This window comes from Andrographis paniculata, unplaced genomic scaffold (assembly GCF_009805555.1).
Source record: "Andrographis paniculata isolate CXL003 unplaced genomic scaffold, ASM980555v1 Contig54END, whole genome shotgun sequence".
Classification (NCBI taxonomy): domain Eukaryota; kingdom Viridiplantae; phylum Streptophyta; class Magnoliopsida; order Lamiales; family Acanthaceae; genus Andrographis; species Andrographis paniculata.
This window is the reverse complement of record NW_026137589.1, coordinates 3131668-3200663: the sequence shown is the minus strand read 5'-3', so window position 1 is coordinate 3200663 and position 68996 is coordinate 3131668. Positions and strand designations below refer to the sequence as shown.

General features: G+C 33.4%; 6 protein-coding genes across 10 annotated transcripts; 2 read left to right on the top strand and 4 right to left on the bottom strand.

Annotated features, from left to right (window-relative positions):
• Window positions 1-12729: 12729 nt before the first annotated feature.
• LOC127255378 (zinc finger CCCH domain-containing protein 20-like) lies at window positions 12730-14367 on the bottom strand. The gene has a single exon (XM_051280883.1). It carries the CDS (start codon window positions 14158-14160, stop codon window positions 13099-13101), a length of 1062 nt encoding a protein of 353 aa, XP_051136840.1. The 5' UTR covers window positions 14161-14367; the 3' UTR covers window positions 12730-13098.
• A 14929-nt stretch (window positions 14368-29296) lies between these two features.
• On the bottom strand, window positions 29297-33996 carry LOC127256007 (probable N-acetyl-gamma-glutamyl-phosphate reductase, chloroplastic). Its single transcript, XM_051281835.1, has 15 exons — window positions 33819-33996; window positions 33616-33745; window positions 33194-33340; window positions 32644-32751; window positions 32396-32482; window positions 32205-32255; window positions 32005-32076; window positions 31726-31845; window positions 31293-31353; window positions 31135-31215; window positions 30949-31028; window positions 30730-30819; window positions 29910-30038; window positions 29685-29813; window positions 29297-29566 (listed from the first exon to the last, which is right to left on the bottom strand). Exons 2-14 carry the CDS (start codon window positions 33676-33678, stop codon window positions 29706-29708), a joined length of 1197 nt encoding a protein of 398 aa, XP_051137792.1. The 5' UTR covers window positions 33679-33745; window positions 33819-33996; the 3' UTR covers window positions 29297-29566; window positions 29685-29705.
• A 1139-nt stretch (window positions 33997-35135) lies between these two features.
• On the top strand, window positions 35136-52052 carry LOC127255604 (phospholipid-transporting ATPase 2). 2 transcript variants are annotated; one of them, XM_051281229.1, is made up of 25 exons: window positions 35136-35351; window positions 36277-36497; window positions 37045-37258; window positions 38246-38362; window positions 40682-40774; window positions 40898-41072; window positions 41562-41728; window positions 42286-42390; window positions 42633-42730; window positions 42823-42965; window positions 44541-44637; window positions 44779-44888; window positions 44968-45132; window positions 46481-46635; window positions 46786-46866; window positions 47011-47131; window positions 47649-47755; window positions 48199-48330; window positions 48558-48711; window positions 49436-49553; window positions 49640-49813; window positions 49915-49966; window positions 50570-50697; window positions 51309-51459; window positions 51579-52052. In XM_051281229.1, the coding sequence occupies exons 2-25, from the start codon at window positions 36373-36375 to the stop codon at window positions 51912-51914; spliced, it is 3318 nt and encodes a 1105-aa protein (XP_051137186.1). In that variant the 5' UTR covers window positions 35136-35351; window positions 36277-36372; the 3' UTR covers window positions 51915-52052. The 2 variants fall into 2 exon arrangements, with proteins under 2 accessions (XP_051137186.1, XP_051137187.1); XM_051281230.1 differs by having other exon boundaries at window positions 36274-36497.
• Window positions 52053-52783: 731 nt separating this feature from the next.
• On the top strand, window positions 52784-57518 carry LOC127255573 (RNA polymerase sigma factor sigC-like). The gene is made up of 7 exons (XM_051281168.1): window positions 52784-53144; window positions 54693-54850; window positions 54946-55476; window positions 55566-55799; window positions 56268-56408; window positions 56664-56864; window positions 57098-57518. The coding sequence occupies exons 1-7, from the start codon at window positions 53030-53032 to the stop codon at window positions 57383-57385; spliced, it is 1668 nt and encodes a 555-aa protein (XP_051137125.1). The 5' UTR covers window positions 52784-53029; the 3' UTR covers window positions 57386-57518.
• Window positions 57519-58262: 744 nt separating this feature from the next.
• LOC127255572 (vacuolar protein sorting-associated protein 32 homolog 2-like) lies at window positions 58263-63008 on the bottom strand. 4 transcript variants are annotated; one of them, XM_051281165.1, is made up of 8 exons: window positions 62803-63008; window positions 62514-62675; window positions 60929-61028; window positions 60186-60271; window positions 60001-60092; window positions 59390-59504; window positions 59128-59311; window positions 58263-58542 (listed from the first exon to the last, which is right to left on the bottom strand). In XM_051281165.1, exons 2-7 carry the CDS (start codon window positions 62583-62585, stop codon window positions 59132-59134), a joined length of 645 nt encoding a protein of 214 aa, XP_051137122.1. In that variant the 5' UTR covers window positions 62586-62675; window positions 62803-63008; the 3' UTR covers window positions 58263-58542; window positions 59128-59131. The 4 variants fall into 4 exon arrangements, with proteins under 4 accessions (XP_051137122.1, XP_051137120.1, XP_051137123.1 ...); XM_051281163.1 differs by having other exon boundaries at window positions 62514-62680; window positions 62807-63008; XM_051281166.1 differs by having other exon boundaries at window positions 62807-63008.
• A 1474-nt stretch (window positions 63009-64482) lies between these two features.
• On the bottom strand, window positions 64483-68729 carry LOC127255464 (uncharacterized). Its single transcript, XM_051280996.1, has 10 exons — window positions 68589-68729; window positions 67516-67691; window positions 67249-67380; window positions 67112-67162; window positions 66416-66512; window positions 66278-66324; window positions 65754-65970; window positions 65229-65358; window positions 64943-64985; window positions 64483-64849 (listed from the first exon to the last, which is right to left on the bottom strand). The coding sequence occupies exons 1-10, from the start codon at window positions 68632-68634 to the stop codon at window positions 64769-64771; spliced, it is 1020 nt and encodes a 339-aa protein (XP_051136953.1). The 5' UTR covers window positions 68635-68729; the 3' UTR covers window positions 64483-64768.
• Window positions 68730-68996: the final 267 nt, after the last annotated feature.

Here is a 68996-nt window from a genome sequence, read left to right as displayed (position 1 = left end):
ACTTCAAAGATGTCTCCTCCCCCTCTGGAAACGCCGAGTTGGTGATTTGCGAGTTTGAAGGTCAACCGCTGGACAAGGCGACTCGTCTATTGGTGCATCCACCACTCATAGGACGCGGAGCTGCTCGCCCTCGCTTGGAGGTCCCAAATTTCCCAAAGGCGTGGTCTCGGAATGTCGCTGGCGGAAAGCATACCTTGCAATCCTCACTTCATCAACACGTGTCAAACGATGTTCTTCCACTTCCAACCTTGGGGCGGCGGATCATGGATGGGGCGTGCGTTTGGAATGGTCTTCCTTCTTTTGATGGCAACTTTTCGTACGTGGCCGGCTATTGGGAATGGGCAGAGGATGTGCTGGATCGATGCGAGATTCCACTAAAGAGAGGATGCATTTACGATGCGGTCTATGCTTCCTTGTTCTCCTACGACTATTCTCCGGAGATCGTCAAGGCCGTTTGCGAGGCGTGGTGTCCCAAAACCAACACCCTTTTGACTGCCGCCGGTGAAGTGTCGATCTCTCTCCGTGACTTGGCGTCCTTGGCGGGCCTCCCCATACTCGGCTCATTTTACGAAGAGGTGGTACCAAGCGCAAAGGAGCTATATGGCAGTAAAGAGGATAGGAAGCTGGTTCCCCGTTCGTGCCGATACCTGTTGCATGCCTATCACCTTCTTCGGAGTCGTGACAAAGGTCGACGTGGCGTCCGCACAACCGACTGGATTTCTTTTTGGTGCGAAAAGACCGTCAAATACGAGCGTCCTCAAATTCGTCGTGGCAAGGAGTCTACTCGTTCTTCTCGGCCTGATGCGACTTACAATCCTACCGGAGAGATTGGTGCCCACGAGCCATGGTCGAAGGCGCAGGAGTCATCTTTTGCCAAACTCAAAGTTGGACGAGAGCACCTTGAGGAGACTTTTCTCGCAGCGTTCCTTTCTTGTTGGCTTTGCATCTTTGTGCTTCCGCTCGACGATGTTGGTTTGATACGTCCTTCGACTTTCAAGATGGCAAGTGTCCTAGCGTCGGGATTTCCAGTAAGCTTGGCCATTCCAGTCTTAACCAGTATTTATAGGGGGCTAAACCAGATCGCGGATTCATCATGTCCTGGGAAAGTTCGGTCGACAATTCCTCTCCACTTTTTGACTGGATGGATCGCTGAGTATTTTCAGACCCACTACGGCGTATGGGAGGGAATCCGTGGTCCGGGGATGGTGAAGCACTCCGGGGCTGTTAGTGCTCGTGCGTATAGAGCAGATGTTGCATGCCGAAAGATTTTATGCGGTGACTACTTTCGTTGGGCTTGCACCATGATCACGAAAGATTTCGACGTACGGTTTGTTGATGACGGGAAGCGCGAAGACTACGAGCAAGAATACTTCATCTCCATTCGCTCTTGTTTTCTGACTTTGCGGGATGGATTTCGATGCTTCGTGGAGCCGTATAGTCCCCACCGTTTTTGCCGTCAATTTGGTTTTTTCCAAGAGATTCCCGGAGTTCTTTTGAAAGACGTCCGTTGCTGCGCTTTTGAGGAAGGCTATCAACATTGGCACCAAAGTACTTACTTGAAATCTTCAGCCGAAGTTATTCTTCCACGCATTCCTGCGATTCCGAGGGGATTTTCTTCCGACGTATACAAGAAGTGGTGGACTCAAGTTTGCGGGTCTTTCTTGGATAAGTATATCCCGCCGGTACAAAAGACCACCGATCAGACCAAGCCATCGGATAAAGCTCGAAAAATGCCGCTACTTATCTCGGGTGTTCCTGAGAGGAACAATGGAAATTCAAGTACTCATAATGTCGGTTCTTCAAAGCGGACGGTACCCTCGGTCTCTGAACGAAGCAGTAGTGAGCATGATGTTCATTGGAAGCGAGCTCGTCGAGATCCTCATATCATCAACCCGTCAAGTCCTCGTTCGACGCTGCATCTTTTGATGAGGTATGTTCTGACTCGATCGACGCCGTATCCTTAGCGGCTCGTAACCAACAGATTTCCGAGATCAAAGATCGACTGTCGCACCTTGAGACGAGGCATGTTGAGGAGTGCGAAGCTATTAAGGAGTTAGAGGGGTGTGTGGAGAATATTGACGTGAAGCTTCGTTCTTTACAAGAGCAAAAAAGAGAGAATGTTTCCCTTATTAAGCGACGTCAAGGAGTTAATGAGAATATCACCATTCAAATTGCTGAAGTCAAGGATGAACTCGCCGCTGTAGAGAATGTCCCCGCGCAAGACGAAGAATACTTAAAAAGCTTAGAAGAGTTGTTGGATATTAGCAAAGAAGAGTTGTATAATCTTAATGTTTAAGATCAATTTGTACTCTTCATTTTGATTGCCAATCAATAAATTTAAATTCTCTCTTCTTTTTTTTATATATATATATTTTTTTTTGAGCATTTTTTTTTTTTACCCAAATCCTTTATCACTTATTTATTTATTTCTTTATTTATTTGACTGAACTTGAAGGTATATCTCAAGCTGCCTACGTACCCGGTAAAGGGATCAAGTCATAACGTAGTTCAAAGCAACTTGAATTTGCTTTTATTGTTATTTTGCAGTTTATCCTCATGCTAAGGAGTCTTGATTTGATTTGAAGGTCTCACGCATAATATCTTTTGAGGAACCTCCCGTTGATTGGCCCTATCCGGAGTCCGTCTTGAGATGTCAACTTGTATGCACCATTCGTGTAAACCTGAGTGACAACGTAGGGTCCATCCCACTTGGATAAAAATTTATTTCCCGAACGAAAGTTGATCACAATGGGCCTTCTCACAGCAAGAACCAAGTCCCCAATTTGAAAGGATCGTGATTTGACTTTTTTATTGTAAGCTCGAGACAATCGTGCTTGATAACACTCCAGTCTTTGTTGAGCTTGTAGTCTTTTCTCGTCGAGAGCCTCTAGCTCTTCGAGTCTTAATCTGACATTTTCTTCAGTCGTCAATTCTTCCTGGAGAGCAATCCTTAGTGAAGGAATTTGTGTTTCCAATGGGAGGACAGCTTCGACCCCATATACAAGTGAGTATGGTGTCGCTTGTGTTGGAGTGCGGAATGTAGTACGATAGGCCCACAAAGCTTCACCGATGCGGTCATGCCAATCTCTTTTTGATTTGGAGACAACCTTTTTCAGCAAGTTACAAAGTGTTTTATTGAATGCCTCTGCGAGTCCATTTGCCGGTGCATAATACATCGAGGACTTCTTTTGTTGAAAGCCAAACTTTTCACAAAGCTTGTCGATGTGGGTATTGGCAAAAGATCTTCCATTATCAGTGATGATACACCGAGGAACCCCATAACGGTAAATGATGTTGACTCGTATGAAGTCAGCTACCGTCTCCTTTTTGACTTCTTTCAAAGGAACTGCTTCTGCCCATTTGGAGAAGTAGTCTGTTGCGGCCAAGATATAGAGATGTCCAGCGGACGACTTTGTGAGTGGTCCTACAACGTCCATGCCCCAGGTATCGAATGGCCACGAAGCAATAGTTGGGTGCAATGGTTCCGGTGGTTGATTGATAAAGTTAGCATGAAATTGACACGGTTGGCAGCTCCGTGCGAATTCTATACAGTCTTTAACCATGGTTGGCCAATAATACCCCATCCTCTTTATTCGGAAGTGTAACTTTGGGCCAGCTTGATGAGCTCCACAGATTCCAGCATGAGTTTCCTCCATAGCTTGTTTGGCTTGATGATTGCCGAGGCATCGAAGGAACATGTTCTCGAACGACCGACGATAGAGTATGCCGTTGAAGTAGGCGTAGCGTGCAGCTCTTCTTCGGATATCTGCTCGTCTGCGCGGGTCACTCGGGAGCTTGTCATATTTTAAGAAATCTAATATTGGTTGCCGCCAATCTTCTTCTTCTTCTTCAATTTCAAACACCTCGATGAGGTGATTTACTTCTTTTTCAACACATTCTTCTTCTTCATACTTGCAGGAATCCACCCAAACTTTGCGTATCGGAATATACACCTGTTGATCCGGGATGGATAGAGTCGATGCCAATTTAGCCAGGGCGTCAGCTTGCCCATTCTCTTTCCTTGGGACATATTCAATAGAGACATCCCCGAGCAACTCAATGAGTGCCTTAGCATACTTTAAGTAAGGCATTAGTTCTGGTTTCTTCACTTCAAACTCTCTAGTGATTTGATTTACAACCAGCTTGGAATCCCCGTATACTTGAAGTTGGCGTTGCTTGATATCTACCGCCATTTTTAGGCCGAGGATGAGTGCTTGATACTCAGCCACATTATTTGAACACTTTTCTTTTAAGGCAAAAGAGTATGGAAGGACTTCTCCTTGTGATGTGACAAATATTACTCCGGCTCCAGCTCCATTTTTGTGTGATGAGCCGTCAAAATACATTTTCCATGGTGGGGTGATTTCGAGAAAAAGCGCGTCTTCATCAGGGAAGTCGTCAGACAACTCCCATTCAGCGGGGATGGGATGATCAGCAAGGAAGTCAGCCAATATTTGTCCTTTTACAGCTTTCTGTGGTACATATATGATTTCGAATTGTTGCAGCTGCAGGTACCACCTCGCAAGTCGATCAGAAAGGACAGGCTTTGACATGACATATTTCAAGGGATTTGCTTTGGACACCAACCGGATAGTGTGCGCTTGGAAGTAATGCTTCAACTTTTTTATGGCGAAGATGAGCGCCAAGCATATCTTTTCCACCGGTGAATAATTTAGTTCATTTGGTGTCATCATTCTGCTGAGGTAGTAGAGGGCATTTTCTTTCCCTTTATTGGCTTCCTGTGCTAACAAGGCTCCAACTGAACGCTCTTGTGCAGCGATGTAAAGCGTCAACGGATGTCCAGGAATTGGGGCTGTCAGCACTGGTGGTTTTGTCAAGTAGTCTTTGATACTTTGGAATGCCTTCTTGCATGCTTCATCCCAATGGAAAGGCACTCCCTTTTTCATGATTCGGCTGAAAGGTTGACATTGTCCAGCGAGGTTAGAGATAAATCTTCTTATATATGCTAATTTTCCTTGTAAGCTTTTTAGCTCGTGGATGTTACGAGGCTCAGGCATTTTTGTGATGGCATCTATCTTTGCCTGTTCAATCTCAATTCCACGACTATGGACAATGAATCCGAGGAATTTTCCGGAGGTGACTCCAAAAGCGCATTTGAGAGGATTCATTTTTAATTGGTAGCGCCTCAACCTTTCAAAAACCTTTCTTAAGTCTTGCAGGTGATCTTCTTTTCTCTTGGATTTGACAACCAAGTCGTCAACATAGCACTCTACATTTTTGTGTAGCATGTCATCAAAGATCTTTTGCATTGCTCTTTGGTAGGTTGCCCCAGCATTTTTCAATCCGAAAGGCATAACTTTGTAACAGTAGATACCTTTCGGTGTACGAAAGGCGGTTAACTCTTCGTCTTCAGGTGCCATATGAATTTGGTTATATCCAGATGATCCATCCATAAAAGAAAGCGCTTCATGTCCTGTCGTTGCATCAATCATCAATTCAGTTATGGGTAAAGAAAAATCATCTTTTGGGCATGCTTCGTTTAAATCTCGGAAATCCACACAAACTCGGATTTGTCCATTCTTTTTCTTTACAGGCACGATGTTGGAAATCCATTTGGGGTATTTGACTTCCCGGATGAACCCTACTTCAATGAGTTTGTTGACTTCATTTTCTATTTGAGGGATGAGTTCAGGACGGAATCTTCGTTGTGCTTGCTTCACAGAGCGAGCTCCTTTCTTCACACCTAGATGGTGGACCGCAACTTTCGGGTCTAAGCCGGGCATTTCTTTATATGACCAAGCGAAGACATCTTGGAATTCGTTGAGAAGTCGGATGTAGGCATTCATATCATCCTCACCCAGCTCTTTGTTGACATAGACAGGTCTTGGGTGATCTTCATTTCCCAAGTTGACTTCTTCTAACTCGTCCACTGCAGCTTTGATACCTTCTTCGAGCGCGGCGGGTGCATTTCCTGCATCTTCTTCAATCATTGTTTCTTCTCCCCCTTCAGTGATGTAGCAGGATGATGCAACACTTTCTTCATTATCTTCTTTGGGTTTGGTGAAGACAACGGTTTGCCATTTAGCCTTTAAAACTTTACCGCAATGTATCGTCATTTTTGTTTGACGCGTCATGCGGGATGGAAAGCGGCTCTTGATTTCTTCATCCATCTCCACGTATTTTGTTGATGTGGAATTCGTCTTGTTTTTCTCTTTATTGATCTTTGGTCCTAACCTTGTGAAGACAGAAGGTTTTAGCCTCTCGAAAACCGATACTCTTGCATTCTTCCCTTTTTGAGGTGAATTGGAAGACAATGTCTCGCTTTCGGTGATATGATGATTTGCAGCCCTTTTGATAGCGATGCGTACGGGAGCTTGTGGCATGTACCCAAGACCAGCCCTCGAACCTTGGGTTGTCTGTGGTGGTAACCTTCCCAGCAGTGATTCCTCATTTGGATTATATCCAGCTTTTGTGAGAAGTTTGTAGGCTTTTGGGCCAAAACTTTTGTCCTTTTGCAATCGAATAGCCTCTATTTTTTCTTCTTTTCCATTTCTTGTCTGTGATGGGGGGATTGGGTTGAGTGGGGTCTTCGGAAGAGTCAAATCTTTTAGAGGCTCAATTAATGAGTCTGCAGAACCTGAGGCAGGTGTTTTTTCTTTATCTCTTAACTTTGCCCCCAAGTTTGGTTGTGGTGCTTTGACATCTTCATGTACCTTGGATTTTTTTGCTTCTGTAGAGAAATATTTGGCGTCCCCAAAGTGTGACTCGGCTTCTGCATATGGCTTTGTGTCTCCAAGAACTTTCTTTGTCACTCCATTTTGAGCGTATTTGAAGCATTGGTGCCACGTTGATGGAACTACACCATTCTCATGTATCCATGGTCTTCCCAAAAGAACGTTGAAAGATGTCTTTGCGTCTATCACGTAGAACAAAGGGTTAGTTTCCATTTCATCGATTAAGAGTCTCAATCTTATGGTGCCAAGTGCTCTTTGCCCCTTTTGATTGTATCCATGTATTGTCATACGACTCTTGAATAACTGATCTACTGGTATTCCCAATTTTTGCAATGTGTATAGAGGAAGGACATTGACTGCAGCTCCTCCGTCTAAGAATATCCGGTTAATCCTTTGTTCATGGATATAACCCATGACCAGTAATGGACGATTATGGGGTTTGGATCCTAACACCAAATCTTCATCAGTGAAAGTTATCGTGGCACATTCTTCACTCGATTTGTCTCTGATCGCCTTGCCACCTTTCTCGGTAGTGAGACAATATGATTCTTTGTCTTTTATGTCAACTTTGAGAGACCCGAACATGATTGAAGTGACATTAACAGAAGCAGAATCGTCTTCAAGGGTGATCTTTCCTTCATGAGCCAACTCCATGACTTTGTCTTTAAAGATGAAACAGTTATGGATGGGATGTCCTACGACACGATGGTATTTGCAATATCTTGGGTCATCAACCTTTCCAGCTTCCTCCGGTCTTTTTGAATTCGGAAGTTCAATGAGGTTTTCTCTGAGTAGATCGTCAAAGATTCCCGAGACGTCAGAATCCAGGAAAGGATAAGTTTTGGATTGCAACTCTTTAAGGGTTGGCCTTGGCGGTCTTTCTGTCTGAGTTGATTGTCTTTTCCTCGCAACTTCCTTTTCTTTACTTTGGATCTTCATAGGTGCTTTGGTCGTCGCTTTTATGGCCAAGGCTTCTTTTCCAAAAGACTTGATAGGGGCGTTGTTCCCCTTCTTTGCGGCATCATATCTTTCGTATCTTTTTGCTTTTGAAGATTCTTGAACTGGTGGTCCGTGCATCCCGCTTGAAGCCATACTTAACTCCATGTCATGAGCGCGGGTAGCAAGTTCTTCGAAAGTGTGGGGTCGGATCCCTTGCAGGATGTATTTCAACCCCCAGTGCATTCCTTGGACGCACATCTCTATACCGGAGGCCTCAGACAACCGGTCTTTGCAGTTCAAGCTCAAACTCCTCCAGCGGTTGATGTAGTCGATTGCTGGTTCATCTTTCCATTGACGAGTATTGGTGAGTTCTGTCATACTGACGGTCCTTTTTGTGCTGTAGAACCGGTTCAAGAACTCGTACTCCAACTGCTCCCAACTGTCGATGGAACCAGCCTCCAGGTCGATATACCAGTCGAAGGCGTTGCCTTTTAATGACCGTACGAACTGCTTTACCAAGAGATCGCCGTATGTCCCAGCGTTGTTGCATGTTTCCATGAAGTGTGCCACATGCTGCTTTGGGTTGCCTTTGCCATCAAATTGTTGGAACTTTGGTGGTTGATATCCCAACGGCATCTTGAGGGCGTCGATCCTTGAAGTGTAAGGCTTGGCATACATATTTGTTGGCCTTGAACTTCCTTCAAACTCCCTTTTGAGAGCTCCTTTGATATACTCGTCAAGTTGGGATAGATTGATGAAAGAGTCAGATGATGTTTGAAACGGCATTGGTCCCGCCATTTTTTCTTTACCGTGGCGTTGATCCATGGATGTTTCTGCTTCATTTTGGGCCTCCGAAGCATTCTGGTTGGTTGGTTCCGGCTTGTCCAATTTTGCAAGCAGTTTTGCGATGGCATTGTCTTGTTGCTGCATGTGTTGAGACATCCCTTCAACAACTTTGGCCAGTGCAACAAGTTGGTCTTCTATGTTTGAAGCGTTCGTGGTCATCACCGGGGCATAACTCGATGCGGTCGAACGAGTTGCAACTTCTTGAGGGGTGCCCGGTGCGGAGGTACTCTTGAAGCTTTCGTCCTCCTCATAGAGTGAGTTTTGCTCTGTGATTTTCGGATGTGCATCCTCGGAAAATGACAGTACTCTTTTAGCCATACTTCGTGTCATCACTCCAGCATTCATTGAAGCACTTGAGGTTCTTGATGTAGTAGCAGCGACTCCTTTGGCGGTGGCGGCTAGAGCAGCAGCTTTCGACACAGCATTGGAAGTCTTGATTTTGTAGGAAGCCATTGATTGTTTGAGAATTCGACGGAAAGAGAGATGAAAGGTAGAGATGTCCCACTGGGCGTGCCAAAAATCTGTAGACAAAAAAATTGTGTTATATTTTTATAAACACAAAATTTGTACAAATTATATTTGTATTTAAATTTAATGCGGGTCCTATTCTCTATTCGGATCCTTTGATTCTCTCTCCGGGTCGATCCATTTTTCCAATTTGGATTTGGGTGGCTTCTTTGATCCGAAGGGATTTTGGTCTTCGGTTTGACTTCGCCGGCTTTTGAAGGACTTTGGTATCCATGTTGGCGATTTTGATCGTCGGCTTCGGATTGATGCCTCCTTTGGATGATCCGACGGAATTTGATCTTTGAGGGAGAGATTTAGTGCTCCATAACGCTTTTGGCGGCGTGTCCCTTTGACTTTTGGATCGAAGAGGGCCTGGTTTGCGCCTTTTATGAAGAACGCGACGAACATCTTCAAGCTTTGGGAGCGACTTTGGAGGCTCTTCCTTGGCTTTGATGGATTCCTCGATAGCTTTGAGAGATTTGATCCTTCCTCCGGCTCGGACATACGACGAAGAACGTTAACTTCATTGATTCGTCAACCAATATTGGATCATTTGTCCAAATCGGTGACTTTTCGACGAAGAACGCTTCGAAGGACACGAAGAACAATGAAGAACATTGCAGAGAGTCTAGAGAGACTTACCCTTGCGCGAGTCTTCAAATGAACTTCGGTGTCTAAATGAATTGGCCAAGGCTCCTATTTATAGGGGAGGGTGGCCTTGGCTTCCTTTTCGGATGGTGCCACGTGGATGGAAAGATTTTATAATCTTTCCTTTTCCCTCGGATGCCGTTTTCCATTTTTGACGGATTTGATTATGCACCTTCCTTTCTCGTCAAAATCTTTATATCATTGCCTTTTTTGGAAGATATTAATTTATATACTTCCTTTATTGACAAGATCTTTATATCATTGCCTTGTTTGGAAGATATTAATTTATATACTTCCTTTATTGACAAGATTAATTTATTTTGCTGCCAAATTTATTATGGCTCTATTTATGCACGTAATATTTGTACGATATCTTCCATTTTAAGCAGATTTTGCACTAATGGTTGATATTTATTGTACAAAAATTAACATATGTGCATAATTAAATACCATATATTTATTTTATTGGAATTTTATTTTCTTCCAAAATACATGATATTTAATTGATTTTAGACATATATTTTTAGTGTCTACATATATATGTCATGTTAAAAATATATGCTGTTTTGTTGAAGGTTATTTTGGTGTGAATTTTGAGTGATAAAACTTCGAATTTAATAGTTGTCTAATTATATATAAATATGCTTCGATTTTATATTTTTAATATAAAATTAATAATATTTAATATAATATAAAGATAGGTATTAAATTTGATATTTTAAAAAAAGTTTTGAATGTGTATAAATATTTTTATTTATTGAGAGATGGAAAAAGAAAAAAATTGAATGCATCCGATATGATGTACTAATATTTTATATTTTATTTTAATAGAAAAAATTGTAAACAACTCTTGTCCCGAAGCGAACCAAACAAACCTTATGTATTTTCTTTATGTTTTTATTTTTTACTATTATACTCGGTCCATTCCAATACAATAGTCTTATTTATCATTTTTGTCCGTCCTAGAATAATAGTTTTATTTTCATAAATAATTATATCACCATAAAATTATCCGTACTTTTTTATTTTTATCACACAATTGCCACTATTTTTTACACTAATACACTCACAAGGACAAAAAAAAAGTATTTTATCCATACTTTTTATCAACTACCAATGTAATACTCCCTCCGTCCCACATACCATGTCTGCTACACCGTAGCCACGGTATTTTAGGAGTAGTGTAATTAGTAGATAATTAATAATGTATTAATAAAAATAATTATCTTATAATATAAATAATTATAAATTAAGATTATGATAACTAATTATATTAATTAAAATTTTAAAAAAATATTTTAAAAAAATTAAAATGAGATTTAAATGTGTAATCATTTTCCAAGAAAAGAATGTGAGACGGACATAAACTGCAACGTGAATATAGTATGTGGGACGGAGGGAGTATAAATATTTCTTAAATCTCGTGTCGAACCCAATTAAAACTATATTTATGGGACGAAATAAGTATTTTTTTTCTAAAAAAATTTATATCAAACATCAAACTTGTAGGCAAATATTATTTTACCTAAATCGAATTAATAGTCTTTCTATCTCAACTACAAGTATAATTTTTATCATTTTTATCCGTCATACTAAAAATTATTTATTTTATATTAAATAAAAAATAATCTTACACTAATATTAAAATTTACATAATTCTTTTAATCAATAAAATACTATTATTATTTCTTTAAAAAATACAAATAAACAATTCCTATGACTGTGTTATTTTAATACTCCCTCAGTCCCATGTACTATGAGCCTATTTACTGTAGATACGAGAATTTAGGTAAAGTGTGACTAGTAAGTAATTAAGAGGTGTATTAGTAAAAATAATTATCGTATAATAAAAATAATTGTGGATTAAGATTAAAATAACTAAATAGTTTAATTTAGATTAAAAAAATTATAAAATTTAAAATTTAAAATGACATTAAAGTGTATAATTATATTTCCAAAAAAAGAATGGACAAATTATGTGGGACGGACGAAAATAAAAAATAGAGACAAATTATGTGGGACGGAGGGAGTAACTTTTTTTTCACGTTATTATGCAATTGTGAACCAAACACACCATATATACTTTATATTATTAACCTAACTATTAAATTCTAATAATCATTGTAATCTCCACTTAAGCTATTAATTACTTTATGTGTTGGACCACTTTTCTTACTAATTTTTGGCTTAAAGTTTCTTGGGATCGGAGATAGTAATTTTATGATACTTTTTTTAAAAAAAAATAAAAATAAAAATGATTTGAGTATTTAAAATTAAATAATATAACAGTATTGGTGTGAATAATGATTAAAGATGTTATTTGCATGTATATAATTTATTGTTAAGTATCAACTTTCATAATCTCATTTAGTATATTTTTAATATGTGGGTACGATATGAATGTAAGAACATGTACTATTATGTTTGAGTTATTTCTTATATAATCTTTATGATTTTTTATATGAAAAATATACTTTTTAACACTACCTTCGTCGCACATACTGTGTCTGCTATAATGTAGATACGGTATTTTAGGAGGAGTGTAATTAGTATATAATTAAGAATATATTAGTGAAAATAATTATCTTATAATATAAATAATTATAAATTAAGATTAAAATAACTAATTAGTTTAATTAAAATTAAAAAGATAAATTAAAAATTTTAAAATAAGATTAAAGTATATAATCATTTTCCAAAAAATAAAAATGACATGGCTTGTGAGACGGACAGAAACAGCAATATAGACATGATATGTGAGACGAAAAGGGTAACTTCTAAACTAACATTTTACATTAAAATATAGCATTAATTTATTTTTTTTAACATAAATAAAAAAAAAAAATTTTGGTCCACTTCTGAATTTTGTTCAAATTTGTTAATTTTTATGAACTAGTAAAATATACATTATATTTAGCTTTTATTTAACATTAAAAATATTGTTATATTTATATTATTTTTTGCAAAAGTATTTTTATATTTAAATTATAAGATGCTAAGTAGAAAATATTTTTATAATTTTTATGAACAATACTCCATAAATAAATGCATATAATATCAAAAGATTAACAAAATAAACTATATTAAAATCAAATAAAAACACAAAACATCATTTTATATATACTTTCACAATGCCTTCATACTTTATAATAAAAACATCTAAAACAAAAGAAATTAAACAAGGCTTAATCAAATTCCATTCTTTCAATATGCAGCAAATGCAATAAAATTCCTACACAGAATTCACAATTTCTCATCCACATACAAAAATTGCACTCTGACCTGCACCAACCCAACCATATTTACACACAATTAATAATAATTACATATATATATTTATAATATTTCTTCAATCAGTGAGAATAAAAAGGAAAAGTGTATTGGGAAGAAGATGACAACGAATCGGGTTTTTATTCGAACCGGGCCGGTCGGAATACTTGCCGAGCTGCCGGATCGGTTCATTTCATTTAACCAGTTCGGAAACCCACCCGAAATCGGGAGCTTGAGCCGCAGCCGAACCCGGAGTGTCGGACCGGCCGACCCGGTCGAGCGAGTTCTCTCGACCGAGTTTTGCGTAGATTCTCTCCCGCAGAGCTCTGCCGGACTCCACCCTCTCCATCGCCGGCTCCTCCTCGCAGAACGACACCTCCCATGCGTCGAACGGGTTTAGACCGGACCGGTTCACAGACCGGACCGGAGTCGACGGCAGGCTCATGAATCCAGGTCGGCCGGTCGACGGCCCTCGGGGCGATCGTAACCCTAACCCTAACCCTAACCCGCCTGGGCTTAGGCCCATCCCCATCTTCATCTTGCTCAGCTGCAACTCGCGGAGCGACTCAGTGAGTCGACTCAGACTCGGCGAGTCGCCGGGGGACACCGGCGGGGAGTTGGTCGCCGCCGGAGAGGACGGGGGAGAGTAGAACGACGATCTCGGGGAAGATCCGAATAACGCGAGGGTCGGGTCGTGGCCGGCGTCGGGGCTGCCGGCGGCGGTGTACGGCAGCACACGGAGCTGCTCCGGCGTATGGGCGAAGAAGCACACGCGCCGGCGGCAGTGGGTGCCGTCCTTGCAGGGCTGCGTACGATAGCGCGCCGGGTGGAGCCAGCACTCGAATACGCCGTGCGCGTACTCACACCCTTCCCCGCGCCGGCACGCGCCTTTACGGAAGTCCGGGCACGCGCTGCCGGAATAATGGTACTTCCGGGGATCCCGCCGGCGAGCCTTCTCACCGGGGTGAGCAAACGGGCACTCCGTCCAGTCATGTGACCTCGCACGTGCGCACTTCTTCACCTTAAACTCGAACATCCTGAAATCGTCGCAGGAGTAGGCGTCCACCGGAACGTCAAAGTCGTCGGAGTCGTCGTCGCCGTCCCCGGCGGCGTCCACAACGACGTCGTCTTGGTTGGACGGCAAATAGCGGTGCAGAGAGTTAATGTGCGCCGTCAGATCTGGGCTGCAATCCCAAGGCGGGATTTGAACGGTCGGATTTGCCCCCGGCGGATCTTCGATCATCATCATCATCATTTTAAAATTTCTCTATAAATCAGGAAAAAGATCTTTAAATTCTGTGAGAGCAGTGGGAGTGGGAGTGGGAGTGGGACTGTCTGTCATGGTCGCCATTGAAATGCATGCTTGGCGTCCAATATAAAACTGAAATGGCAACCATGGTTAAAGCAGGGGCGAAGACTGACCTGACCAGGGTTAGAAATCGATTAAATTCAATTGAATTGGGCACGTAGAAGACCCACCAGTGAGTCAGTCCCACTCGCAGGCGTAGCTAGCTAGCTTCAATGTTAGGGTTCTGCTCCACTAAATCCAGGAACAGTAGTAGCCTAGCAAGTGGCTGTTAAAATACAAATAAATAAATAAAAAGGAAAAAGGAGAAATTAAAAGCAGCCATGAAAACTAACCTTTACCTTGGCATTTACTGCAAATTCAAAACAGGACAGCCTTTAATCTTTATCCACTGCCTGTTTTTGACTGAGATGTGTTAAAATGTAAATATTGTTATACTATTTTCGTCCAAAAATAATATCCATATTTGGGATTGATATTGAAAAATAATAATATTATATTAATAGTGAATATAAAATATTTTTAAAATACTAAAATGCCATATTTTATTTAATTATTATGAGAATATGTGAATAATTTGGTAAAAAAGTGAGGAGTTGGTTAAAAAATAAAAATAAAATTATTGTTTTAAAATAGACGATGACAAAATCGGACAATTATTTTGAAACGAATTGAGTAAATAATAATACTCTTTATCTCGTCATACATAATTATTTTTGTCTTAAAAAAATGATCTATTTATATTTTTGATAAATTTATTGATTTTAAACACATTCAATTTAAAAATATCAATTTATATTTGATTCATTCTTAATCGTCCTACTCTGGAATGTGTTTAGTAATGCCTAATGCAGTAACTTTCAAATTATACACTAATACTTCCTACGTCCAATGTTATGTTCATTTGTTTTTTTTTCCGTTTGCTTTATATATATATTTTTTTTTCTGAAAAATATTATATAATTTTATTTTATTTATAATTTTATAATTTATAATTTTTTTATTTTAATTAAATTATTTAGTCATATTAGTTTTAATTTATAATTACTTTTGTTATACTATAATTATTTATACTAATACATTTTATAAATACTACTAATTATACTTTTTTAAAATTTCCTTATCTACACTAAAATTTACAAATTTTTTAGAATGGAGAAAATAATAATAATAATAATAATAATTTTTAAAAAATAATACTCCCTCGTTCCACAAATTAATGTTCTACTTTTTTATTTGGGACGTCCAATAACTATTGTCCTATTTTTTTTAAACACAAATTTTACATTTTTACCATTCATTCATTTATTACTTTTAATTTCTATCGTACAATTATGGATAAATTTGTCAATTCATAATAAAAAATAATAACCTAAAAAATCGTGCAAATATACTTGAGGACAATAGAAATTGGACGGAGGGAGTAATGAATTTACTTGTGATAACTAAACTCTCTAATAGTAGAGGTTGCGCAACCCTTTCTTGCTAGTAGCTTGCAAATTAATGCCATTCTTCTAGAATCATCGATATTTGTATGTATTGTTATGAACTTCAATTGAATATATATAGATTTGAAAGTTTTATATTATATTAATTTAATTATTATTATTATTATTATTATAAAATATCACATTAAATATAAATCCTTTTAATATTCTCAAGATTTTCCAAAAAAAAAAAAAAAAAAAGAAATCTATCTAGACGAAGCTTCTACCTCGTTAATGATTCTTCTTCCAACTTTTATATAGCCCCAACTAAATTCTGCTGTGTTTGTTTTGAAAATTTATTTAATATTTACTATTTAGTTGTACATTTCTTCTTTTTTTTTTTTTTTTTTTTTTTTATTTACAAAATATTATATCAAATACTATTTGAAATTAAAAACTTAAACTTTCAAATACAATCCAAACTCAAAACAAATTATTTTAAATTAAAGATAAAACTGCACAAAATTCATTCGTAATTTTATAAAATTGCACAAAATTTCTTATACTTACAAAAACTACTTTAGACTCCCTGAGATTTTACGTCTAATGTCCTCGACCATTCTTATTTAATTGTATTTGACTTGCCTTTGCTCAAATTGCGAATGAGTAATTATTTTTAGAATTAGTTGTTTTACTTTTAAGATTTTTTCTATTGTTCATTTAAATTAAATATAAGTAAAAATAAATATATTTGTAATTTCAAAGTTTTATAAATAAAAATTATAAAATTCATTCGCTATTTGGACTCGTGTAAATCAAATATTGTTGAATAAGGGCGGCCGAGGGAACTAAACGCCAAATTTATGAAACTATTATGAAATTTGACACAATTTTGAAAATATAAAAATTTGACGGAATTTTATGAAATTATATACTCCCTCCGTCTCATAAGAAATTATCTATTTTTTTCCATTTTAGTCCATCTCATAACAAAGTATTCATTTCTTTTTTTTTAGTAATTGTATTATATACTTAATATTACAAATACCCTTACAACTTACAATATATTACACATATGTCATTACATTTATATCACACAACACTAATAAGGTTATTTTAGTAATTTTTACTTTATTCCTACTAAATTCAAATATAATATTAATATTTCTAAAACTCCGTACAAAAAACAAACGGATAGCTAGTTATGGGACATAGAGAGTATAAGTTTTGTACAGCTTCACCTAAATTTTAATAGAATATCATAGTATAATAATTTACTTATTTATTTTTCCCGATGCTCTTATTTTTTATTTTTTTTTAAATTTTTTATGTTGAAATATTCAGGTACTACTCTCTCCGTTCCACATAATTTGTCCCTATTTTCTATTTTCGTCCGTCCCACATAACTTGTCCTTTCTATTTTTGGAAATATAATTATGCACTTTAATCGCATTTTAAATTTTAAATTTTATAATTTTTTTAATTTTAATTAAACTATTTATTTATCTTAATCTTAATCTATAATTATTTTTACTAAATAATAATTATTTTTACTAATATATTTCTTAATTACTTACTAATTATATTTTACCTAAATTCTCGAATATACAGTAAAATACTCATATTACACGGTACAGGGGGAATATAATTGATCATCCATCTTTTGTAATTATAAACAATTTAATTTTAAAATGTTGGTGTCGTCTTGTTCATTATGCTTGAAAACTTGTCAATGAACATGTCCCACCTTTTTCTTAAAAGGATTTTGTATCAGACACACAGTATATACATATATATATATAGATATATATAGAGAATATTGCAAAAAATATCTCACTTGTACCCTATTATCATTTTTATCACTTTTGTCATGTATTTATCTCCCTAGTAAAATATATCCCATATATTTACAAAAGTCGTTATTCATGTCATTTGCCCACGCGTGAAATTCACACCACGTGCGGCCAAAGGATAGAAATAGCGATTTTTATAAACATGTGGGATATATTTTGCCAACAAGATAAATATATGACAAAAGTGATAATAGAGTATACGTGTGGAATATTTTTTACAATATTCTCTATATATATATATATATATATTCTAAGTCTTTATTAGATATTTTTAACTTAAGCGACATATTATTAACTTATGTTCGCTTTCCCAATGTTCCATTATTTTCTTCTATTTCATGTTTATCGATTAACTTTCTTTGAAATTGTACAAGTTGATCAATAATTATAAGTTTTACTATTTATCGATGTATTCGTTACAAAATTAGGTCCATTAGTCATTTCATATCCCCAATCGACTGAAAATTTCTTTATGATTATTCTTTGGTAAGAGTGTTTGGAAAAATTTGGTTAGAGTTTCGTATTAAAATAATACTCCCTCCGTCCCGGATATTTTGTCTGTGTTACTGTAGACACGGGAATTTAGAAGGGGTATAATTAGTAAATAATTAAAAATGTATTAGTGAAAAATAATTATTGTATAATAAAAATAATTATAAATTAAATTTTTAAAAATAAGATTAAAGTGTATAATTATTTTTCAAAAAAGGAAAGTGACAAAAATAAGTGGGACGAACAAAAATGGAAAGGTGGATATGAGAAGTAGGACGGATGAAGTATTTGATAAGATGTGTTGTGAGAGGAAAAAATATGTGTTTACTTGTGGGATTTTAGATATGATTGTACTATTCCAAAAAAGAAATTCTAAAAAAAATATAAAATCAAACATCCATTTTTCACTTATTATATTATATTAAAATTTATTTTTATATTTAAAATATCACATCAATATATATTTATATCATACCAAACAACTATTCTAATTCAAAATTTTACTATTCAAACTAAAATTCAAAACCAAAATCCAATGAATAAATACACCTTATATATACTCCATCCGTCCCAGAAGAGATCTCTTGTTAGGAGTTGACAAGGAAATTAAAGAATAATACTACCTCCGTCCCACATTGGGTGTCTTGGTCATTGTAGACACGAAATTTAGAATAAGTATAATTAGTAGATAATTAAAAATGTATTAGTAAAAATAATTAAGGGTAACTTCAATTAAACTCCCTAATTCTAAATTCAATTTCCTATTTACTCCATATAGACTAAATTCTTCTTTTTTACTCCTTATTCACTTAAAATTCCTACAATACCCTTATTTATTTATTTTTTGTTATCTTCACATATAATCATTAATTTCTATCGTATATATTTTTTTGCAACCAGAGGACAAAAATAATATTTAAAGTACGCATAATGTCCTAATTTACGAAAGTAAAAAAAAATGATTTCACGTCACCTGTCCAACGACCACGCGGACGGTAACACAGCAACGGCGCGTCCACGTATGCGCCAGCCATGCCACGAAGGCGCACGTGACGGTCACATGCGTTTTCCCGTCGCCGGAGAGTAAAAATAATGTTCGAAGTACACATAATGTCCTAAATTGCTCAAGTAAAAAAAATATATATTCGAAAATGATAATTGAACTTACGTACAAGACATTTTTTTTAATTTTCCCATATATATATTTGATTTGATTTTTATACTATTCATAAAAGTATTTTCCATAACAAACTTTTCAATTTTACTTAAAAGTGCATATTTATTTATTTATTTTTTTATAATATAACATTCAATACATAAGTTTTATTTGCAATTTACACTATTTTCTTTTTTAAACAAATATAAAATACTTTCAAAATATATCTAAATCGAGGCTAAATCGTAAATAGAATGCGTGGGACACTATATAATTAATATGTGATAAATAAAATAATTGAAGGGACATGCATGTATTGTATATTTTATATTTGATATATTATAAGAATTGCCATAAATGGAGAATTTATGATTGTGTTAAGTTCTTATCTTCCAACTACCAAACACAACTTAGGGGGTGTATTCAATTCGGATTTTAATGGATTTTTTTGAATTTTAAAAGGTTTATGGATTTATGTGGATTTAGAAAATCTACAAAGTCTACGTTGAATTTGATGGATTTTAGTAATTGATTTAGATGAATTTCTACAGATTTGATTGAATTCTGTATGGATTTATATGAATTTTGTAGGATTGTAAAATAATTTTTTTTTGAATATATACTAATTATATAAATTTGTATGAAACACAAATTTTATAAATATAATATATTTATAATTAAAATTATTATATATATTAGATTTTTATAAAATAAAATTTAATATTAATAAATAATATATAATTATTAATAATCTAGAAGTATTGTAAAATCTATAACACTACTATATTGTAGATTATTATTTTTAATTTTATAATTTTATTCTTATATTATCATTCAATATATTAAATTAGTTTTATATTTTTTATTAGTTATTATTATTATTATTATAACTTTTTTACATAAAAAATAAATATGTATATAAATAAAAAATATATATAATTTAAGAATTTTGAAAGAAATTATTAAAATAAATAAATAAATAAAAATTAGCGGTTCAACAAAATATATATATTTAAATATCTATTTCACCGTCATCGGAATGATAATATGGTGTATTCGATAAATATATTCGATAATTAAAAAAAAAAGACCACAATAATACATATTTATTATGATAATAATATTTTTTAAAATTATATTCATAATATAAAAATATATATTATAAAAAACTCATAATAATTTTCTAATATATTTTAATTTTAAATTATTATTTTTATTAAAAATTATAATAATATTATTATCATATTATTTATCTATACAATAACAACAACAACAACAATAATAATAATAATAATAATAATAATAATAATTTTAAGAATCCAAATCTCTGTTCACGAGGAGAGATTCTATCTTATACAAAATTTTCGCAATTTTTTATTAAAATCCATAGACTTTAAAAGTATGTGGATTGTTGAATACCTCAAGGTTTTAAAATATTTTAAAAAGTCTGAATTGAATACCTCCAGAGTTTAAAAGAATTTTAAAAGTCTTGATTGAATATCTCCAAATTTTAAAAAGATTTTCAAAAATTTTGATTGAATATACTCAAATTTTGAAAATCCAACAAAATTCTACAAAATCTAAATTGAATACACCCCTAAATCACGTTTACATTTGTGTCCCATGTCCTTTACATATCTATCTAATGTCCAAAAAAAAATTGGATCCGCTCTTTGTAATGAATACGAGTACGCATTGTTGTTGCCGACGAAACATACACAATTATACATCCCAGGTTTGGACTTAGATCATCAGAAATGGAGATATCCATTTTTTGGTATCTTCATTATTTTTTATTATCCACATCATTTTTTCTCTGTCACGTCAGCGGAGATACTCTTTTCTATCTTATATTCGCAACAAAGATATTTATTATAATTTTTTAATAATTTTTTTTCATATTATATATATATTATTTTTAAATTATAGTTTTAATTAATTATGCATGTATAATTAATTATAAACTAAATATATTTATTGTTTAATATAATTTTATATTATAACTGCTTTAAAGTTTATAACTATATTTTATTTAATAAATTAAATTAAATTTATTAATATTGATTTGTTCAATAGAATTATATAATATTTGTATTTATATTTTTTAAAATTTAAATTGATAAAATATATTCAATATTGGTATTATTTTGTAGAATACAAAATATTACTAAATTTAAATATAGCAATAAATTCAATATAAATTACAAAAATAAAACATTTATAATATATATTATACATATACATATATATATACATAATGCCATGTGAATTGGGACACATGACAATTGGATAACATCTCTCAGTATGCAAAATATCTCTCAAATTTTTATGTTTATCTTTTAAAAATAGTGATGTGGCGCATCTCCTGCGGATGGTATTAGACCATTCGGAGATACCCGCTACTTTTTGTTATCAACGTCATTTTCTCTGGTATTAGACCACTCGGAGATACCCACTATTTTTGTTATCAACGTCATTTTCTCTCTCTGCCACGTCAGTAGAGATATTCTCTTCTATTTTATATTCGCAACAAAGATATTCATCCTAATTTTTTAATAAATTTTTATTTTCATATTATATATATTATTTTTTAATTATAATTTTATATTATTTAATTACTTTAAAATTTATAATTATATTTTAGTTAATAATTTAAATTAAATTTATTAATATTGATTTGTTCAATAGAATTATATAATATTTGTGTTTATATATTTTAAATTGATAAAATATATTTAATATTGATATCATTTTGTAGAATACAAAATATTATGAATTATAAAAATATTACAAAATTTAAATATAATAATAAATTTAATATAAATTACAAAAACAAAAAATATATATAATATATATCATGACAATTGGATAAGATCTTGGCAGCATGCATCTCTGCAGAGATGCTGAGAAGCAAAATATTTATCACTTTTTTTTTATTTTTAAAGAATAGTGATGTGGCACATCTCTCTCATTGTGGATGGTCTTAAGGTTAGAGCAACTCCAACCCATTGGTTTTGTGGTGTTAAGGTTAAAGCAACTCCAACCCATTGGTTTTGTGGAGTTTGTGTATTTTTGTTATTTTTTTTTAATATATTGTATAATTTTATTTTTAAAAAAATAAAATGTAATTTTATTTTTCGGTAATTGATATAATTTAATTTTTTTAATAATAATGTGTAATTTTATTTTTTAAAAAGTGATATATAATTTTATTTTTCAAAAAATAATATATAATGTGTAATTATATATATATATAGGTTATGTTGTAAAAATAAATTAAAGTTGAGGTTATAAATATAAAAAGTTATATAAAATAATATAAAAGAAGAATATACCGGAAATATATTTTTTAAAGTGAAAATTGAAGTTTATGATTATAATAAAATTACAGATCAACTGCATTTTCACTGTAGCTACGGCAAATATAAAGTAATTGGTTGAAAATGGTATTAGCTAACATTGTAATTGAATGCATTTTGCTTGACCTTGTTTTTGTAATTGTAATCGCATTGTTATACATCTAATGTTATATTTTTCATTATGCTTATTCTACATTTTAAGTAATTTTTTATAAAAAAAATATTTTTTAAAATTATATTTTAAATATTACTCATTCCGTCTTAAATACTTTGTAATATTTTTTTTTGGTATGTTTCAAACATCATGCAATATTTTCAAAATAGAAAATAATTAATTATGTTTACTATCTATCGCACCTTTTATCCTATCACATCACTCAAATAAAAAAATAAAATAAAAAAATATATATATTTTTTCATCACATCATCTAATTTATAAATTATCATACTCCCTCCATCTCACATACATGTCTGCTACACTCTAAAATACGGTATTTTAGGAGGGGTGTAATTAATAGATAATTAAGATTGTATTAGTGAAAATAATTATTTTATAATATAAATAATTATAAATTAAGATTAAAATAACTAATTAGTTTAATTAAAATTAAATAAAAAATTAAATTAAAAAGTTTAGAATAAGATTAAAGTGTGTAATCATTTTCCAAGAAAGCAAAGTGACATGGTATGTGAGACGGACAGAAACGGCAACGTGAAGATAATATGTGGGACGGAGGGAGTATTTAATACTATCCACCTAAAAATTCGTGCACAAAGCAAATGTTGCACCCTGTTTGGAACATAGAGTATAATTTAGATGTTTTTTAAATTTTTATTAGATTAATTAATTATTTTAATTTTAATTTATAGTAATTATTTTTATTAAATTGTACTATTTTCGTCTTATTTTTATTGCCTTAAAGTATATTTGTACGGTTTTTAAGTAATTATTTTTTGTTATGAATTAACAAATTTACTATGGAATAGAAATTAAAAGTAATAAATGAAGTAAAAATAAAAACATAAAATTTGTGTTTGAAAAATAAAATAGGACAATAATTGTCATTGAACGTCCCAAATAAAAAATTAGGACATCAATTTGTGAATAAAAAAATATTAATTTTATTAATATATTTTTCATTATTTTCGATTACTAATTTTATAAATTATCTTATAAACTATAACCCTAAATAATTAATTTTATTAATATATTTTTAATTATTAAAAAAAAACAAAAAAAAAACCCTAATAGAATATCGAATACGGAGGAATTGTACAATTATAGTTTGAGAGTAGAGACAAAGGCATAAACATCACACAATTAATTAATGAGTTGAAAAAGGTAAGGGCAGGCAAAAATATCCCAGCTGTCCAGTTCCAACATTATCCTGTCTGCCAAATCCCATAGAGGATCCGTACGGACACCCCAATCAGCTTGCTCCTGTCACGTGACGGATGCGCCACGTGTCACACGGTCTAACGGTGACACGTGACCAGTACTACGCGTGGGCGTTGGGTTTATTTGGATATGGATTGGGTTGCCACTTGCCAGTACAGTACCCTAAGATTTTGACTCTCCACTAGTCCAGTTTCAACCTCACGTTCGCCACGTCCTCAACCCTTATCCATTCACACGTGCGAAATGACTCTTTTGCCCTCGCTTTAAGGATCCTTGTTTCACTCGGACCGTCCGTTTTGTTTGAGCCACACGCCTTAATCTCCACCGTACACGTGTATAGATTTATAAATTTTGTCCTTCGTACTCTTGAATTTTGAGTTAAATTTGAACAGTTGTATGATGTGATATAAATAGGCGTTGATGTGATATTTTTAATATAATATAAAAAATAAAAAATAGATGTTTGATTTGATATTTTTTGAGAAAATTATTTGATTTGATAAAAATAGTTTTTAGATTGGATAAAAATTATTTGATTTGATAAAAATTATTTGATAAAAAAAAAAAATTAAGTATTTTTTTTGGATCAATAGAAAAAAATGCATAAATTTGATGGATGTATATATAATATATATACTCCTTCCGTCTCATATCTATATATCCATTTGTTTTTTTACAAAGTTTTAAAAATATTAATATTATATTAAAATAAAGTAAAAATAAAGATAAAAAGATTAAATTAACTCTATTAGTATTGTATAATATAAAAGTAATAACAATTGTGTAATATATTATAAATTGGAAGAATATTTGTAATGTTAGATAAATGGTACAATTACTAAAAAAAATATAGATATTTTGTTATGGGACAGACCAAAATAAAAAAAAAAATAGATAAATTGTTAATGAGACTGTGGGAATATTAATGTTTAAGAATATTTATCAAAATTTATATTAAAATTTAGCTTTATTATTATTTTATTGAATTTTATTCCACAATGGTGATAGAAGATGAGTTCCTGTGTGAAAATCATTCAACAACAAATAATTTGTTTTGTTGCCTTTCGAAAATGATTTGAAATAAGATAGTTATTTGAATTTTTATTTAAATAGTATCTTAATTTTAATATTTATCAGAAAAACAATACTTCTTCTGTCTTGCATTAGTATATATTATTTTATTCTGTCCCATGTTAATATATATATTTTTATTTTCGTTTGTCCGGTATTAATGTATTTATTTCTTTTCTTTACTAATTATGGACCTATTTTTCTACAAATACTATTATTTTACTGTTATATTATTATTTTTACACAGAAAAAATAATGACAAAAGTGTCTTTACATACTTTTAACTATCCATTATCGTTAAAATATTACTCCATTCGTCCAAAAATAATAGTTCTATTTTGTCATTTTTTACTGTCTCAAAACAATAGTTCAATTTCCATTTTTTGTCATTGATTCCCTTTTTTACAAAATTATCTTTAATTTTTTTACAATAATTACATAAAGTAAAAATATTTTGATCTTTTAGAAATATTTTTACCATACTGTCAATATAATACTGTTATTTTTTAATTCTCGTGTCAATCCCAAATGTCCTATTATTTTAAGATGGAGGAAGTATTATTTTTTTACATCTCACACCAAAAGTAAATTTACATTTTAATGCGGGACGAAAAAAAAAATATATATTTTCAATTAAAAGCTGTATAAGGTGAATAATATTAATTTCTATTTAAAATACGATCACAAATGAAAATCCTAACATCTAACCAAACGACAAGAACATACAAAATGGCTTGAGAAAAATACGAATATATAAAAATATAAAATATACAATGAGACCCATGAATCCAGGGTTTGTTTTGCCTTTATTTGAATTTAAATAAAATTTGAATTTAATATTTTATAAAATAAAATATTGTACTTTTATGTTCGGTAGTATTAATGTATACATCTTTTTATTTTCGTCCATAGTGCATTAATGTATATTTTTTTTTTCTCAAACACTAAGTATGATATTGTTCGCTTTAGGTTGATCTTATATAAATTAGTTTTTGAATTTGCTCCAAAAGACCTCATACTAGTGAGATTTAAAAAGTTAAATTTTTTTCACATATTTAAATGTGAGATTTGAATTTGCACGGTAACTAATTTTATTCATTTATAATTTATTACTTTTATGTTAATAAATAATACTCCCTCTATCCCAAAATTATAGTCAAGAGTTATGTTTGACACGGAATTTAAGAAATATTGATATTATATGGGTAATGGGTAAAAAACTTGTGAGTGTATTAGTGTAAAAAGTAGTGACAATTATTTTGAGATAAACAAAAATGATAAATAAGACTACTGCATTAGAACGGAGAGAGAGTAATAATTTTATCACTACTTTTTTTTCTTTGCTCAATTATTTAATATTTTTTATAAATTATTTTAATTTTAATTTATTTTATTTTAATATTAAAATATTATAATTTTTAATTATTGCGCTAATCAAACTTATATAATTTTATTGGACCGACGGAGTATAATTCAACAATAAGGTTGAATTTAATTCAGCATGCCATGGCATTGTTTTATTTACCATCACTAATGTCTTCAGGGTTTAATATAAGAAACAACAGTTTTTGCAAAATAATAATTACATATCATAAAAAAATTTATTTTTGCAAGAAATTTTAATATAATATACTATAATTTTGTTTTTATAATAAACGAGTGGTAAAAATTAATAGTACATTATTTTATTTTATTTTTATTAATAATACACTTAGGGTGTGTTTGTTTGGAGGATTGGATTGAATTTACATTATTCATCCAATTTTTTTCCTCAAAAAATATCAAATCAAACATCTATTTTTTATTTTTTATATTATACTAAAAATTAATTTTACATTCAAAACATCATATCAACATCTATTTATATCACATCACAAAACTATTCAAATTCAAAATTTTTACTATTCAAATACTAACTCAACATCCAAACCCCCAAACAAACACACCCTTACTTTTTTATGTTAGACAAAAAAAATAATACTCCATCCGTATCATAAATATAGTTTTAATTGGGTTAGACACGAAATTTAAGGAATATTAATACTACATCCGTCTCACATTGGATGTCTTGATCACTGTATATACAAGAATTTAAGATAAGTATAATTAGTAGATAATTAAGAATATATTAATGAAAATAATTAACTTTTAATATAAATCATTATAGATTAAGATTAAGATAACTAATTAGTTTAATTAAAATTAAAGAAATTGAAAATTGAAAAATTTAAAATAAAATTAAGATGGGTAATCATTTTTCAAAAAAAAAAAAAGAAAGTGACATAAGATGTGGGACGGACCGAAACGGCAACATGGACATGGTAAGTGGGATGGAGGAAGTATTATATTGGTAGTTGGTAAAAAGTATGAATAAAAGATTTTTTTGCCCTTACGAGTGTAGTAGAATAAAAAATAGTAACAATTGTGTAATAACAATGAAAAAGTAGGGTAGTTTTATGGTGATATAATTATTTATGGAAATAAAACTATTGTTTTGAAACAGACAAAAATGGTAAATAAGACCATTGTATAGAGACAGAGGGAGTATATGTTTTATTATAGAGAAAATACTACTCCCTCCGTCCCGCAACAAGGGTGACATTTGCTTTTTGCACGTAGATTTTTGAATATTAGTATTATATTAGATTGTAGTAAAAATGACAAAAATATTCCTATTAGTATGGTGTAATATAAAAATAATGACATTTGTGTAATATATTGTAAGTTGAAAGGGTATTTATTATGTGAAGTAGGTAGTACAATTACTAAATTAGAAAATGGTAACCTTGTTTTGGGACAGACGAAAATGAAAAATGATAATATTTCAATTGGACGAATGGAGTATTTCCGTTATCAAAGATATAATGACAAATTACAAAGAAAACTATTTAGAAAGAAAAATATTTTTAGACGACAAAAAATATTAAAATTAAAAAATCAATTAATATAAAATATCATTGTCCTACATAAAAGAGCTTCGAAAAAAATAAAAGATGAAAATATAATGGCAACATATTTATTATAGTTAAAGCAAATAATAACAGTAATAATAATTTCAAGATTCAAGAAATGTATTTCATATTTCATTTGTTTGTATATGGTGTTTGCATTTTATATTTATAGTTTGTATTTTAACAATAATTTTTTTATGTTATTTTATAAAACAAAATAAAATACTTTTTGTAAAAAAAATATTATTTAATGAAACATATAAAAATATCTCAAATAAACATATCCCGAAAATACGCAAAAGATTGACTTTAGGTGATATTTAATTCAGTGTGTGATGTTGTAATAAATACCATTATTATGATAATAACGTCATACTCTTGACAATCTATTAATGCTGGCGTTTACATTTTTTTTTTTTTTTTTCTAGATGTTTTTAAATTTTAAATAAAAATATTATTATTGATACATACAACCCACCCCCAACTTCCCCTCATTTTTTTAGGCCCGCTACAGTATTACTAAAGAATAATACTGTACAAATATGAAGTAACACTGTACACTCCACTCCATTTTTGGAGTGAAATTTGTGTGGTATTTGTGTATTTTTGTTATTTTTTTAAGAATATATTGTGTAATTTTATTTTTTAAAAATAATATATAATTTTATTTTTTTAAAAAATGATATATAATTTTATCTTTCGAAAAGTGATATATAATTATATAATTTTTTAAAAATAATGTGTAATTATATATATTTGGATTATATTATAAAAATAAATTAAAATTAGAGTGTAATTTATAAATATAACAAATTATGTAAAATAATATAAAAGAGAAATATATATGGAATATACTTTTTAGAGTGAAAAATTGAAGTTTATGATTGGAGTAAAATTATTATAGATTAACTGCATTTTTATTGTAGCTACTGCACAAATGAAGGAAAAATCTGAAAGAGATATAAGAATTGTTTGGAGATTTGGAATTTAAGTTTGGAGTTGAATAGTAAAATTTTTTGATTTGAATAGTAAAATTTTTGAATTTGAATAGCCGTATGATGTATTATAAATAGGTGTTGACGCGATGTTTTGAATATAAATAAAAAATAGATGTTTGATTTGATATTTTTGGAAAAAAAAAAATTGAGATGAATAGTCCCCCAAACAAACACACCTATTTTTCAATCCACTATTCATCCATTTTTTCACCCCAAAAATATCAAATCAAACACCTATTTTTAATTTTTTATATTATACTAAAAATCAATTTTACATTCAAAACATTACAAAGCTTACCGATGGACACAAGACGGGAAATGGACAAAGCCATAGCTATTGCAGCCTTCAGAAGTCGGGAATCATCAACGCTAGCACGAGTTCTTCCATTCCTGTTGCAACAATTCTCAATTACGACTATTATTAGTCGAATGAACACCAAATAAATTTATACGAAAGCTTCCGGAGTCTACAACAAGAAGAAACATGATCTATGACGAGAAAACGTATATTAACATAAGATAGCCTAGAAAACATTATTGTAATTCAAGATTCGTGGCCAGCTAACTATAGCTTATATAAATTACACCATATAAGCTGAAAAGTTTTCGGTAGCGTTTGGCTGTTTCCCTTCTGAAGATAAAATTCAACCTGAAAAAAAAAAAATAAAATAAAAAAAGCATAATGACAAAACACGCACAAATGCATACAAACATAAAATTAAACTGCAGCTGCTTTAATAAAATGCCAATATGTATGTATAACTCACCCACATATATATATATATATATTAGGGGAAAAGGGGAGCTGAAAGGAGCCCAGTTTTCTCTGGAATTCCCATCATCAAGTTGAGGTTTTGAAGGGCTTGACCAGAAGCACCTTTGACCAAATTATCGATCTGCACAGCATGAATTCATGTTAGCGGCCGGGATTTAAAACAAAGGTTTTGTATATACGCGTGGATAGGGGAGGATAAAAATGAGAACCAACTTACAACACTGATAATTATTGCTCTTCCGGGAATGCGGTCAGGGAACACGTTTATCAAGCAGTAATTGGACCCCCTCACATGCCGGGTGTGGGGAACTTCGTTACTTTGTAACAAAACAACGAATTCTTCATGCTGAACGCGCAAAGAAACAACAATGATATAAGAAATGGATTTTACCAAGAATGGATAACCTGGCATTGTATGTGGAATCAATTCAATTCATTCCCGAATACAAAATATAAATTAGTATGTATATGCATAAACTGGGCACTACAAACTCATCATTGAAACTGAGCATCAATTTCGCTATGTTTCGTTCGCTAGGGGAATACTGAATTCAAAACAATATTCATCATAACCTGATTATCACAAAATGCTTTCATTTACAGAACATTGACAAACTTGTGTTTTAAAAGTAATTGTTTGATCCAAAAAAGCTCATTGGTTGCTAAGCCAAGGCTCGATATTTAACTTTCGTGCTAGATCTAGCAACAACGATTTGATGGTTACTTTTCCACCAACAAAAATGCAATATCCAAATGTAGACAGTCTGTAATGTGTCGATTCTGCTTAGGTAGCATCTAAAATCCAAAAACATGAAGTGTGGCCTTGATTCGTAAATAATAGTCTTTATGTGAAGGTAAATCACAGCTGAAAGGAGAACACAGGATTATTAACACTATATTCTTTTATATTTCATGAGTTGGTAATTTAATTCAAAATTTATCGTGTCAACAAATAGCAAAAACTAAAAAACAAAATAAACATACTAGGGTAGGGTGTAAAAACCATTGCCTGTGACAAATAAATCATGGACATGTACCTCAAAAACTTTCTGTAAATGTTGATATAGATCTTTGGTAGTTGTTCCTGAAGCCATCTGCACATATATAGTTGATTGCATTCCACGGCTCTGAAGAAACAGAGCGAGTAAAGAAAAAAGCAATCAAACTAACGGGTATGAGGGGGAAAAAAGAAACAATCAAACTGGGTGAGAATAGAGAAAAGATCCACTTAATTAATTACAGAGATGCTATATTACCATTGGCATTAAGTGTGGGGTGAAGCTGACAGTTACTTTTGCTTTTGCAGCCTCCGATAACCCCTGCTCGATTTCCGGCACTGGAAATTATAAATCACATCATTCTTGTATTATAATCATAATCACAATTAAAAAAATAGGCATTTCCAAAATATGGGAAAAGAAATATATACATTTTTTACATACCATGACGATGCTTAGTTACACCATAAGAATGTATTCCTTCTGCTATTTCTGTGTACAGATTCGCCTCCTTGGCTCCACGTCCTGCATTGTAAGGTTCATCAATAATAAATCAATGTTTATTTTCCTTAAAAGGTAAGAGAAGTGCACAAAGTTCGAACCTGCTCCACTTACACCCGATTTGGAATCAATAATGATGTTCTCAACTTCAATGAGATTAGCCTGTAAAACAAAATCATTTTTACTGCCATGCCACTTTTGTCAAAAGCAGTATCAGATCATGAGATTTAAACATATTCCCAATTTGAAACTAATCTTGGTATAATCCAAATTAGGATAACAGAAACAATAAAATAATAATAATAATAATAGTGCAATTTGAAAGTTCAGTAAGTCCTAGGCCAACCAACAATACAAGGAAAATTAATTAACTGAAATTTCACGTCAGTTCTGTAATTCATGTGCACACGACAAACTACTCAGTTCAGGATAAGACTGATCACAATATTGTAGTACCGTGATATATATTAGATTGTTAACCCCATGTACGCCGTATGAGATTTTATCAGTACTAACAAGCATACAAGACCCAACCTTTATCAAGGGAATTAATGGAAGCTGAACAGAGGTTGGATAACACCCCGGATTGGCTACTAGGCGCGCAGCTTGGATCTCGGGTCTATATATCTCCGTCAAGCCATATACGGCTTCTTTCTGCATTTACCAGAACAATGAACACTCATCAAAAGTTCTCTGCTTTTCTCTCCTGTTTGTAGTGCTTGTGAAGGGGGGGCATGATGGAGGTAGCAGTCTTAAATCAGACTTCACAAATTAATGCAAAGGGTAGACACCATGATACAAGAAAATCTGAACCTGCAATTCAGGTGCCTTGTGAGGTTGACCATACCATTCCTCATATTCATTTACGTCTTGAAGCCGAAAGTCCTGCATAGCAAAAGATGGATAAGATAATGGTGAGCAAGTAAAAAGTAAATTACCCAGAAATTTCTTAATTTAAGAGATATAAAAACACTTAAAACTTGAACTAAGAGTATTAAAGAAACCATAAGTACCGCAGATAGATCAACTATCTTCAAACTACTTGGAAGTCCCTTGATAATTTCCTGCCAAATTTATGGTAAAGATGACAAATAGATTAGCATATGAAAGAACAGAAACCAAATTCAATTTCTTTAGTGTGCATATATTTTTGTGAGACCTAATACACATAAGCATATATATATATATATATATATAAAGTAACCTGAGTTGTTGCATGTGGCAAACAACAGAACACAGCATCCACTGTGGAAAAATCTGCATCCATTACAGCAACTAAATTTGGCAAGTCCTGTAGAATCAAATGTATACAAAGACTTCAAGATTCAACTCAAGAATGGAAAATTAAATATCAAAGATGATAAAAGGATCAATGTTCAACAAAAAGCTTAGATACAATAAAAAAAGTGTGATCAACAATAAGAGCAAAACCTAAGATAGAAGAACACATACTTGCTTTACCAAATGAGGAAACACCGACCCAATCGATTGTCCAGCTTTCCTATCTGCTGTCATCAGGTTTATTTGAAGGTTTGGATGATTCACAAGCAACCTGATTATCTGCACCCAAAATAAAATAACACAGTAAATTTAAGAAAGCATAACTAATATTTGTGAATCACTGCATGGTAACTCAAAAGCTATCACATTCTTGGAGTGCATACATCTACTAATAATGTTGATTTGAGCATCACTACAAACGCTGATCCAATCATATTAGTTCCGGAACCAGTTACAAGAGGTAGAGCCCACAAGCTTCAAACAGCAGTTACAATAGGGCCAAACACACATCAATGAATAGGTTTTTGAGTTATGAATTGTTGTGGACTTGTGAGATGGTTTGTTGAAGAGTCCTAGTTAAATTATTAATATATACATATACATATGTGTGTGTATTAAAACCCCTAAACAAAATCATCACTAGGATGCTAGAACAGAAAACTGATCCTAAAAACGTACCGTAATAATTAATCTCACATAACACAAAGAAGATGAATGCTACCTCAGAGCCAGTGTATCCACTGGCGCCAAGCACACCAATCCTGTACTTCTCCAACTTTTCAGCCTTATTGTGTAAGCTTTGCGGCATTGATGTAGCAACAGAAGCTCTAACACGTAGCTTCTTACCTGAAGAATGCTTAAATGCATCCTAGAAAAAATATTAAGTTAAATCGCACTATTCTTCACAAATTTGAAAGGAACGATAAAAAAAAATCCACAAACCTAATTACTAAAAATGCTGTCTTGTACGTAATAAAAAAAAAAAAAAATGCTGTCTTGTACGTAATAAAAAAAAAAATGCTGCCTTGCAACTAATTTTTATATCACATAACAAGAAGGCAACTAGTAAGCAGCATAGGAAAACACACAATCAACTCGAGTACAGTTTCGCAGCACCAATGACGAGGCATTGGAAGCAATTACCTGGTATTTAACGGAGCAGCATCCATCGACTCGGATAGGATTTAAGGAGAACAGAGAAACCATCGAATTTTCTTCTTCGACACAAATTTTAGATCAAAGAAGCGTTGGTAGCAGTCGGCGGTAAAAGTGGCTGCATATGCTTGAAATATTCGCATAATTACTTCAAAATAAGAAGGAAACACTGAATCTACAATTCCCCTCACCTCTTCGCAGCTGTAGGAGACAACGCCGGCCGATGAAAAATATAGGAAGAAGAGAAACCGCTCTGCTGACGGACGGATGACTGCGCGAATGCGAGGAGCCGAAGACGAGGTAGGCAGGAGGCGAACTGCGCACTTCGAACTTGGGAAGAACACAATAATGGTACTTTGTCAAAATGTCAGGTCCAAATGGACAGTAGGAACTGGGCTTTGGCTAACTTATTTAGCACTGTTTATTTTTCAAAAAATTATCACAATAAATATATATATATTTTTAAAAGATATCAAATTAAATATATTTTTTTTTATTTTATTTTAAATTTTTTAAAATTTTTAAAATTTAAAAACCTTAAAAAATCTCAACCTAAACAAAGCCTATGTCTGCCAAAATAGACAATGTTATGACAACCTAATACCATAGTATAAGCCCGACACAAAATAATTGATCTTAGGTAAGAATTTTAATAAATTATGTATATGATGTAACACTAATCCGATATGATACTAAATTGAATTAGGTTCATACTCTCAACTTAAATTCCAATTTAGATTATAATATATCATAATTAATTAATATATTTCTTATATATGTAAAATAATTATTCATTTTAATATTTAAATTTATTTTCTTTTATTTTTAGTAAAAAAAATACAATTTTTTTTTTTAATTTTTCTTTACCATTCATTTTTTTTGAAAATTCTGTCAAATAAATATAATTTTATATGGCAGGAGTTAAATTTAATAATTAACTCATATATATTAATTTAAATTAAATTAAATTTTAAATAATTTAATTTATTATAGATATTATATTAAAACTAACAAAAATTAATCTAATATGACAATATAATAAAAAATAATTATTCAAATATTTTGACTTAATTATTCAAGAATTTTGACATGTATATGGATCAAAATTCTGAGACGATAATAAACAGTCGAATTAAAATTAAAATTAAATTATTTAATCTGTTTGAAGTACTGGTGGGAAAATACCGTTCAAAAGCACATTTTGGCAGAGTCAGAAGCGCGATTTCTAAAACGTGATTCTTTCCAACTCCAATCTTGCAGAAGTGCGTACTTTTGTCAGGCCCAAATGTACATGAGTAAACTGGGGATTGGGCCGATGATAAATAATGTTCAAAAGCGCATTTTGGGGGAGTAAGAAGCGTCGTTTCTCAAAACGCGACTTTCTGCTCCAATTTCGCAGAAATGCAGACTTTTGTCAGGCCCAAATGGAACATTAGTGAACTGGGCCTTGGGCCGATAATAAATAATATTCAAAAGCGCATTTTGCCGGACTACGAAGCGCGTTTTCTAAGAACGCGATTTTCCATCTTCGATCCTCTGCATATTCATCGACACAGAATGCGCCGTCGTTGACTGGTGCGATCAAACCTTCGCATTTTGCAATCCGAAGTAAGGCCTCGGGAATGCTTGTTCGGGCCTCGGGTCGGATCCCGTCGGAATTTGTCTTCGATGATTGTTTCTTGATTGGATAGCCAGTCGCAAGTTTGATGGGCGTTGATTAGGAGGTAATTTTCGCGTTTTATCCTGTGATGTTTGGCGGAGCTTCATTTCTTGAATCAGCTGTGAGGACAATGGTGTCGATTTTGATTTATGCGTATGATGGAGCTAAAATTATTGCTCAATTGGAATGTGTCTGTACAGTTGCTTGCAGTTGAGAACTTTGTAGGTGATGGAATAATAGATATAAAAAAACTTGAATTTGGATTTTTGAGTTCCGCAGACGAATGAAGGGAAGTGTGGAATTCTTTGAATGGCATAGCATGCGCGTTAGGCGAATTTCATATTACAGAACATAGTGACTATCGTGATCAATGTTCTAGAGAAAGTATTGCAGGACACAAGGGTGGTTAATTTGCATGACTTTTTCCTGGTTTTTGAAAGGCATAGCTTTCATGAGTACTTGATGATCAAGGAAGATGGAATTGAGTCATGTATTAGCCTAGTAGGTGGATAATAGCTTTGTTTCTACCAATTGAATATAGTAAAGTGATGCATGGTTAATTATGCTGGAATAACAACCTTTTTTCTTGATTTGGGGATTATACAATGGTCTATATTTAATTATTTTGGAATTGATCAAGAACCAGAGGCTGGTAGATTAAATAATGCAAAATGTGGTGAAATGGAGATGTGGCATGAACTGATAATAGATTGTGTAGTTCTAATTGTAGAAGTCGGAGACTCGGAATGAGTGAATGTAATCATTTGAATTATATAGCTTCCACTTAAGTGTGCTTTCCAGTTGGTAAATTTCTGAAATAAGTAAAACATAGAGGACTAGTTATTTCATTAAGGCCCATGTATGACAGCTTAATGCTGTTTTCCTCAGGAGGAGTACATAAATACAAATGTCTTCTGTTTTTGTCGACTAAAAATGTTTGCTTTCTTTCTTACTGTTTAATATTCAATTGTATTTTGTTTGTTTAGCAGAACCTTGTTGATATTGCCACATACGGAGTGTTTCTAAGTTCCATGCCGGGTTTGGCCTGAGCTTGTTAAACTTCATCCCATGCGATTACATTGATCATGAAGCGCTATGTATATATAAATGATGACAGTCTAGAAAAAGATCTGTATTGCCACAATCGCATTTCAAACAGAAAATATACCATCTGGAATTTTCTCCCGAAAAACCTATGGGAACAATTCAGGTAAACATTTCTTGTTTCTACATCAGCTCCCCTACTTCATGCACTTTAGCAATTATTATTATTAATTACACTGCTTTATAGTGTTTAAGATGTCAACCCACTTTGACAAGATTCTGCAATTTATGTTTCTTTGTTTACATCTATTTATTCTCTTTAGTTGTTTCTCATGATTTTCACAGATATCTATTGGCAAAGTTACATGAGTTGTTTGAATGTCCACTCTTAAGGCAAAAAGAAGCATACAATCTTTTAATGCATATTCACACATCTCATTTCATGCGCTTTTGCTTGCGCTATTGTATTGTTGCTCATCTTTTAGCATATAAATATGGATATTGTTTTATTTATATTTTTATTCTGTTGTGTTTTATTTGCTGTTATCAGTATGAAAACTTAATCCTGACCAAATATTTTTTTCTGTCAAGTTATCATCAGTATATCTTGTGGGATCAGTATGTGCAATCCCCCTTGTAAAGTGTAAAGCATGCTTTTCTTTTCTTCTCATCCTTTATTATTCATATCTGAGGAATTATTACTTTCCTTCCAGCCGGTTCATGAACCAATACTTTTTGCTGATTGCTTGCCTTCAACTGTGGTCTCTGATTACACCTGTGAATCCTGCAAGTACATGGGGTCCCCTTATATTCATATTTTCAGTCTCTGCAACAAAAGAAGCATGGGATGATTACAACAGATATCTCTCAGATAAACAAGCAAATGAGAAGGAAGTTTGGATTGTGAGGCATGGAATCAGAAAACTGGTTTGTTAATTATCGACTTGGTTAATTGATGCTTCCCTTTTTCACTTCTAAGATCCGCTGTTTTCTCGTAAATTAGCAATCCAGTCAGATGAACACATATCTACCTTCCAAAAATATGGCTATGCTTCTTGATCCTTTGTTATATGTACATTTTCTCACAAAAAAGAGCAGATTGGGGATGAAAAAAAAATGAAGAAAATGTATAACTATATGATGAATGCGATAGTATTGTGGCTATTTGATGGTGACAGATGTGTCTAATTCAAGAATCTCTACACCACTAATAAGATGGCTGAATGCATGGAAGTGCATGTACCTTGTGATGGAAGGATTGTGGGTGAAAGTAAAAGCAATCTAACCGTCTTCAAATCCAGCTTCTGTGTTACTTAAGCTTTTATTAAACAAAACATATATATCCATGTCAATATAAATACACACACACACACACATATATATATTAGTGAATATCAATAGAAATAATAATCAATATGGTGTTTCTGCATAAATTGCACAACAGATGGAAATCTTGTTGCATTTAGGAGGGTAGGTAACTCATCTATGTGATTTTTTCTTTTCTTTTTTATTTAAAAAAAAAAGTAAAAAAAGTAAAAAAAGATTTGAAAAAAAAAAAAAACCGAAAAAAAGCTTACTATGTTAATTGGTAATTGATGGTGGGGGTGGGGAGGAGAAGGCGATGGACCTGCTGTGGACAGAACTTGGTTGACCTTTAATTTGGCACAAGATAAAATCGTACTTGTAGCTGAGGTCACTCTCTGTGAAACTGATCCTTGTGTGCACGAGGGTTTATTAGTTCAATTGAAACACAGTAATGCATGCAATGTATCAATCATAAAATATTGAGATTATGTGTAGTTTCTTTGCCATGGATTTTAAAATATTTATATAATTAAGTTCTAGTTCCTTTTATTGTTTTCATCTTCCACTTTTCTCATATTAATCTGTTACCTTGTTCTGTTTTTATGTTAGATTCAAGCCCAAGATATTCGTGTTGGAAACTTAGTATGGTTGCGTGAGAATGATGAGGTTCCTTGTGATCTTGTTTTGCTTGGTACATCAGATCCTCAAGGTCTTTGCTATGTGGAGGTAATTTAATTTTCCCATCAGTGTTTATCTCCTGGTGTTTGTTGCCATCTAGTGTTTTGATCAGTGGATTGAGTAGCAATGTTGGAGGCTAGTATATCCTAAGATCAGTATTCTATATTCTATAGTATTACATGTCACCACGTGTTTGGAAGTGAAAATGATGTCGACGAATCATAGCGATGTTGGGAGGAATGATCATTGGTGGTATATTCATGTTGGGCTTGAAGGGAAGCAACTCGCTTTGGATTGATGGTAGCACATTAGTTATTTGGGTCTGCTGGAAATTCATTTCATTATATTGTTGCGTCAAATTACTCCAATTAGATTATTGGCCAGATAGGGCTTGATAGGGAGTCTTTAAATATGTTGAGTCAGAGGTCTAAAGGATCATTGACGGTATGGGGAATCGACCTACAATCGGGACCGAAGATATTCCGTTGGTCGTTGTTTTCTCTATTAAGTAAACATTCATACTATATTTTTCCCTCTCAATGTTGCGATGATTCGTCGGTATCAGAAAAGAATCTGGCTGATTTCCTTGTAGAGCCTGGAGCTGCAAATGGAGAGTACTTTATTGCTTGGCTATAATGCTCCTGAACTGGAGACTTTTATGTACTGTAAATCTAATCCAGCCCAAATGTTTCAGACCTTTCAGATGTGCCTCAAGTTTTAGGTTTCGTTTTTCACTTTCTAAACATTTGTAGTTTTTCTCTCTCTAATAAAATCTCCTTACTTTTCAAAAAACATGTTACTTGACTGAATTTGGAAAATGAGGAAATATATGGTACAACAAGTAAGGTGGCTTAAATATAATAAAGTCTAGCAGCTAGAAGATGTGTACCTTGTTTTTTCTTTCTTTATTATTATTATTATCATTATTATGTTTTATATTTTTTTGAAAGTTAAGCCACCAACATTCCTTGTGATAATTTTCTATTCGTGTGCTTGTCAAAAAGTAAACATTATTTCTTCTATTGGATGAATAATACCCAGTTACTGGTCATCTTTGAGTCCAACAATTTAATTTATTAATGAATAAGAATCCTTTATAATTGTACTAAGAACCTGTGAGTTGATAATTGGTCGTAGAGATCAAAGCACAAGATATTATGTAGTTATCGTGATTTCTGTTTGATATATTCTAAGTTGAACAAATTACATGAGTTCCTACTTTTCAACTATAGGAAAGGGTCAGAGTTAATTTTGCAATAGTATTTTCCATGTTAAATTAGATTTGATCTATCGAATAAACTTGAGTTGTAAAGTTTAGTATGTTTCAATAGTCATGAGGAACAGTACCAATATTGGGAGATGAAGTGGCTTCATGCACAGTTGATATTGCATGGTACATCACACCAATTTTTTTAATTCTTACAAAGTCAACCCAATCATCTTTGTTAGAGTGGATATTAAAGTGTTCTCAACATAATTGTCAACCTCGGATAGCAGTAAACAATGTTTGAATTTCTAAATCTCTTTAGCAAGATAGTGAATAGAATGATGTCTGCAATTTGAAGAAAAATAAAATTATACATATGAAAAACTTATAAATTAATCTCATCTTATAATTTGAACTAATAGATAAAGTCTTATACATAGTTATGTAAGCATAAATAATTAGATCGATACTACTTTGTTTGATAGATAATAAAAATTATTTAGATTTAAAATCTAATAGTTAATTTCTTTCTCATTTTCACTCTCCTCACTGCTGCTCTTGATAAATAATAGCTATATCTCCACTCCGACATGCCTGCCGCCACAAGCCGCTACTGCCTGAGTGCATAACCGCACTTTGAAGTAGCAGTGGTGGTGGACAGCTGGCCACTCTGCGGAGGGACAATAGCAGTGCTATTGACTTCTATGGTTCTCAATCTTACTACTTGCATCACATTTCAATCTTCTAAGGAATGAAGAATTTGTTATGTTATAGATTTGTTCTATGTTAATTTATTGTATTTAGTTATATCTAGAGTTTTGGTATTTTTACGGTTTTATTTTAATAATGTTAAGATGTGATATGCTTACCTTATTGATTTTTGTACTCTCTCTACTATTCTGTTACAATGGAAATAAAATAGTACATGAGGTTTCTACGTACTGTTAAAGTTTAAGCATATGCTGTTCTGTGTGTTGTTCCATGAAGTAACAGATTGTGCTGTTCACCTTCTGGTAATGCTGGTATTGATTCTTGTGGTTCAATGGATCCTCAAAAGTTGTGATGATTTCCTAGAACTATAAAGATCCAAAATGATTTTGCTTTTCTTCTGCAAATGCATGCACCTGTTTGATTTTGGGGTCCATGTTTGTGTTTTATAGACATCAGCACTTGATGGAGAGACTGACCTGAAGACAAGGGGGATACCTTCTGCTTGCCTGGGAATAGATGTGGAGTTATTACAAAAAATTAAGGCAAGATTTACCCATGTTTTAAAAATATATGAAATTGATTGGGAAAAGTTATTTTTATCATCATCATCATAATAATAATTATAATATATTATTATTATTATATTTTTTTTTTCACTTGTGCAGGGTGTAATTGAGTGCCCTAGTCCTGATAAAGATATTAGGAGGTTTGATGCAAACATGCGTCTGTTTCCTCCATTTCTTGATAATGATGTGTGCCCCTTGACAATAAACAATACACTTCTTCAATCATGCTACTTAAGGAACACAGAATGGGCATGCGGAGTTGCGATATACACAGGCAAGTCTGTTCAGCATATGAAAATATCAGTATCATCCAATTATTTTTTGTACCTTGTTCTGTTTCAAGTCAGTCAAATTTACTTCTGAAAAAATATCTTACAATGTAAAAGAGTATATGAATTTAGGATCTTCTTGTGTCTATTTTTAAAGTTGTGTTGAAGGAGATCTGTTAGTTGGCGAGTTAAGGAAGAAAAGGCTAGAGGTGGATTTCTACCTTGTAGTTGTATATAATAATGAAGAACAGGGGAAGCTTGTCTGGGTGATTGAACCACTTGTGTACATAATTATGAATATCTCTTGCTTCATTGACTTTCCTCTTTAATATGGCATAAGCACATTTCAGGGATCGCATACAACGTTTGTTTATAATTAAAAGAAAAGTGCATTTCTATTGACTCTCACTTTCTTCTAGTTATATAATATTGTTCGATTCTAGTTCAGAAAATGAATTAATTAAATTCTTGTCTTTACCCCTTGTCAATGACAGGCAATGAAACCAAGCTGGGCATGAGTAGGGGCATACCTGAACCAAAGCTCACAGCTGTAGATGCCATGATTGACAAATTAACTGGAGCCATATTTGTTTTTCAAATTGTTGTTGTTATTGTTCTAGGTGTAGCTGGGAATGTCTGGAAGGATTCCGAAGCAAGGAAGGTGAGTCTGACAAAGAATGTTTACTTGGTTTTCACCTTAGTATTCAGTGCGGACGCTATCTCAGACAATTTGAAACTGTATCAAGCAGATTGAAATTTTTATTGTTGATGAACTCAAAAGAAAAAGGCTGGTAAATTACCCTGGTGTTTGAGTTTAGCCTTGCTCTCAGATATCAACTGTGTCAGTAGCTGGCATCTTATCCTAAACTAAATCTTCGGTCCTTTGTCTTCATCCCCTAAAAGGGAGGAAGTTGGACCTTTTTGTTTATCGCTTGCTGTTTACTTTGCTATTGCTTTGAAGAATTAATATGTAAAAGTCCTTTGTGCCTTTTATTTTATCTGTGCAATTGTCCAGTAGAATTTTATTTCAGACTAATGTTTTATGTTCTCTATTTTCCATTGTTTGTAAGAATGAAATTTCAACTGCATTAGAGATATGAACTGATGAATAGTCCACTTTTCACACTCCGTATAAGTTCCTGCCACCTCTTCCATTTAATATGTATACCCCGTATTTTCTATTAACTAATCAACAGAATATTGGATTTTCTTTTGCAGCTATGGTATGTTCAGTATCCAAAAGAAGGTCCTTGGTATGAACTCCTAGTCATCCCTCTGCGATTTGAGCTGCTATGCTCCATTATGATTCCTATATCTATAAAGGTGAAGCTTTGAGCATTGAAGTCATTTTATAATTGTAATTTGGTTATCAGGTACTTATCTTAAGTTAGTTTCTTTTTAAGTCTGTGTGCTTAAAGCAAGTTAAAGTTCAAATATTCCACATAAAATGCATATAATGTTATTTGAAGCATTTGCATGGTTTTCAAATTTTGAGTGGGAATGCATTAACTTTATGTAATATGAACCGTGTTTGGTATTCATAATAATTCCTTTCTCTGCATCAGGTTTCCTTGGATCTTGTTAAAGGGTTATATGCTAAATTTATTGATTGGGATGATCAGATGGTTGATCTAGAGACAGGGATTCGATCCCATGCGGCCAAGTGAGAACCTGTAAATGTGTTTATAATGATAACGGCTCCTGAGTTATTTAGGGATACCTGGTTTATTTTATTCCGTTTCTTGTACTTGGCAGCACCGCAATTAGTGAAGACTTGGGACAAGTTGAGTATATCTTGACTGATAAGACAGGGACCCTCACTGAAAATAAAATGATTTTCAAGAGATGTTGTATAACTGGAAGATATTATGGGAATGAGAATGGGGATGCTTTGACAGGTAAGATCATGTTTAGTTGTGCATCAGAAAGTGTTTTTCTGTTTGGATTTCATTCTTGTAAATCTGAACCTCTATTTAAAACCACAACTTAATATCTTCTTCATTTAAGGAGTGAGCTATAAATCCTTATATATTTTCATTCCATTAAGTTTAACTACAAGAGTGATGCCTACACTTGTTTGTTTGATCCCTCTTTTCTATGAGAAATATAAAATATTGCATTGGGCGCCAGATGCTTATATTAACAATTGTGGCTTCTGTTGTTCCAAATTTTGATAATTTATTTGCTAAACTGATATTTTTAATTTAGTTTTTTTTTTTCTATTTTTATTTTGGGATTGAGTGGCTTTATGATGCAGCATGTCTATAGAACTGGGTCACTTTTATGTAGTTTTTTTTTATTGAAAAGGGAATACAGTCGTTACATTATTGGCCACCTACACTTTAAAGCTGTATCCATCTGCAAAATTCATATAGCCTTAGTTCTTTCCACAATGTATTGAGTTTCATTTTGCTAGTGTCTGCTAATGTTAGCCTGCCTAAGTTATCTTGAAATCACCAAGACTATTGTGTGAGAAGAGCTTTATTCAAAGCACACATAGAAGTGATCTCGCCTGTTAAGAAGGGATCCGGGCTTCATATTAAAATCAATTGATGATAAGATGAGTTGCCCTTCACCTCTATGAACTAAGAGAGCTCTCAACATGTTTCCTATGTGGGACAACTTAACACTCCCCCTCGAGATGATATTATTTCAAAATTCTAACCAAGATCAATACCCAATATGGGTACCTATGATTCTGATAGCATTAAGAAGGAATTCAGGGCTCCATCTTAAAACCAACTGGTGATAATAAGAGTTGCCTTTCACCCTTGTAAACTAGGAGAGCTCTAACATATTTCTTGTGGGACAACTTAACATCGCCTTCTACAGGACAAGGGCTTGCATTTCCACCCACGAATTCTAGAATCCAATTTATTCAATCTCCATGACCTAAGATAAGTGAAAATTGCTTATCCTTGTCACCAACTGTCACCTAGCATGTAAAATGAAGTTTCCCAACCAATCATGGTCTTGTATCACCTAAATAAGTTTTTCAACTTACAAGCAGTTCACTTGTTTTACAACTGGATTTATGAAATTTGAAAATATTTTTATTAAATGTAAGATGGGATATTACTGCTTCCTGGATATAATTTGATTTTATTTTGTTTGAGGATATTCTCTGGCATATATTGATCTTTCCAACCAATCATAGTCTTGTATCACACATTCTTGATGCTCAAGAATCTCTCTTGAATATCTGAGGCATAGATGCTTGATGTTTAGGCAGTTCACTGTATTTAATTATTGGGTTAATTGAATGGTCTCATGTGTTAGCCTGATGTGAATGTGAGTTTCTATCTATTCTCAATCCGGGTGTGTTTCCATTGATTTGGTTGCATATTTATTATGCTTACTTTCCACTTATTGCAGGTCTATTTAAACCATGAATTATTCTATAATTGCTCACCACCTATTTTAACGGAAAATTTTATTATTGTCTTAACCATGTAACATTCTAATTGCTGCAGATGAAAAGTTGCTTACTGCTGTTTCCAGTGGTTCTGATGATGCAATTCGGTTTCTGAAAGTTATGGCAATTTGCAACACTGTAATCCCTGTTCAAAGGTAATATATTTCTGTAAGTGAGTGCTTGCAAAGATGATTGGAATTTACCCAGATGGCGATAACTTGCACACTGTATGATTCTATGAGGAATGATTTCAGCTGGTAGTGAGATCTAATCATTTTCGTTGGTTATTTCTGCAGCGAAATGGGGGGAATAACATACAAGGCCCAATCTCAAGATGAAGAAGCTCTTGTACGTGCTGCAGCTCATCTGCAGATGGCTTTTGCGAATAAGAATGGGAGTATTGTTGGTATGCTCCCAGGAGTCTTCAATTATGAGATGTATATATATAATATCTATACCTAATATTATGTATCCTGGAATTGCAGATATCCGTTTCAATGGTGCTCTAATTCAGTATGAAGTGCTAGACATTCTGGAATTTACTTCTGATCGGAAAAGAATGTCAGTGGTTGTTAAGGATTGCCAAACTGAGAAGATATTCCTCTTGTCTAAAGGAGCAGATGAAGCTATATTTCCTTGTGCTCATACTGGTATATGTTACTATCTTTGCATGCTAGTCCTGTTGTGTCTTTTCCTTCAATCACCAAAAAAAGAGAGTATTGAAATATATGAAATTCCTGCTTTCACTAGTTCAGAGGTATATGCTTAGAAATTGAGTAATCAGGATTTGTTTGGTTGCAATTTCAAATTAAAATCAACACTATTCACCTACACGTTTTTCAATAAAAACAGGTTGTTTCCTCTCACAAAATATCACATCAAAATACTATTTAAACAAAAACTCAAATCGACACTTCATTTCAAATCAATTTCAAACGACAACCAAACAATAATGATATCCCGAAAGTAAATATCAGTAATCAAGTAAGGAAAATTAGTTATCTTCCATAAACATCTGAATTGACTAAAGCTGCTATTTATTAATATCTTGTTCTAGTCAAACCTATCATTTCCTCCTATGTAGCGGAATTAACTCAGTAAAACAGCATTTACAGTGTTAATCAAAACAAATGAATTTGGAGAGAATCAAATGTTACTGTGTAATATAGTTGCCACAGAACTAAAATATTGTTGAGGAAAATAATTAAAATTAAAGCTTAAAGGTATGAGATGATATCAAAAAAATATTATTCTAAATGAGATCACTTAATATATTTCCACCAGTTTATTTCTGTTTGTCCTAGATTACTGCCTTATTGTAATTTGCTGTCCATCTTTTTAATAGATATACCTTTTACTCGCCATATAAATAAATACTCTTGAGTCTTGACACTTCCTCTTTGAGTTTGAATAACTTCTCAAAACAGAGTTCAGTTTGTGCACTGACCACTTACCCAGACTACTTGCATATGCTCCCACAATCTCAAGTTTATCTTTATCCTCAACACCAACCAACAATAGTTAATGGTACCATGGTAGACTCCTAACCAGTAGGGGCCACGGGAAGAAATGGAAATACTCGGGAATAAAGACTAGACTTCTTCTCTACTGTGCACTGAACAATTATTTCTCTTCCACATTTCTTCTATAATGGTTGAATGCAACATATGTTTGGATTTGTGATGGTCAGAAGTTGTCAAACTCTAGGCAAAATTTGAGTTTAAACTTTAAATTCGATGCAAAGTGTAATGTAAGTAAAAGATACTAAGACATGTTTATAGTAGAAGACTAAGATAATAAAAATTTTGTGGTTAAAGAAAACAAGCTCACTAATAAAAGAATTTACATGGAATGGTAGCTCAGTAAGATCCTAGTAAAATTGTTTCAAAGTTGATCACATTTGAAATATATTTTGGGATGGCTGAAATGCATGCATAGTTTTGTAAGGTGGAATCATATTGTAATGCTGTAAAATCTAAACTTAAAGGTTTGTATCAGGACAACATATGAGGTCTATTGCTGAAGCTGTCGAACAATATGCTCAGTTGGGTCTGCGCACATTATGCCTTGCCTGGCGTGAATTAGGTGTTGATGAATATGAAGAATGGGCACTGATGTTCAAAGATGCTAACAGTACACTAATTGATAGAGAGGTAATATAGGAATGTTACAGATTTTCGATTTTCCTCATCCTTTTTCCAATACACCAGCTTTATTATTATTATTATTATTATTATTCCTTATCTTCTGTTTGGTTATCAACAGTAGAAGTAATGGTTAGTCTGCTCACTAACTTTTGGCAGTGGAGAGTAGCTGAAGTCTGTCAGAGGTTAGAGCATGACCTAGAAGTTCTTGGTGTTGCTGCCATAGAGGATTGTCTACAGGTGCTTCTCTCTGCTTCAGAAATCTCTCTCAAGCAGTTTGGTTGCAAAAAATAATTTATTCTTAGTTCTTTAGGTCCTTTTCACTATGTTGATTGTTGCACAGACTATTATTTTACCGGTTCTCTTGTTTTGATAACAATCCAGGATGGTGTGCCTGAAACAATCGAAACTCTTAGGAAAGCAGGAATAAATTTTTGGATGCTGACTGGAGACAAGCAAAACACTGCTATTCAAATTGCTCTTTCCTGCAATTTTGTTTCGCCAGGTGCTTTCACTGAAATTTTGTATATTCTTTGTCTTTTATAGTTTAACCAGAACACTATAGAGAACGATATTTTGGAAGTTAACCAACAAAAGTAATTTCTCAATTGATTAATTTGTGATGCTTAGAGGGACTATTTTGTCAATCAAGCAGCTTTAATTGACTTATGAAATGTTATATTTATTTTGTTAAGGATAGTTGTTGGAGGAACTTACTGATGATTACCTCTTTGCATCTGTCTGAAGCTTGCTAAATAGTGATCCAGTGAACATGTTTAGGTGCTATGCATAAGAGTGGGAGGATTATTGAACAAAATGCTACTTTTTGTATCGACTTGACAGCACTAATAGACCCTACTGATATTTGTTTGTCTGTGCAAATACCTTGAAGTTTGTTGGCTTCTTTGCATGCGAATACTCTGGTGCTTTTATCATCCTTTTTATGCGGTTGGTTTCTTAACATGCAAATAATAAAGTGCTTTTATCATCCTTTTTTATGTGGTTTTGCACATTTTTAACAGAACCTAAAGGTCAGCTTCTGTTGATTAATGGAAAAACCGAGGATGAAGTTTGTAGGAGTTTGGAGAGGGTTTTACTTACAATGAGAATCACAGATTCTGAGCCTAAGGTATGGTTCATTTTTTTTTTTAAGAAGGAAGAGTATGTTCTTTTTGTATCTCCAAGACCACCGTGATGAACAATATGTACCTCTTGCATTTCTTGGTTGATCGGTTTGTAGAATTGCAGTTACTTAAAATAACTGTATTAAATTGAAATAATATTGTGAACTTAGATTCCGTGGAAATTTTAGTTCAATCATATAATGTGGCAGTAATGTGCCAGAAATGATTTATCATGCTTACATATGTTGTCAAAGTTTAACCAAAGTGGGGTTTTGATCCCACTTTCTATGAATACTGTAGAACTTTAGGCTATCATTTGAGCTAGATTCTACTTAACTAGAAAAATCTAGGGAACAAACTGAACTTATATGCACCATTACCCTCACCTGTTCATAATTTCTTGTAACATATACTTTTTTTTTTTTGAACTTATACTTCATTCTTGCAGGATGTAGCTTTTGTTGTTGATGGCTGGGCTCTCGAAATTGCCCTAAAGCACTATCGTACAGCGTTCACTGAACTTGCTATTTTGTCTAGGACGGCTATATGCTGCCGTGTAACGCCATCCCAAAAGGCACAGGTAACATACTAGAAAGGAAAATATATCCTGATTTGACTATGTTAAACATTATTGTAAGCTGATTTTTCTGTATTTAGGATTTATTATATTTCGTCTTTCTTTACTCCAGCAATAGAAATAATATCAAGCTGTAAACGATCTACACTAGAGCCACTTAGAGATGGCTTACTTTTTTTTGACCAATTTTTTCCGGAAAGTCATGCTGAAGCTATGTTTTCCTTTCTTAGCTAGTAGAGCTTTTGAAATCATGTGACTATAGAACGTTGGCCATTGGTGATGGTGGAAATGATGTGAGAATGATTCAGCAAGCAGACATAGGAGTTGGCATAAGTGGGAGGGAAGGGTTGCAAGCAGCAAGGGCATCTGATTATAGCATTGGAAGTAAGATCCCCATTGTTCTGTCCAAATTAAGATGGATAATAACTTGAAATTCTCATCAGTGGTTTTTTTGGTTGTTATTCCAGTGATTATATATTTTTAATGAAGCCCTTAACATCACTTCTTATAACTTAAATCATCATATTGACGTGTTTATAGTCAATAAACCGAACCATAAACTGTTAGGTCAAATTCCGGCAAATCTATGGACCTCCCTTATATAACTGCAATAGATTATGTGCATGTGCTGTATAAACTGCATCTTTCGGAGAATATGAGGCATCATTTTTATATATTGTCTTGATCTTTGGTTACAGTGGCTTTTTATTGGTTTTTCTTTTTCTTCCTTCTGGCTGACTGTATGATGTACAATATCATGAATATGCATTCATGCCTCATGAATTGTAACATTGAAGTTTTTTATGTCCGTATCATGTTATGTGATTTCATTTATAAGAACATTGTTCTGTCAAATAATATTTTGATTTCCCCATGCTGTATATGTTACCTAATAAGGATTTGTATTTAAGAATTGGAAATGTATATCATGGCGTGTTTTCGCTTAGAAGGTGTGCTCTTTTCACTGTGCATCAGACTACATAGGAGCACAAAATTATTCTTTTCCTAGAGATAATTTGTTAAATGTGTATGTAGAATTTCCATGGTATGTGCATATGTACCTGATATCTGTTACCATTTACATATGCTATTGTTGTCATTTTTGCAGAATTCAGATTTTTGAAAAGATTGATACTTGTGCACGGGCGCTATTCGTATAACCGCACGGCATTTCTTTCCCAATATTCATTCTACAAGTCATTGTTAATATGTTTTATCCAAATTTTGTAAGTTTGTGTTGTACCTTGTAACCAGCTATAGTTCTTTCACTAGCAAATGTGTTTTTCATGAACTAACAGGACTACGCTTCCAGTTTCTCTTTCATTTCAGGCATCTCTGGAACAAGTCTTTTCAATTCCGTGAGCTTGATGGCTTATAATGTGTTTTACACTAGTGTTCCTGTTGTAGTCAGTGTTCTTGACAAAGATCTTAGTGAAAGTACTGTAATTCAGCATCCCCAGATACTATTTTATTGCCAGGCTGGAAGGTTTGAATCCGCATGCTTTCTACTAATTACTATTTCGCTTTTGTTTGGTTTGTTATCCTTCCCTTTGTGGTATTTTTATTTACTCGTCGTACTTGAAACAGGCTTCTAAACCCTAGCACTTTTGCGGGATGGTTTGGCCGATCTCTCTTTCATGTAAGTGCCTTATGCATGTGTATTCAACACATTTTTACTGTGATAGATTATATGAAGATACTCACACAGGGAAGCTATTAGCACTAGAGTTTCGAATGTTTGGTGTGCCAAAATGTTTCTTGGATAATAATATAAGTTGGCACCGTACATATCATTTTCCCTAAATCATGTACACAAAACCAGATGCATCTGGATTGAGATGTTGATAAAGCATTTTGGCTAAACTTATCTTTAAGATAGTAGATGCAGCAACTAGAGCTTAGTCGTGATGTTCCAGTGTAGCCACAAGTAAATGAATATATTCGTATCAAAATAGAGGTGGCTGCTATAAGATTTTATGTTAGACTAACACATCTTTGCATCTAGATCGTCTATGTTTTCCTCATGAATTCTGGACCGTTAATATTTGAATCTTTAATGTATAACGAAGCAAATAATGAATATTTTGATGTGTTGTGCTGACTGACGTAGAGTTAATCCTTAACTAACTCATTGAATAAATTTTATTGCTTGTTGACTCTCTGATGGTGTGTGAATTCTCAATTTTCCTTTGTCAAGTGTATGATGGTTTGGCTCAACTTTAATAAGCTATGCTTTATTCAGGCAATTGTCGTTTTTGTCATCACCATACATTCCTATGCTTTTGAGAAAAGTGAGATGGAAGAGTTAGCGATGGTCGCCCTCTCTGGATGCATTTGGTTGCAGGCATTTGTCGTTGCATTGGAAACCAAGTGAGTAATTGTCCATCTTTCTTGTGCAATTTCTATATGTGTACTAGTTTTATAAGCAGACCATCCAGAGTAAAATATAGTGTAAAATGTTCTCGAGGTATCAGTTTTTTTATTTTATTTTATTGAAGATTCTATGAAAATATTTGGAGTTTTTGCATACTCTGATAGTTACATAACAAAATTCAACTCTTGAGGTCCTTGTAGAGAAATCTTCATATTTTTACACAGCATTTACATTGCTATTTAGATGAACAACATTTTCTGATATGTTTCTTTCGGGAATGGTTAGGCTAGCGAGCATGGTGTTGATTAGCTCTAATCAGCAAATTAAATATAGTCGGAGAGGTTGTTGTTTGTTCTATTTTATATGTGTATTGTATATACCTTATGTGTTGAGTTCAATTGTAGTATGTGTTGTATTGATTATTGTAGTTTATATGATGTATTTGTATTAATATTAACATATATTTTGTGTTGCCGGTATATATTTTGTGCTGATTAAATATAGTCAAGACAGTAACAACCGTCATTTCTTTGATGTATATGCAGTTTTGTAAGCGTTTCATTTCTCGAGTTTATGTAAGCTCACACGTTTTATGTGGTGCTTGCAGCTCTTTCACTATATTGCAACACCTCGCTATCTGGGGCAATCTGGTTGCATTTTACATCATCAACTGGATTGTCAGCGCCATCCCGAGAGCCGGAATGTACACCATAATGTTTCGCCTGTGCAAGCAGCCGTCATACTGGCTTACGATGATCGTAAGTCTTATCCCCCATCATTTTACTCTTCTACACAATCGCTTCTCATCAACAATGCCAAGTTATTTTTATTCATTACACATTAGATTTTTGATCGAATGCTATTCTGTCTGTTTCAGATCATCGTAGCAGCTGGTATGGGTCCCGTCCTCGCTCTCAAGTACTTCCGATACACTTACAGGTCAAGCAAAATCAACATTCTCCAGCAGGCGGAACGTATGGGAGGGCCAATTCTGTCGCTGGGAAACATCGAACCTCAGTCAAGATCTTTGGAAAAAGATCTGGCCCCTCTGTCGATCTCACAGCCTAAGGCGCGTAATTCTGTGTATGAACCTTTACTCTCTGATTCCCCCAATGCCACAAGACGATCTTTCGGGCCAGGCGCAACCTTCGATTTTTTCCAGCCGCAGCCGAGATTGTCGGCCGGTTATGCGAGAAACTGTAAGGATAACTAACTGATGCTCATGTGTAGAGACTACAGTGATTTTTACAGCTTCTGAATCATATGATCAAGCTGTCACAAACAGATTATATATATATATATATACACATGTGAGTAGAATTGCAGTTGCAAAAGGGAAGAGGAACAAAATTTTGAAAGAGCTCCAGTTGTATGTATATATACGTCAGATACGTAATTTATTCTTGCCATCATAAACTTACGTCGAATTACTGGGAGAAAAATATACTGTGAAAGGTTATTGTTTATAGATTTTGAAGTTTTTGGTCACATTATTAAAAGTTGAATTTCAACATAAACAAGCTGCCTTTATAATGATTGTAGTTTGCTACACTATTTATTATTTTCTCTGCCCACCAAAAGTATTTATTATTATTATTATTGTTGTTATTATTATATTTTTGTAAATTACTAATGAAATTGGTCTATTTACAAATAACATATAAAAAATTAAAATATTTCTGATGAATAAAAATAGTATTGGTGATTATATGAACTACTCGTTCAAATTCAAATAACATTTATTAATTATATATTTCTTTATGTTGATCGAATAAATCAATATATATTTATATTTGTTATTAATAAAATAATAAAAATAGACCTCAAGAAAATCCTTCATCCTTTTGGCGGAACAACACTCTGATTCGGCCACTGCTTTATATGATAGAGAGCCTGAAATTAAATTAAAAATTTTATCATTGGGAGAGAAGTTATTATTATTATTATTATCATTATTATTAATAATTAAATAAATAAAGTGTGTTTTCACGTTTGAGGCAGTAGAGTAGTGAAGAGCACAATTCATAGATAGGCATGCATCGCATCACTCGTACTGCAGTACAGATTGTGGGCGAAATTGAAATGAATGAATGAATGATTGATTGATTTTTGATTGAGGAGTGAATAAAGATCGAACGAGTGAGAGAAGGCCACAACCACACCCAAGGCCTAGAGAGAGATATAGAGAAGAAAATGGAGATTGGGAAGCAGTGGCTGAGAGCTGACAACGCCACCATTACCACCATTGATATCATCACCTCAGCCCTCACTTCTCCACAATAATCTCAAATATCTATCTATCTCAATTTCTCAGTAACAAATACCTTCATGGGTTTTAGGCTGCACCTCAAATGGCCTCACTCTGCTCTCCCCACATCTTCACCTTCATCTTCATCTTCATCTTCATCGCCGTCATCCTCTTGCCCTAATTCCTCCTACTCCTGTGAGTGAGTCACCAATTCTTCCGAAATCGAATTCTCATTATTGCATTTCGCTTCTCCTATTTTGATGTGAGCATGTCTTTAAGATGTTCGTCGAAATCTAAACCCTAAATTTGTTGTACTCACCGATTCGATGCACATCCATTGCCTTCTGCGCTTCAACGGATACTCGATTTTTTTTTATTTTTTTTTTTGCCATATTTATGTATTCATTGACGAATTTAGTCTAGACTATTATCTGCCTAATGATTCTTCTCTTGATCTTTGTTGCCAGTTATAATTTGGGTAAATTGCATCGAATCTGATTTTGAAAACAATTCTGTACCCTCTTTACTTTACATTGGTTCTTCTGGTTTGGGCTCTTGCTTTGGATCTTTAAGTGATAAAATTCCACGGGGAATAGGAAAAGATAATATGACTTGCTTTCATAGTTTTTTCGATGATCTTGTAGTCGATATAGATCATCGATTTCTTCCGGATGATTTGGTTGGGGATTGATAATACTGTCCATGTCCATTCCCTGTAACATTTTTCATTCATATACATACTTTTAGGAAGATTGTTCTTCCCTGTAACATTTTTCACAGTTGTTTATAGTTTTAGATGTATTTGTTGTGAGGTATAAAGCACATGGATGCTTTGTGATTGTGTTTTTATTGACTTTTACTGTTAGATAAATATATCGTATACTCTCTTCGGGCATTAAAATATGTTCATTTGTGCTGAGCATGGGTTTTAATGAATATAATACTCCCTTCGTTCCAATCCAAATAGGCTGAGTTTTGTAGTAAATTAAAAAATAATATTATTTTATTGGTCAGTAGAAGTCTGCAAGAGATTTTGATATTTTGCTATATATATTAATTGTATGTTATGTGTAATGATATTTTGGTCGTTAGAAATAATATTATTTTATTGGTTAGTAGAAGTGTGTAAAAGATTTTGTAATATAAAGAAAAAGTAATGGTATTTTGGTATTAATGTATGATTATTTTTTCACAAATGGATGCTTTGGAGTAGGACAAACAAGAATGATATAAATGGTATTTTGAGTTGGGACGGGAGAATATGATATTATTTTTGTTGTGATATAAAGTAAAGCTATTTTGAGACGTATATGAGTGAATTAATAAGTGAGAAAATTTTGAATAAGTTGAGTGCGTAAATAATTGTAGAATATTTGTAAATTAAGTCTAACGATGAAGGATATAAATTAAATGTTGTGCAAGAGTATTTTGTTATTAATGGAAAGTTTATATTTTTTGTGAACAAACAAAAAGAAGATTAGACGTATATTTGAGTATTTTGTTATTAATGGAAAGTTTATATTTTTTGTGAACAAACAAAAAGAAGATTAGACGTATATTTGTGGATTGAGTGAGTATAATATATTGTATTTTTTTTTATAATATTTTTGGGTAATCTTGTAAGAATATATTACTAAGTGAACTACACTATTTGTGTTTGTAATAGCTTATTTCATCGATGGAGTTATTCTGGCGTGTCCATGTAAGAAAACTCACTGCATGAGGTGATCTCGAATTATGTAGGTCGGGGCAGGGAAAGCTCCCGGATCTTGGGGAGGTTGACTGCAGCTTCGCTTTTATACGGCGAAGCAGAAACTGTCAATGAGATTTTCAGGGCGCAAGCCAGTTCGTCAGCACCTCAGGTTTTGGAGAATTATGTCTTGAGGAGTAAAGAAACAAAGGTCGCTAATGTTTCCATAAATCTTCTTCGATTCCTGTTTTGTAGTCTATTTATTGCAAGTGATTGGCAAGCTTATGTTTTTGTTCGATTATTCAGGTGCCGATCAGGAAGAGTTCTAGTGATGCTCACAGCAGTTTGCATGGAAGCGAAATCCAGACATCATCGAACAATGACGACGAGTCGGAGTGTCATACCGCCTTACGGGCGATTAATGCGTCGCATTTCAGACTGCTTATGAAGAATCTGGACGTGTTGGAAGGCATTTGCGCCGACTCCAACACGGTAAGGCTGGAAAGAGATATTCTGGAGCAATTAGATCGGCTCGGAGCTCTGAGATTCTTCCATTCATGTCTGTCCAGGACAACCAACGAATCATTCAATCCGGCTACTGAGCTCGTCGACAAATCGAAAGAATCCAAGGAAAATGGCGATGTGGAAATTGTACGCTCCGGCAAAAAAGAACTCAGAAGATCGAGGAGGAGAAAAACACCACTGAAATTAAACCGTACTGCTTTGGATGATCCCGCGCTCCCACCTAACTCCGCCTCTGCCAGAGGATCCTCGAAATCTAAGAACACGCGACATAAAATTGCTAGGAATGAGGCGGAAATGTCGCGTGGAGTTAAGGTTGTTAAAGTTTGGTTACACGGATGATGCTTTTTTGCTGGCATTGTAAGAACAAGGTTTGTCTGACTTGTAGCGTTTTATCATGACAGATGGTTGCTGGATTGGAAAAGATCAAAATGGCGATGGAACGAGAAACCGGTCAAAGCGTGACGAGCTTGAGTAGCTGGGCGGAGGCTGCAGGGATCGAAAACAAGGAACTGTATCAGCGTTTGCGCTATGGTTGGCACTGCCGGGACGAGCTGCTAAGGAGCACGCGCTCGTTGGTTTTGTTCATTGCAAGAAACTATGGAGGATTTGGCGTCGCCTTTGAAGATCTTATTCAGGTAACTTTGATTTGCCTTTGGAAAAATTTAATTTTAATCTTGTAAGTTGTGTCTCTTATTATTTCGATCCTTCAATTGGACTCTACCTGGAAATGATGTCTATATCTCCCTCGCATCGCTCTAATTGTCCAAAGTTAGGATCGCTAGAGCTACAAAATTCACTTAAATGACCAGAATGATGAAAAGAACGACACTTACATGACCAAAAATTATGTTAGCAAATTCTTGCTTATGCTTGTAACTATTACCTCAGTCCCAATATGTTTGGTATGTTTACTTTCGACACAGTTTATCAGATGGTATAATTTTAACAGTTTTTCTACCATTCTACTTTTACTTTTTATTTGAAATAATTTTATAAATTGTATTTACGAAAGGAGGAAAGTTCGAGATGTCACTTCGAAGGATAAATACATGTTAACTTTGGATGTTTATGATCTATGATTTTGTTGCGGCATCTCTTGACAGGCTGGGTACATCGGCGTCTTGCAAGGTGCCGAAAGGTTTGATCAGTCGAGAGGGTACAAGTTCTCAACCTATGTCCAATATTGGATAAGGAAATCAATTTCGACAATGGTGTCAAAACATGCAAGAGGGATTCGAATTCCTGTAAGGCCAAGTCTTGGGTTGTGTTTGTTTTGTGTTTTAGTTTGAAGAAAAAAAATTTTTATGTGAGTTATAGAAAATTGTGTAAATAATATAAAAATAATGAATGTATGTAGTATATTAATTTTTTTGGTGGAAAACAGTAAAAGAACACACCCTTGGCTTGTCGCGAACTATTTTTAGATGGGACTTACTTGGAGACTGCTTTAAAATGTCGATATGTTTGATGATAAGTTTATGATTTTTCTATGGATGCAGAGCACTTTAAACAAGGTGGTAAGCCAAGTGCAAAAGGCTAGAAAAGCCCTGAGCACAAGTCATGGAAAATATCCAGATGACGACGAGATTGCAAAGCACACCGGCCTATCCATGGCTAAAATTACGTCTGCTAGCAAATGCCTTCGAGTCGTGGGATCCATCGATCAAAATGTATGGGATGGCGTCGCGATTAAATACATGGTAAGGCTTAAGTTTGTTTCGTTATTATAGAAAAATTGCATCTTTAGTTTCGGAAGAATTGTCCATTTTTGTTTTGAGGTATAACATAGTAAAATTTTGAAGTAATACACAAGAATAGTTAATGATGTCGTTAGGTTGCAAGTTTTCATTTTACTGTTGTTTGGTCGTAAGTTAGAGTTATGATTATATATGTTTATACATAAGGCTTGGATGATTTACATTTTATCTGTTAGGAAATCACGGCGGATAGGAGCGTCCAGACCCCGGAGGAGAGCGTGATCCAGCAACACATGATAAAGGACCTATACGGGCTTCTCGATGATTTGGAGGCGAGAGAAAAGGAGGTGGTCGTGCTGAGGTTCGGACTAGGGAACCGTCAATGCAAGTCGCTCGAGGAAATCGGGAGGCAATTTTGTGTGAGCAAAGAGTGGATAAGGAAAATTGAGAGAACGGCTCTTACAAAATTGAGGGACCAGAAATCCCTCCAAATCTTGACCCATTATGCCCTCTTCAGGTCTTAGTTGCCACTGCTAATTTGGTATATACATACATACATATGTACACACACATACTGTAATACATTGTTGTCTCAATATCTACATATATATATATATATATATTTGTAGAAGTACTTTATCCTCTATCGGATTTTGCCAAAATTCGAACCGATGTGAAAATTCAAAATTTTTGAAAAAATCAATCCGAATTCAACCGAAATAATCGAAATTCGAAAATCCGAACTAAAAAATCCGAAACAAACTGAAAATTTGAAAATTCTAATTATTTTAAATTATTTTTTCAATATTTAAATTTCTTTTATATTTTTTTATTATTTTATACTATTATATATATAATATATAAAATTAAATATATTAAAACAAAATTATTAATTTTGAGTTTTTTTTATAATAAAATATAATATTTTCTAACAAAATATTAAATATATATAATAAAATATATATTAAAATATTATATTTCAAATTTCGAATTAGTTCTGATTTTAAGTATACCAATCTGATCCGAAAATTTGAAATTTGTCAAAAATTTAATCTGAAAAATCCAAACCAAATTTTAAATTTCAGTTTGGTTCGAATCAAATTTCAAATATTTTGCTCACCCCCTGTGTAATATATTATAAGTTACAAAGATATTCATTATGTTAACTAAATAGTACTATTACTAAATTAAAAAATAGTATCATTTTCACATGACAGAAGTATAATGTTATAATACAATTAATTGACCTCAGAACAACATAAAAAAATCTGAGATATAAACTAACTAATATCAGTTGAGACATTGCATGATTCAGTATAACTAATTTTCAACTTTCACCGAGATTCCCTACAAAAATACTTATTTCTTCTCACAACGAACCCACAGTTAAAGCAGAAAAAATAACAAATAAAAACACTATATATATATATATATATGTTTAGCAGTGAATGCAAGTGTAAAGAAAGACAGATCCCAAATTCCGGATATAACACATGTCGAAATATAGCGTGCATATGCTCGATGTAAATGAATACAGATTCTTACTCGAATGTCATCTGTACATCATCATTGACTCTGTACTACTGCAAATGCCAAATCCAAAATGCACATCATCTCGTGCTATGGTCTTCGATTATAAAGCATAGCCAACTCTTTCTGCAGTCCCCTCAAGTTTTTGTTACTGTCCAACACAAAATATTCCATACATGCTGCATATAAGTATTTTAAATACTTTATCTATTTATAACTTACTTTATATAACAGAGTTCACTTGATATTCTGTCTAATGTATGAGCCACCGGCACGTATAAAAACCCGAAGAACTATTAAGGCTGTGTTCGTTTCTAAAACTTCAAACAATTTCCATTATCCATCAAATTTTTTCCCTCAAAAAAACATCAAATCGAACACATTTTTCATTTTCTATATTATACTGAAAATCAATTTTACATTCAAAATATCACATCAACACCTATTTATATCCCATCATACAACTATTGTAATTCAAAATTTTTACTATTCAAATCCCAACTCAAAATCGAAACCCCCAAACAAACACACCCTAAATGTTACACTCATTTTGTATACCTAGTATATATACTCTCTACTGTTCTCTATAATCTCAATCTCGGCTTTTTCTATAGCTTTGGATAGAAGATTTCATGAAACTCCAGTAGCTAAAAGAACCAAATAACAAGTTTTCACATAAAATTAAGGCAGGCAACAACGGACGGGGAGAAACTAATGAAAGGGATTGAGTAAGGACCTCCTTAAAGTGCCATCTCTCTCTGCAATTCAGCAAGCTCGTCATCCTCGTTGTCAACATGAACTGGCGGTGGCCTTCCTGCTGGGACTCGAGCAGGAGCAGCAGGAGCTGTTGTTGCAGGCCGCAGAAGGTCTGCCTCGAGCTCAGCTCCTTCAAGCTCTTCAAGCTCTGCCTCCAATTCATCCTGTGCAAGGGAAAAGTAACGTGTTACGTGTATTTATTGAGAAATTTGTAAGAGAAGATACCAGAAACTACAGAAGACCTCATCAAAATCGGCTGCAGCACCAATTGGCATTGACAGTGCCTCCTGTATTTGCTTCATATTCTCTGTCTGCTCATTGATCTCATCCATTGTCTTGTCAACATCATCAATATTACTACATCCAGAATGAGAAAAAAAAAAAAACAAAAAGCTCTTTTAAGAATAAATTGAAAAAGAAAAAAGTGCAAAGACACAAGGCTGAATTCAGTGGTCGGTGGGGCTTTAATGAATTGAGTATCAAGTTCTATAACATTGGAGTCACTCTAAACTCTTACAATTACCAAAATATAAATCTATGTCAAAATAAAGTTTGTAGAACCTTCAACCGGGTTTTACAATTTACATTGTTGAGTTTTGAGTCCAAGACAAACAGCTAGGTTGTTCTCACTCCAGCTGTTATATTAATTTGTTGTTGCTAAACACTTTTCCTACCAGTCCCACCACAACTAAATCTTAAATTGTATAAAGTCACAACTAGCATATGTAGCCATTATTCCCCACAGTTCTCTACAATCATTCAACCTTGGGCTATTTTCTTCTTGTGGTTTCCTTCCTTTTTATAATTTGTCAATGTAATAACTGCACACACTAATAAATCTAAATCTACTTACGTTGCCTTCTGCATAGCTTTCATTGCAGCAGCACCAGTTCTCAAAGCATCGACTGTTTCAGTAGTAGCTTTTGCTCCCTCAAGCATTATCATCTGCAGAAGGGGTGCAGATACAGTCATAAAGGAATCTCATCAACAAAGGATGTCATATGGTAAAGATGGTAATTAAACACAGATCACAAGAACCTGATCGTGAATGCGCAGCTGGAAATTGCCAAGCTGCTCAACTTGCTGTTCGTAAAGCCTTTTCCGCTTCAAACATTGTATTGCAGCTATCAAGTTTGCAAAAGCAACTTAATAAACTTGTTGGATTTTCAATATACATTATTCCAATATAATGGGTGGCTAAAACAATGAGAAAAATCATGAAAAATCTTCCAATTCACAGTGACAATATGAATACTAGGCCGGCACATTCATAATACAACGATACACGAGCATGTGACTATTAGATGTGATGAAAGTGGAATGATATTTTGAAACCAACATGGAACAAAAGCAAAGACCTGCATGCTTGAATTATCGTACTACACATTGTGATCTTGTAACATGCTTGCAGAATATCAACCAATTATAACATTTGAAATTACAGATGCCAAATAACATGTAAAGCTCTATATTATAGACAATTAGATGGCTTCTGATCAAGGTCAAAACCAAATTGATACAAATCAAGTTGAATATAGGTATTCTGAAGTAATAAGAAATTACTTAAAGACAATCCTATTAGATTTGAAGATAGCAAACCCATTCCAACACTTAATCATTACCCTACACAAACGGTTTCTTGGCATCAAAACAGATCACCCTAGGTTATTTTGATTAGAATGGAATTATAAAAAGCAGAACGGAAAACAAAATGCGTACTTGGCAAGCTAAACAATCAGACATGATGACAACCAACAACGTTCCATAAAAAATGGGCATACCTCTTTTATTTTTAGCTTTAGTGAACTCCTTGGCCTTTTCAACTTCAGCAGAAGCCTTTTTCAAGAGAACATGTTCTTTTTTCTCAAGCATCTCAAGAGTCTGAAGAACACGTCAAGTACAAAGTCAGCTACCAGATGCACCAAGAATGATGTATTGAAGAACTATTAACAGAGAAGATTTATGCCAAAATAATTGTAATGCTTTGTTGGGATTTTGAACTTGTGGGTGAAAAATAGAAAATAGGAGGATTGATAATTCATTGGTGATACTTTATACATTTGACCGATTTTTATACTTTCAAAAGGGATACTTGGTTTTCCTACAAAAGAAGGGATAGAAAAGTGCAAAAGCATGGTAGTTATATATCATATAACCCTTCTAGAACAAAGCAACCAGTACCAACTCCATAGCCATTCTTCTCTGAATAATGTAGCACTAACTTTGTATGTGTTCTATGAAATCCTTCAACTAGATAAGATATGTGATTTAACATTATTATCTGCTGTTTGACCTAAAATTTTAAAGAGCAATATGTTAGGCTCTTGGTAGTAGAATAATCTTTCATCACCAGTTTCAAATCATCGGAGTGATTTGAAGTAGACAAGTTGGTTAAAGAAAGTAACAACTAATATTTGTATACTCTTTTAGTTATTATAAAGCAATGGACCATGTCACAACAGAATGAACTAAAAGGAACCACATGTGGTGTTTGGGAATAACGGGAGCATTCTGATACAACCAATCACAACAATTGCATTAAGAATTCAGTTCATTTGATTGAGTTCAAGAAATTAAAATCAGAAAATATGTACAGGCTAGTCAATTCTCCCTTAAACACAGCAGCAAAAATACACATCTATGCAGTCCGATACCTCGATCTTCTTTTGACAGTGAAGGCGATTCACGGAATTTAATTGTGGAAGGCCAAGGGAAATTAGTAGCACAATTACAGAACAAGTATAGTTGTTTTAAACTATTTTTCACCATCTCCTCTATAATTCCTCCAATTTTTTCCATCATATCCCTTCTTACTTTCTCTGATTTCCTATTCCCTGCTGGAGGAAATTTTATTTGTTCATCGCAATCCGGTATCAGAATATTATATCATTAGTCTAAACTCTAAATCCACTCAACATAGGGAATTGAAAGATGTTCACGATAGATAAAGGTGCCACTAGTAGGAAACATGTAGCACCAAACTAAAGACAAGGATTTCAAGAAAACAAGGGTAGTATATATAGTGTCCCGTGTAAGGGAAAAACATAAACTCCAAAAATAAGACAATTTTTTATCAATAAATGCAAGGAATGAAGCAGAAGATGAAAATAACTATTGAAGGATGCATTAATATTTCAGCATCTTCCTATTATTTAGGTTTTCCCATTATTTTTCTTCTAATCCTCTCACTATTTTGTCCCCATTTCCCTCCAAATGAATCACAATATCGTATCCAAACCAAAAAAAACATAATGATGCAATTCAAATTATCATCCAAAAACAATCTAAAATATAAAAAACTTCGATCTTCCATACAACCAATTGACTTTACACACAACTTACAAAAATCAACAAATAAAAGAATACCTCGTTCAATTTGTCTAATGTCGCAAGAGCATTCGTCTCTTGCTTGGGCTTCCCGAAAAGCCGCGGAAACATCGTCGATAAATTACTTGAAGAATGGTTTAATTCCAATACTGGGGAATAACAATCAAACCCTAAAAACCTGAAAGAAAATCGGACACAGCCCTCGCCTTGAACCACAAATTCAAACTATTGTTAATGATATAAACACCAACAACACAAGCGCACATGAACATTCAACTGAAAAAAAAATAAAACCGACAAATCTGTGCGCGTCAATTACCGATATCACTTACCTGCGTCAATCGACGAGATGCGGATCCTTTTGTTACGAAAAGAAACAGGAAGTCGCTGTTGGTAGCTTTTCTTCGATTACCCTCGGCGTAGTTTGGATCGCTTCGGGGAGGCGTGTGAGAAATATCGCGCGAGGGGCTACGCGCAATTAATGTCACACTATGGATTCCTTAGCGTAGTCGATATTCAATTCAATCTTGATTGGAATTGGTGCTTATAATATACTGTATATATTAATTAGTCAATCAAGTGTGTATCCCGTTGCATTGGACGGCCGGATGGAATTAGTGGATTTTGGTGAGGGATGTCAAATCCGCGGAATAGCCCCGACCCGGTCTTAAAGGACGGGTTCGGGCCTAAAAAGTTTAATTTGGAAGCTTTGTAGATTTTGAGTTTTAGATCAAATAAGTTTAGTTTGGGGCGCGTTGTAAATTTTGAGTTTTAGATCTGATCGAATTTGGGATGGATTACGAGTTTTACTATAAATCTGCTCCACTTCGAACCCGGATTCGAAGTCGGATATTTTAATAACTATTATAATTTATTCATATTTATATACAATATAAATTATGGAGTATTATTTATTTATTTAAAAAACTTTAAATATAAAATAAAATATTAGTTCTAAATCAAATTTATCTTTACAATTTTTTTCTCCTATAATTCCTGACAATTCCCGACAGACTCACTATAGTCAATATTTGATTGTTCTTATTTTTAGAACTATAATTTTTTGTTGTTGGCCCTGAACTCGCAGGACGGGTCCTAAGGCCGGATTGAAGCAGAGCGGGATGGATCTTGAATCATAATATTTTATAGTGGGGAGGGTCCCAAAGCCTACAAAACCTGTCCCGAACCAGCTAGTTGACATCCCTAAGTTTGGTATATGCTCTAGTGTTTTTATAATTAATGAAAAAAAATTGAAGACAGACATGTTTATTGGGTTTTTTTTTTTTTAATTTTCGATGCAATTTAATTGTCTATAAATTATGTTCGACAAAATAAAAATTGCACTATATAAATTATGTATTACAGTCGAAACAAGCGATCGAAATTTCTTTTTCATTTGAAATAAATGATGATTAACCATATTTTACATTAAATATTGGTCCCATAAAGATGGTTGGCAGTCTATCCAGAACACAACCGAAAAGAGCGGATGAAGTTCCCATATTATAAAATATATATATATATATATTAATATAATTGACATAATAGAAATAAAAATACATATGAAGTAGATTATGTTTTTAGAAGATTTTAATTCTATTCTTATTTTGATTTATAGTTTAAACATCAATATAAATATGAAATTTTGTTAGAAAAGAAATATTTTTATAAAATAATATTATTGTGGTTGCAATTAAAAAATGAAACAAAACTAAGAAAAACAAATTAATTTGTTTGGTTGTATTTGGTTGTATTTTTAAAATAGTAAATCATGAATTAAACTTTATTTGATTCGATAGAAATAAATATTTTTTTAAATAAAAAATAGATTAAAAAAAAATTGAAAACCATCAACCTCTATTCCATTTAATATTCAATTTTATTTTACATTTAATATTTAATTTAATTTTAAGCATATATGTATATATATATATATATATATCTATAAAAAGATCATCCAAATCATGGAACCATGCATCACCCAGAAAACAAAAGAAAAAAAGAAGCGACTGGTTAACTGAGGTATGGCTTTCAGATATTACTAGAATTGTGATGGGTAAAGTCTGACATTCTGCTGCACCTACTCATCAATCCACACCATAATAAGCCAACCCAAGTTTGGAGAATCATGTCATAAACTCTGCTCTCAACATTTTTCAACAAACACATGAATCAATACAACACCAAAGATGATGATATGGATCCATTCTTGATTCATTCCCGCTTATTCAATTTCCATAGCCAAATCATGGTATGGTATGGATCATTTCATTTACACGGAGGAGACGTCGCTTTTAGTACATCCTCGATAGCATTCTTCCCCTAATAAGCGCTTCCGCCTTTCTAACCTGCTTCACAGGCCCCAGTATGAACACCTGCACCAAATTATTGTTTCATTACCTCATTTGTAAAGAAGCATTCATACAAGGTCATATACTACATCACTTGTCGACGACGAAAAGACTGACCTTGTCTGGCGGACCCTTATCAGCGCCGAAGAAGATGTCAGCACTGTAAATAAATCGAGCAACTTTAGTTAGGAGAAAGAAAAACAGCAAAACTTCAAGCATTTGAATGATACTCAAAGTTCTTGTAAGATCCATAAAGTATATAACAAGTCAATCCAATCCGGGTTTTTATTCGGGAAAAAAAAAATTAAGTGGCCTATTAAGAATGTTCCTTTCCTAATAAAAATTATAGACATATCTATCACTTATCATTGAAACAACAATCACATAATAGGCAATAATATACCTGCATGCTTCCTTTACCAACAAGATATTAGCTCCTCGTTTACCAATAACACATCCCATTTTCCCTTCGGGAACATCAAGAACAGACAGAATTTCTTCCTCTGGAGGATTCTTGTCATCAGCCAAACAAGCTGCAGAGTCGAATAACTACAAAATCAGGCAACAAATGTAGGCTGCATATAATGATAGGATAAAATCTGCAGCGAAAATGAATCCCCTCATGCATATGAACTCTATTTCTCAATTGGGACCCTAAATTATCGCATATTTCTATTTTTCATAATATATATATGTATATATATATTTGCTACAAACATTTTAATTTTCATGATAAAATATAGATACAAAAGAATATGTTAAGCATAATTCATTTGAGCTGGAATAAGAGTTTAGACTTGGCTACTTCAATTGACTACCCTATCCACGATAATATTTGCATTTGTTATTTATAATTATCGAGACATCCATTGGACAATTGAAACATAATGGAAACAAAAATTTTAACAAAACAGAAGAGAATACATACCAGGAACTGGAGGCAGAGACGGCCAATCTGCAAAATTATTATCACTGAGGCAGAAACAGCGACAATAAAGCGCACCACGAACAGAAAGATGCCACATGGATCTCTCACTTAACTTCTCCAACATTCTATGATAAATGAATAGAAGAAAACGAACATCATCTGCAGCTGCACGAAGCATTAGCTCTGACATTGGTCTATGGGTCCAAAAGCGGGGATCCTACGAGCAGTAGAAATTATCAGTATTTTACCAAGTAGCAGAACTGCCACAGGATTAACTATAGCAAATAGAAAATTAAGAAATATATATTAAAAAAAAAAAACACTATAAAGTTACAGGCAAAACATTTGCACACATTAAGTTGCTTTATGCTCTAGAAAGGGTTTTCGCACATCAAACTTAAAATTGCTGTTATAATCAGCTTAATTATTCTTGTAACATCGTTGCCTGATGGATGGTACTATCAAGCTTTGGACTAAATACTTTTTCGAAAAGTTTCTGATCAAACAAAATAATCATAACCAACCTGCTTCATTAGAATGCGGACCTCCTCCTTCTCTACATATGATATACCTGTAACAAAATTATTCTAATGAAAAACCAAGGGTAAGAAGTACTCCAGTTCGAAAATTCACCCAAAACAATATTAAACGAAACTAATTACCACCAAATTGCGGGTCAGCAAGCAGGCCAACAAATGATATGTAGTCATCTGGAACTCTTTTGCGTCCTTGTTGCTCCTTAATCAAAGAATAAGCAATCTGCTTATAAACATGATACAAAGGAAACAAGACTATCAGTTGTTAATTGCATTCAACTGCCTTATATGCTATGGAATAAAGGAAAGGCAACACCCTGGTAGCAATACTCCACCAAAGAGAAAAATTGCCTACAAATATCACTGTGTCTAATCATGGTTATATGCCCGCTAATCATCAAATAGACCAGGAACTGCTGTCGGGAAAGAATCTCACATTTTTAATGTAACATCAAGAAATAGCAACTCTCCTCATAACCTTACCATGATGCCTTGCTTTTTTCTTTTTCCTTACTAAATAGGCCCAAGGGAATACAGAGAGACAAGGATAGGTGATTTCAAATCGGCACAATACACAGACAACGTGGACATAGAAAAGACACGGATTCTGCCTTCGAGTGGAAAGAGTGTAGAGAGTGTTTGAAATCTGGCAACCCCTAGACTGGAAGACTACTCTGACAACTAAGTCCCTACTAATCAATTTCCAAATGAACATGTTAATTCTATAGGCGCATTTCTATCCCATTTCTGCAACCTGGACCTCTCTATCCCTATCCTTTTTTTTTGTTTTTTCAACACAGAGAGCTGAAAGGAAACACAAACCTGGGTATCCACAACATTTTGTAACCTAATGCCAAACTGAAAGTACAGCGCCTGCAAGAAATAAAAGATACGAGAAATAAATTACAAAATAATTTGTGGATGTCATTATGGGTGAAGGGTGAACAATTGCAACAGACCTCACTATCTCGCTTGCAGTCGTGAATAACTTTGGTAATGTAACTAGACTCAAGGGCAGGCTTACATGCTTCCACAAGAGGTTTTCCGCCCTCAACAGCATCAACAAGATATATTGCATCTGGAAAAGCAAGCTGCGGGAGAATACTATCAATAAGTGCACAGCAGCTTAATTAATTGACTCTGAATGTTATAGACCATAAAAGACTTCAGCTTCGCTTCTTTTAAACAATAATATTATGGTAGATAAATAATGGGTCTAAATAAACCTGCATAATACAGAGATTTCCCACACGACAAAGATCAACCCCTTCACAGTCAAAGCCTATGACCAGCTGCTTCTCACTTGAAGGCTGGAGGAATTCTGCAGGAAGTTGAGATGAATGGGTAACAACATGAATGGGAACTCTAGACAAATGTGGTTGGTTGCCACGGGGTTTGTCACCTGAAAATCAAGGAGAGTTGTGATATAGAGTGTGGTCAGGGAAGATCTAGGTTCTTAAATCAAATGCATAACCAGAAATTGGCAAGGCGCTGAAGAAACTAAGTAGAGAGCACAGCTGATAATGCATATTAAAATTTTCCAATTTCTGCAAAATTGCAGTTTATTCACTATGCCCCCAAAAGTTCAAATATAAATTTCTCTCCACAGCCTCCAAAGAACCATGATTTTATATGCTGAACAACAAGTAGGAAGTATATCTAAGCAGAAAACAGAACCAAACAATCACTCTTCACTTCATCAGATAGCAGAACTTTCACATGGACTAGAAGCACTCCTCTCGCTACTACATTACCAACAAGCTACCTACCGGTTGAGCTTCACAACCCATTGCTCAATAGGTACACAATCAATGTATAACTACAAGTTTAATTCGATAGCTTCCACGATTCTTGACTACTCGGTATGCATGTGCAGCCATATGATATAACCGATAGGCAGTTACAAATGCCAAGAATTGCCTCGACCAGCAATTAGTCATCAACTCAACAAACAACTTCCGATTTAGCGAAAAAAAACGCATCAGTTACATAAGTATGAAGAAAACGAAGAAAACAACTCGTAAAACTTCATTTCTCAACTATCACTTACTTCGTTCACGGAATGCGCAAGTTTTTAAGAACAAAAACCAAATCAACAAAGTAACAGAACTCGATACTAACATCAGCTGCTAAACAAAATAAACTCCGCCAATCAATTAGGCTGAAGCGGTTATTCAGCAAGAAAAACGCGATCGGTAAAACAAAAGCAACTGCGAACTGAAATTTAGCTTGCGAATCAGCTTGAGATCAATCGAAGAAACATTTTTCCACAATCAACAGAAGGAGAAGAGGCAAATACCAGGGTCTGGGGGCAGAGGAATGTCGGTCTTCAGAAGGGACGCCATGAGTGTAGAATTTTGGAAATGTTTTCCACTGGATTTCTGCCTCAATTTATACAGAGGCAGTAACTGCCTCCGGTTCGTTTCCTCCAGTGCTGTGCAGTTACAACGAAATGTGTAACTACAACAAAACGACTTCGCTCCCCTTGTTTGTATATATTTTCAACCTAATTTCAGCAAAATATTTTTAATAGATATAGCTTTTTAGTATTTTAGTTCAAAGTATATCTTTTCTAATTTTTACATTATATTAAAAGATTAAATTGTACAAAATTCATACTTGCTTTGACGAAATTGCTACTAAATTCTCGGTACAAAATTGCGTCAAATTGTTTCGTGGTTTAATCGTCTAACTCCTCTCGGCGGTC

Bases quoted from the DNA above. Each gene is read 5' to 3' on its own strand.
- LOC127255378 (XM_051280883.1), bottom strand. From the start codon at position 14,160: ATGATGATGATGATGATCGAAGATCCGCCGGGGGCAAATCCGACCGTT.
- LOC127256007 (XM_051281835.1), bottom strand. From the start codon at position 33,678: ATGGTTTCTCTGTTCTCCTTAAATCCTATCCGAGTCGATGGATGCTGC. The intron at 30,820-30,948 runs GTAATATAGCAT...CTGTTTCTTCAG, and splicing joins CCCCACACTTAATGCCAATG to AGCCGTGGAATGCAATCAAC. The intron at 30,039-30,729 runs GTACATGTCCAT...TTGCGCGTTCAG, and splicing joins ATTTACAGAAAGTTTTTGAG to CATGAAGAATTCGTTGTTTT.
- LOC127255604 (XM_051281229.1), top strand. From the start codon at position 36,373: ATGAAGCGCTATGTATATATAAATGATGACAGTCTAGAAAAAGATCTG. The intron at 41,073-41,561 runs GCAAGTCTGTTC...TGTCAATGACAG, and splicing joins CGGAGTTGCGATATACACAG to GCAATGAAACCAAGCTGGGC. The intron at 48,712-49,435 runs GTAAGATCCCCA...TCATTTTTGCAG, and splicing joins ATCTGATTATAGCATTGGAA to AATTCAGATTTTTGAAAAGA.
- LOC127255573 (XM_051281168.1), top strand. From the start codon at position 53,030: ATGGGTTTTAGGCTGCACCTCAAATGGCCTCACTCTGCTCTCCCCACA. The intron at 53,145-54,692 runs GTGAGTGAGTCA...CGAATTATGTAG, and splicing joins CCCTAATTCCTCCTACTCCT to GTCGGGGCAGGGAAAGCTCC. The intron at 54,851-54,945 runs GTCGCTAATGTT...TCGATTATTCAG, and splicing joins TGAGGAGTAAAGAAACAAAG to GTGCCGATCAGGAAGAGTTC.
- LOC127255572 (XM_051281165.1), bottom strand. From the start codon at position 62,585: ATGTTTCCGCGGCTTTTCGGGAAGCCCAAGCAAGAGACGAATGCTCTT. The intron at 61,029-62,513 runs GTATTCTTTTAT...CGTGTTCTTCAG, and splicing joins CATTAGACAAATTGAACGAG to ACTCTTGAGATGCTTGAGAA. The intron at 59,312-59,389 runs GTCTTCTGTAGT...TCCCTTGCACAG, and splicing joins CTGCAGCCGATTTTGATGAG to GATGAATTGGAGGCAGAGCT.
- LOC127255464 (XM_051280996.1), bottom strand. From the start codon at position 68,634: ATGGCGTCCCTTCTGAAGACCGACATTCCTCTGCCCCCAGACCCTG. The intron at 65,971-66,277 runs GTTGGTTATGAT...TACTGCTCGTAG, and splicing joins TCCGCATTCTAATGAAGCAG to GATCCCCGCTTTTGGACCCA. The intron at 64,850-64,942 runs GTCAGTCTTTTC...AATTTGGTGCAG, and splicing joins ATAAGGGTCCGCCAGACAAG to GTGTTCATACTGGGGCCTGT.